At 43.3% G+C, this 71155-nt stretch overlaps 3 protein-coding genes across 5 annotated transcripts in view; all 3 read left to right on the top strand.

Moving 5' to 3' along the window:
* The first annotated feature begins 29634 nt into the window (after positions 1-29634).
* Positions 29635-42686, top strand: LOC140533424 (serine protease 27-like). Of its 2 annotated transcripts, none has more exons than XM_072653112.1 (6): positions 29635-29870; positions 30478-30507; positions 32579-32741; positions 35694-35968; positions 38973-39148; positions 42027-42686. In XM_072653112.1, the coding sequence occupies exons 1-6, from the start codon at positions 29738-29740 to the stop codon at positions 42330-42332; spliced, it is 1083 nt and encodes a 360-aa protein (XP_072509213.1). In that variant the 5' UTR covers positions 29635-29737; the 3' UTR covers positions 42333-42686. The 2 variants fall into 2 exon arrangements, with proteins under 2 accessions (XP_072509213.1, XP_072509203.1); XM_072653102.1 differs by having other exon boundaries at positions 29645-29870; positions 30475-30507.
* A 2116-nt stretch (positions 42687-44802) lies between these two features.
* On the top strand, positions 44803-62818 carry LOC140522365 (serine protease 38-like). The gene is made up of 6 exons (XM_072637725.1): positions 44803-44961; positions 47592-47618; positions 49568-49730; positions 55591-55865; positions 61321-61487; positions 62424-62818. The coding sequence occupies exons 1-6, from the start codon at positions 44874-44876 to the stop codon at positions 62724-62726; spliced, it is 1023 nt and encodes a 340-aa protein (XP_072493826.1). The 5' UTR covers positions 44803-44873; the 3' UTR covers positions 62727-62818.
* A 5040-nt stretch (positions 62819-67858) lies between these two features.
* The window catches only part of LOC140533416 (serine protease 38-like), an 11077-nt gene continuing 7780 nt past the window's right edge, over positions 67859-71155 (top strand). Inside the window, exons 1-3 of one of the 2 annotated variants that reach the window (XM_072653091.1) lie at positions 67859-68037; positions 68556-68582; positions 68744-68817. In XM_072653091.1, coding sequence (XP_072509192.1) covers positions 67912-68037; positions 68556-68582; positions 68744-68817 — 227 coding nt within the window. In that variant the 5' untranslated portion in view covers positions 67859-67911. Of the gene's footprint in view, positions 68343-68555; positions 68583-68743; positions 68907-71155 lie in introns of both variants that reach the window. The other variant, XM_072653081.1, reaches the window with a different exon arrangement.

The following is a 71155-nucleotide window of genomic DNA, read 5'->3' as shown; positions in this document are numbered from 1 at the left end:
CTGTGTCATCCTCCTCTCTGGGATTCAGTTTCTCATCTGCAAAATGAAGGGGGATGTTGATTATTGAGTGTAGTGACTAACTGAAACTTCATTGAAAGTTTTAAGAATTCAATTTTATTTTCAGCTCTGGAATCTCTCCCTCCTCTATTGGGGGATCCTAACCGCACTGACAGACCATGGCTGAAGAGTAACCTCGGCTAAGAAAGTCTTCACCACAGTCTTCCCAATTTCAGCTAAAGCAACCCATGAAGACTATTTACTGTGGTGGGTGGGCGAGGGGCAGTTTGCTGTCTGAGTTGGTAGCACTGAAATGACTGACCTCAATGGCTTTGAAGAATCTGGCAGTATACTAAGAACGAATGGATGGGGACAAGAAAGGTGATCAGGTCAGCTCTGGTGGAGGTTCAGGACTAAGATGCAGATTGGAAGTAGGAAGGATATGGGTTCAGAAACAAAATAATTTATAATTTATAGTATCTTAAAATTTGCAATGTACTTTGCATATGTTACCCCATGTGACCTGGAAACAACTGTGTGAGGCAGGCGCTGTGGGTACTGTTTCTTATCTTTCAGGTGAGAGAACAGGTTCAGAGAGGGTGGAATTTGCTCATGCTCACACAGTACTCAGTGTTCAAGGTAGGATTGACACCCAACTTTCCTGACCCCAAGCCTAGCACTCTAGACCCTTTACATCTCAGGGAAGAGATGTTTGAAAGACACCGTGGAGGAAGAATTGCTAGGACCTGCTGACTGTATGAGCCTGATGCTGTGGGTGAAATGCTAGATTTAGATTCGGAGGAATTGGATCCAAATTTGAACTCTGCAATTCACTAGCAAATCACTAGATAGCTTTGCTCTTCATTTCTTCATCTGCAAAACAAAGGCTAGATTGATTGATGGTGCTATGGAAGGTCTGGGTAAATTTGGATTCAGGGAACTCAAGTTCAAACCCTACCTCAGACACTTAATTGCTGTGTGACCCTGGGCAAGTCACTTAATCTCTGCCTCAGTTTCCCCAACTGTAAAATGAGAATAAGAGCAGCTACCTCATAGGGTCAAATGAGATAACACACTTAAATAACTGCAAAACTTAAAGTGTTATATCCATTCTAACTATTAGTATTATTTCCACCACCACTGTAATCATCCATGATTACTACAGGTGGGGGAATTTTGCTTGGCCAGCTGCTAGTTCTATGTCTGGGTCATAATCAGGTTCCATCCCCTAGAGGGACCTATGCTCCAAGCAAAAAGGAAGAGCTTGGGAGCTTTCATGGCCATGTGAAAACTAATGACAGGAAAGACCAGAAGGGAAGGAAAGAGTGTAAGCATTTATATAGCACCTACTGTGTGCTAGGCACTCTGCTAAGTACTTTACAAATATTATCTCTCAGCTACCCTGAGAGATAGATGCTGCTCTTATCCCCTTTTACAGAGAAGGAAACTGAGGCAAGTAGAGGTTAAGGAAGTGACTTGCCCAGGGTTGCATGACTAGTGTCTGAGTCTAGATTTGAACTCAGGTCTTCCTGACTCCAGACACAGTGCTCTATCTACTGTACCAGAAGTATTGGATGATAATGTGTTAAAGGGAATGAGGCTCTCTTGGAGATGTGTGCCTCATCAGCTGCTCTCTGATTTATCACCCTTGGGGTACATCTACAATTCACTAGGATATATCAGTGAAAGATGATAGTCTTTGCTTTCAAAGAGATTCCAGTCTAATAGGGTGAAAGCCTGTGTACACCGATAGTCTGTGTTGGAATGGAATATATGCGCAAGAAAGCTCAAACCTAAGAGATAGTGGAGAGACGGATATAATGGAAAGATACTGGTCTCTAGAGTCTGAAAACCTGGGTCTGAGACTCACTTTGAATGATTATCTATATGACTAACTCCCTGACAGTAGTAATGGTGATGTTAATGCTTTCATAGTGGTAGCCGTAGCAGTGGTGGTGGTGGTGATGGTGATTTAAATGAATTCAATTTAATAAACTTTGCTTAAGTCCCCCCTATATGACAGGTGCCTTGCTAGACAATGGGGATACAAATCCCAAAAGCCATTGCTAGCCTTAAGAAGCTCCTTGCTATTGATGGTACAGATAGGGATTCAACTCAGATCAACAAACATTTATTAGGCATTTCATTAGGTGCCAGGGATGTAGAGTCGAAACCAAAACAGCCCTGAAGGTGCGTAAGTTATATTGACGATAGTTATAAGGTTGACAATAATTGTTTTTGTGGATGATGGCCATCCTGATAACAACAATAAATGAAAATAATGGCACATTGTTGTGAATGTGATGGTGTTTACAACGGTCATGACGATGATGGGGATCGTAATAATATCGATAATGTTGCTGATGATTGCAGTGATGAAGATGATGGTGATGGTCATGGTCACAGTCATGGTCGCGGCAATGGCGGTTGGTGATGATTACGATGGCGGTGATACTAAGGAGGGGAGGAATCAGAGGGATGGAAGAGAATTCAAGGCAAAGAACCCTGGTCCATGACCATGTCCCACTTAGTTTGACTTGAAAAGGAAACAGAAACCTCACTAGGACTTGACCCCAGAGTTGAGTCAACAAACTGTTGGATTTGTCTTTTCTCAGAGGAGTTTCTGGCTTGAACTGAAGTAGATGAAAGGTCAGGACCTTGAACCCCCCCCCCCCCCCGGCCTGTTTTTTAAACCAAGGATATTTCTTTACTTTCAGTCTATTTCCTGGCTTCTATCCTGTTCAGTTTAGTCTGGTAAATAGAACCCCAGGTTAGGCATCTCTCAGGGCCCTTCCCGTTGTAACATTCTATATTTAAAGACCCCTCCCAGCTCTGATTTTCTATTTTCTGTGTTCTCAGGTCCCTGCTCATCCTGACATCTTGTGCTGTGAGCACAACTCCAATAGTGGTCCCAATCTACGTCAAAGCTGTGAAGTTGGCCAAGACCGTCCCTGGCACTGGTTGTGTGTGTGCTTGGGGGGAGGGGGTATCAAGGGGGTAGAGGGTATTTTTGTCCAGTTCTGGATTGTCCCTAGCTAGGAAGAAAGTGAACTCTCTGACCAGTTCATTAACCTCACTGGATTAAAGTAATAAGGTTGGAGGCAGGCTTTGGGAGAGACTGAGGTTCAGAGCAACGCAGCCACACAGCAACATTTTGTAGTGTCAACACATGGAGTCATATGGTCTTGGGCAACTCACAGGATTATAGGATTTAGAATTGTAAGAGACCTAAGAGATAATCTGGTGCAACTCTAACTAGGTGGTGGTACCTTAGATACATCTAGATGGCACAGTGGATAAAGCACTGGACCTGGAGTCAGTAAGACCTGAGTTCAAATCTAGCCTCAGACACTTATTGACTGTGTGACCCTGGGCAAGTCACTTAAGCCCTGTTTGCCTCAGTTTCCCCAATCAAATGAGGTTATAATTGTAAAGCACTTAGCACAGTTCCTGCACACAGTATGCACTATAAATATTATTGATTATTACAAACTCCACTCTGTTTGCTTGTGGGTTGTTATTGTTTTAATGAGAAAGCAAAAGCCCAGAGAGTTTAAGTACCTTGTCCAAGGACACACAGCAGAGGCAGGATTTGGCTCGCAGTAAATCTAGTGCCTTTGCCACTAAAAAATGCTGCTGCCTCTCTGAGCCTCAGTTTTTTCACCTGTGAAATGATAATCATTATCTTTATAACGCCTGTCTCTCAAAAGTGCTTGGAGGAAAGCTGAGATATATGTATGTATATATGTATATCCTGATATATTGATAAAAATCTGTTTATTAGTATTATTTTATCTTTGCCTAACATTGGCCCAACCCCAAACCTCTCAGTCTGGGGAGCTAGCTAGGAAAATCCGAGATGACTTCTCCAGCTGGGATGACAGAGCCCTGACGGCCTTCCAGAGTGCTGCAGAGAGAGCTCGGGAGCATGGGCCAGCTGGCTCAGGGAGAGGGGATATTTCCAGGGTAGGCCAGCACCAATGCCCAGCTCTCTGGGCTTAGTAGTGACCAAGACTAGTTTTGTAGCCATAAGACTTAGATCTGGACATAAACTTAGAAGCCATTTAGTTTAACTTTCTCCCTTCTCTCCCTCCTCATTTAACACATGAGGAAGGGGGAACCCAGAGAGAGAAAGGGACCTGAGTAGCCAAATATCACACTAGTAGAGAGAATTCAGCTTTTGTGTGTGTGTGTGTGTGTGTGTGTGTGTGTGTGTGTGTGTGTGTGTGTGTGTGTGTGTGTGTAGGATGAGGGGCAGGGGAAAAAGCAGGATCCTCATTTCAGGGGGGATATAGGCTCCCTGAGATGAGATGAGATGAGATGAATGACTTGCATGAGATTGGTTAAGAGGTTTTATTTTCCCCACTGGTTCAGTAGAGACAAGGATGCTAGGACAGAATTCCAGGAATCTCTCAGAGAACCATGGGAAAGGAACCAGCCCCAGCTATGGGGTGGGGTGTTTTGTCTCTCTGGCCTCTGGCTGACCCTCCAGCTGCCTGTGGAGCTGCTAGTTAAATACCTGGAGAAGGTACAAAGGGATTTTTTAAAAAGTAAAAATCGCCCTTTCTTGTTAGAAAACTGGGTGTTTTCCGTTTGAGTTAAACATGGCTAACTTGGAATCATTTGTGGATATAGATGGAGTGTTGGCTAGCAGGGTTACATAGGGTAATAAGTATAGTTTCTTTCTTAAGAAGCCAGGTGAGAGTGGGAGATACCCAACCCCTGTCCTCTGACAACTACCAGTGTGAAGGAGAAACATAGCCCCTACCCTCAGGGTGCATCTAGTCTGAGAGACAGATATAGCTCTGCCCTCCTAGAGCCCTCCTCCCTGAAAGGGACACAACCCTACCCTGTGGCCCGTGGTTTTAGTGAGACTCTTAGTGTCCTCTAGGATTCTCTGGTCTAAAGGGAAGCAGGAGAACCCTTAGGAAGCCCCTAGTCTGATGGCATGTGTGTATATGAACCCAGGAGAGAATATTCGTGTATAGAGGAACAATTACAAATGGTTAGTTTATCAAACTGTCCTTTCAGGGACTGGAGTTGACCCTGTCTCATTCATGGGCAATGAATCAAATCCAGTTGTTTATTTAGGCAGAAGATTCAAAGGTAGGAAGAGAATTTTCTTTGGGGCAGCCTCAGACTTCAGGATTCCAGAACTTGGGGAATGGTATAGCAGAGACCTCATAGACACAGTCATCAGCTCAGAGATGGCCAGGCACAGCTAGGGACCAATAACCTGGTGAGGCAACTCAAGGGAAGGCTTTTCATAAACTTAGCAGCACAAGCCAATCAGCCTATGGGTCAACCAGCACATAGCGCCAAGGAATGGCCCTACAGGTGACCAGCAGCACTGTGTTTCTCATAGGGTAAACATTGAGGTTTGGCCAACCGGGACAGGCCTGGGGAATCAGGCCTTCTCATTACAGAGCTGTATAAACAGGAGAAGATGCAAGGCAGGAAAACCACTGGAACCATCCTCCAAGGCTGTGAAATCAAGGCAGGGTGTGCAAAACAGATCCCTGTTGGCTAGATGGTCTGTGCTACTCTAAGCAGAAATAATGATAATAACGGTTCATTTACGTGATAGTTATGTGATATTCTCATGTGTACTTAATGACAAGGACTCTAACAGGACAACATGTATTGTCCTCCACATGTTGCATACAAAGAAACTGAATTTCTGAGAGTTTGAGTAGAGACCTGGATTTCGAAGTTGACTTGCATTTGAGTCCTGTGTTCCAATCTCATCTCAGACGTTTACCAACTCTGAGACCTTGCCACTCTTGGTCTCGGTTTTCTCATCAGTAAAATGGAACGATGATGGCACTTACCTCATGGGACAATTGTAAAACTCAAATGGACTATTTTAATTACTGTTATTGCCCACGATCACTCATAACTGGTAAATTTCAGAGCTGGGATTAGAACCCAGATTTCTCCTGAAAATAAAGTGTACAGGCATTCCTCATTTTGTTGTGTTGGCGTTTCCCAGATATTGTATTCTTTTTTAAATGAAGGTTTGTGGCATCCTTGCATGGAGCAAGTCTATCAGCACAATTTTTCCAACAGCATGAGCTCACATCATGTCTCTGGGTCACGTTCTGGTGATTCTTGATTATTTCAAATTTTTTTTCCCCATTATTATTCTCTCTGTTATGGTCATCTGGGATCAGTGATTTTTGATGTTACTGTTTAATTGTTTTGGGGCACCAGGCCCAAATAAAATGGTGAATTTATTCAATCCATGTTGTACATGTTCTGACTGCCCCATCAACCTGGTGGAGCCTCCCTATTCCCTGAGACGCAAAAATATTGCAATTAGGCCAGTTAATAACCTTGCAATGGCCTCTAAGTGTGGAAGTGAAAGGAATAATCACCCTTCATTGTCGCCACAGCTACTGCAGGCTGCACCCTGAGCGTCAGCCGCCAACAGTGTTGAGGCAAGACCCTCCACCAGCAAAGAGATTACAACTCACTAAAGCCTCAGATGATGGCTAGCACTTTTAAGCAATAAAGTATTTTTTCCTTCAGGTATGTACATTTTTTTTAAGACATGCTTAACAGGCTACAAGAAAGTGTAAACAAAACTTTTATATGTACCAAGAAACCAAAAATTTTGTGACTCTCTTTGTGGCAATATTCAGTTTACTGTAGTGGTCTTGAACCAAACCTGTAATATGTCCAAGGTCTGGCTGTACCAGTGCTGAATGGCGAGCATTAGAAACAGTGAGAAATCAGGAAGACCTGAGTTCAAATCCAGCTTCAGACACTATGTGACCCTTGGCAGGTTACTCAGTTTCCTCATATGCTTCCTTAAAGCAAGATGTAAATCCTACATATTTTCACTGTTGTTGTTGTGATGCTGAAAGACCCGCCAGAGACAGATTTGGAGTTTTCCCTCAGCAATGGCATTTTCTGTTCTAGTTTTATCTCACAACATGAGCTTGGTGCATTAGTAAAGATCAAATGTCCTCGTTATTTCCTGTGATCAAGATTTCCCTGGGATCCAGTGAGGAAAGAGGAAGACTCAACCATGTGCCTGGCACTGAACAAGGCACTGGGCACCCCAGCGACCACAAAGCCTTGGGCTGACATAGGGGCATCTCCCCAATCACTTGTTCTCATGACTTAGCCCAGAGTTTTACTCTGGAAAAATTTTACAATGCTGCTTGTGTCTAGGTTTCTGTAGATGTGGATAAAAGGGGTCCCTAGATCACTGGTCAAGCCCACAAGGTAAGGATGCAGTACCAGCTTTTTCTCCCCCACCTCATAAACATGTGAAAACACATAAAGTGATTTGAGGTTTACGATAAACAATCACACAATTATCCTCCCTCTCAGGGGAGCCCTACTTTTCTCCAGGTTTTCCCTTAGATTTGTGATACTCTCTGAATTCGACTCCTTGAAAGGGGAAGGCAACTTGGGAGTGCCTGGGCAGTGAGGTGGTGCCATACTGCATAGAGTGCTACCTAGGTATCTCTGCTGGCATTAGATGGGTAGTTAGGTGGTGCAGGAGATAGAATGCCAGGCCTGGAGTCAGGAAGACTCATCCTTATGAGTTGGAATTCTGGCCTCAGATACTAGCTATATGACCTTGGACAAGTCACTTAATCCTGTTTGCCTCAGTTTCCTTAAATGCAAAATAAGCTGGAGAAGGAAATGGCAAACCACTCCAGTATCTTTACCAAGAAAACTCCCTCAGTGGGGTCACGGAGAGTTGGACATGACTGAAACAACTCAGTAAGAGCAACATGGGGTTGCTAGACAGGTAATTATCATCTTAGATGTGCACTGTCCAAATAATTAATGGTAAGATCAGAGGGCAAAGCCTGTACCCCTTGCCTGCTCCTTGCTACTGCTTCTCCCTGCATTGGTAGCCATGTGTGCAATCTTATTGACTGTTCAGGAGGACCCCTCCCCTCTTATTAATATAAATAGGGATCCCCAGTTATCAAATTTGGGTTTACTCATAAAGCAGCTCCTAAGCTTAGTGTTGTGCAATAAACCTCCTTCTTTTGGGAGGTTGGAGTTTGTGACTCTTTAACTTGAAGCTACTAGAAAAGCAACTCTTAGGATCTCTTACTGATACATGGCTTCTCTCTGTAGCTGCTTATGTAATCAAGTTTTGTAGTCACTGGCTCTCCAAGCCTGGAGCCAAGAGCTAGGCATCAATTAAGAACTCTGCATTGTCCAGGAACTCTCCTTTCAGGACATGGATGAGCATATGTAGCTCATGAGGGGAGAGAATTCCAAACTGTCCTCCCTCAACCTAATGCAGGTCTACTTTTTTCCTGTAATGAACTCTTAGAATCTTTCTAGAAAAAAGGAAAGGGGCATGAAAAGGACCTCTTTTAGAGTCTTCCTAAAATAATCTATCCTGTTTTGAGTTCATTTTGGGGGCAGCCCCCATCAGTGAACCCATCTTCTGGAAGGCTCAAAGTGCTATGTCCACCTGCTCCATAGGAAAAGTTCCATACAAAGGAGCACTAGCCTGTAAGCTCATCGAAATGATCAGGGAACTCCCTGGATCCATCTCCCACACCCTCATTTGAAAATCTTTGATTTAAATACCTACCATGCCCCATGGACTCATAGTGTTTTTGCTGTCTGAAGAGGCTAGCATTTTAAAAGATGAGTCTGATAGGAAGACTTCAGAGAGGTCTGGGAAGACCTATATGATCTGATGCTGAGTGAAAGGAGCAGAGCCAGGAGAACTTTGTACACAGCAACAACCATAGTGTGTGAGGAATTTTTCTGGTAGACTTAGCCCTTCACAGCAATGCAAGTACCTAAAAAATTCCCAATGGACTCTTGAGGCAAAATGCCATCCACATTCAGAGACAGAACTATGGCATTGGATTGCAGAATGAAGCAGACTATATTTTTTTATGTTCTGTTCTGTTTTATTTTCATGGTTTCTCCTATTTGTTTTAATTCTTCTATGCAACATGACTAAAGTGAAAATGTATTTAATATGAATGTATGTGTAGAACCTATATAAGATTTCATGTCATCTTGGGGAGGGAGTATGGAGGGAGGAAATAAGGTGGAGGAGGGGAAAAAATCTAAAATGTATGGAAATGACTGTAAAACCCTGAAAACAAATAAATTAATAAATAAAAATAAAAAAATAAAAAAGATGAGTCTGGATAAGTGTAATAGTAAGCACCCTAGCAAACCCAGGATAACCTGCTAGCACAGGTTCTTGGATCTGCTTTTCTTAAAGGAAAGCAACTTTTAAGGGGCCAACAATCTTCTTTAATTACATCCACTACTTCAGGGGAAAAGTCAGCACCCATAGCATCAGAAAACACATAAGCAGAGAAATTAACATAAAAACCAACAGACAGGGATCTGACTGCCTGAATCAAAACAGCATTGCTATACACTTTACATACACCACTGGATCAAGAGAGCCTTTACATCTGAGCAGCTGGGGGGCTCTGAACATATGGCTACTCAGTCTCAACCCGAGAATCACAAGGTCCTTCTCAAAAGCAAACCCCCAAACTAAAATACCAATCCAGAGTATATGAACACTTCTCAGAGCCAGAAGGCATCAAACCCTCCTGACTCAGTGCCTAATCAACTTAGTACCAAAAGGTGTGGAAGCCTTCCTACCTGGAAGCCTCCCCCTAAGCAAGCTTCCCTTAATGGGCTCCATGTGGGAAAGATCTTCAAATCCCATTAACATTACAATAAGGCAATGCTTTGATCCTTCAAAATGAAGAGCTAAATGGTGAAAGTTCAGAGAAGATGAGAGAGCACAGGGGGAAACATTTGAGGACTTCTCTGGTGTCCCTCAAATTATATATTATGGGTAGCTACCTATTTCTATTAGACATGTAAACATATTTTATCATGAAATGGTCCTGGGTTCAAAGCAGGACTTTATATTTTTGGGTTATATTTTTGCCCAGTTTTCCTCTTGAGATTCACTTGCTCTTATCTCCCTACTCTTTAGGGAGAAGGATGGATCCCAGTATTAGAAGGGAGTTACATGAAAGGAAGGACTGAGCCAGTACGTTAGCCCCAGGCGGAGTTGCAAACTCTTCACCCATTAATCAAATGAAGATACAGTTGGGTTAAAAGTGAAATTTTAATTGAGAAGAGAAATAGAATTAGAACTAAGACACATGGGCTATGGTTCTGGTGCTACTTCTCCCTCTTTTTAAGACTGGGCTGAGTCATTTCCCTTCTCTGTAAAATGAAGGGATTAGACTACATGGTATCCGAGGTCCCTTCTAGCTCTAATATTCAGTGATTCCGTGAAGTAAGGGGAAATTCATATTTTATGGATATTGACTAGACAACTGGATTTAGAGCCAAGAAAACCTGGGTTAACACATACTGACTGTGTGACTGGACAATCATTTAACCTCTCAGTGTCCCTTTAATATAGTATAAGTTACAGAGAAGGTACTAACCTGTATTGGCAGAGGGAGTTTCTTTTTTTGGGAGTTCCCTCGTCTAATAAAATCCCAGGTCCTATCTCTATCTTCCTCTCTCCTTATCTCATAGAATACACTAAAAAAAGTTCAAGATGGCAACATGTCCAAAGTGGCTAGCTGAGAGGACCTAAAACGAGGCATGCTGCCCACCTCCTGACAGAGAGGCAGAGTGAGACACATTTTTTTAAACCATGGTCAATGTAGGGATTTATTTCTCTTGACAGTGCGTGTTTGTTACAAGGGTTCTGTTTTCCTTTCTTTTTTCTTTTCAGTTGGTAAGGGATGGGAGGAAAAGAAAACAGATTGTTTTTTAATGAAATAAAATGTAATATCAAACAAAGAACAGTAACCAAAAAATCAAAGTGGTTAAATGGTTCTAGCGTCTTTGACCATCTTGACTGAGCAGGGTCAAACTTCACCTTTTCAACCCCTTGAGTCTTCCTTCCCTCTCATCCTTTCCACAGAGACACTGTGTGTCAGTGGGACCTCAGAGCATTAAAAATCTATGGCCGATGAAAGCTCTGACTCCTCTCTAAGGAGATAGCAAATATCACCCATCTGAGAGAAGGAAGAGGGGAGGAGAAAAAACCAACGGGAGAAAGGTCCTTTTTTTACCCTACTTGGTGCTTACACATGGGTAAGAAGTTGGGGTGTGGTGTGTGTGTGTGTGTGTGTGTGTGTGTGTGTGTGTGTGTGTGTGTGTGTGTGTGTGTGTGTGCTTGTATCAATCCAGGAAGAAAGAGCCATGGACTGGGAACTAGGAGCTGTGGGTTCTACTCCTGTCTCTGTCTTTGACTTGTTGGATGACCTTTCCCTCTCTGGTCCTTATTTCTCTAACTATTACAACATGAGATGATTGGACTACCACATAGCTTTGGATCTGGAGTCAGAAAAACTGGGTTCAAATCCCAGTTTGTTACTTTCTACCTGTGAGACCCTTAATAATTTCTCTAATCTAAGGCTCCTCTATATAATAATGGGAATCACTGGACTATGGGGTTGTAGATTTAGACCTGGGAAGGAGCTCAAAAGCCATATTGTTCTATCCCCTCATTTTACAGATGAGGAAACTGAGGCCCAGGGAAGTTAAATAAGAAGGAATAGTAAGTGTCAGAGGCAGGATCTGAACCATATTGTGTTGGAGGGTAGAGTTAGGATAGCTAGTCTCTTGAACTCAATCCTATGCTCTTTCAGTCTCCAGGATTACTCTTACCTTTAATCCTATCTACTCCTATGAGGAAGCTTGATATGATGGAAAGAGCCCAAGCTGGGGGTCAAAAGGTCAGCCTCAGAGCCCCAGCTTTGCCACTGACTCACTGTGTGAGGTTGGTCCAGTCACCCCTCCCTGCTCTCCCTGCTCCAGAGCCTCCTGTTCCCTTATCTGTCAAGGGAGGACAAGCATCCCTTCCCTGACTCCCTTGAAGGGCTACTGGAAGCCTCCAGAAGGAGAATAAGCCAGGGAAGGGCCTGGGAAAGCCAGAGAGTTTTCAGGATTGATGGCAGAAAGAGCTTGCTCCATCCAGCCCGTGGCCTCCATGTACTGACGCATCACAAATCTGGTCCAAGGCCGGCTTCCCAAGAGCGGACACTTTTCCAACCACAGAAATCCACCTCCTTCTTCCCCTGGTTTCCAAGGGAGTAGAGCTGGATGAGAGGAGGCATCAGGGTGGGTTCAGAGTGTTTTTTTCTTTGAACATTGTTCTTGTTTCTTTGGGACCCTGCCAGCTGTCTGGGCTTGGGTTGTTTGATGTGTTTCCCTGGCCTTGGAGGTGAGAAGTCCAACCCCCCTTTTTTTATTATTATTTTTTCTCCTTTCTGCTTTGGCTGGCCTGTGATTGAAGCCATGTGCTGGGCAGGGGCAGGCAGCTGGCTTCTGAAGGTTGCTCAGCTCCTTCAGCTCCTGCAGCTCCTGACCCAGGTCCTGCCTCCCTAGGTTTCAGCCTGGGGCCCCAGGGTTGGGCTCCAAGCTATCTTCTTCCTAGGTTGTGAGAGAAGAGTTGGTTGGCAGATTAACTCAATTCACTGTCAGCCTGGTGTATAGCATGAGCCCTGGACTTGGAGACAGCTCAGCTTTGAACACCAACTCTATCTCTCACTACCTGTGTGACTTTGAGAAAATCCTTTCAATTTTCTGCCTCAATGACCATATCTGTAAAATGGAAATAAGTGGGAGATGAGACATTTAAAAAATGCTCTGTAAACTATAAAGTACCCTATAACTATAAGGAATGATTAATTCTAGAAATGTTTATTAAATGACTGCTTTGAGCTAGACTGGGATAGATTAAAAAAAAATCAATAAGACTTATGCCCCTGCCCTTATGCAGCGATCAATTTAGGGAAATACAAACTGCTCACAGATAACCAAACTGTAAATTAATGCATGATCGGTGTATTCAAGAACTGCAAAAAAAATGCCATTGTTGGAAGACAGGAGAGTCATTATCCACTGGAGGATTTAGGTAAGGCTTCATGGAAGAGGAACATTAATCTCCCTAAAGCATTACCTTCATCATTTCAACTCCTAAAGACCTCCCTTTATCTAGTTATTCATTCACAAAGCACAACATCCCTTGCCCCTTCTCTCCACTCAGGTGGAGGACTTTCTATCCCCCCAGTGTTGCCATGCGTCCTATCTCCTCACCTTTGCTAGAGTTACCCACATTATAGCCACAGATGCAGGCCTACAATAATAACCACAGTAATTACTGCTGTATTTATATGGTGCTCTGAGGGTCTTTGGAAAGTCTTACTGATTTATTTTGGTTTTGTTACATCATGGTCATTTGCATAGATTCTATGACTCTTCCTCCAACCCAGTGAACCTTCCTGTGTAATGAAGAAAGCTATTTAGTCTAAATCAAGAGACAATGGTCACATCTGATAGTCCATACAACCTTCAGTGCTCATCCCCTGCTCCCTGCCAAATCTTCAGGTTCCAACGAAGCCTCATTGGAAGGCAGCGATTTCACGTGTTTTTTCTCATTGATATTATTGGAGCCTTCATGTATGTTTTCATGGTTCTATTTGCATCACTGTATGAAGGCTTAAAAAAATAGTGCTTCGCATACACTATCCAATTTGATTCTCACAACAACTCTATGAGGTAAAAGCTGCGATTATCCCCATTTTGTAGATGAGAGGTAAAATTATTTGCACAGCTTCTCGCAGCTGGTAAGGCAGGAGTCAAAACCAGGTCCTCCTGACTCCGGCAATGGAAAACAATCTCATTTTTCTCAAACATTCTTGAATGAGTAGTTTCATTTTCCCCCTAGAGAAGTTTGGAAGTCTGGCTCCACCAAAACTCATGGCTCCCAATAGGAAAGGCACGGACCCAATCTTAGCAGCTTGAGCACTGCTGGACAGATCCCAAACTGACCTGATTCCAGCAAAGGGCTAAGTCTATGTCTAGACGACCTCCTGCTTCCCAGTCACTTCCACCTCTTTGAGTTGCCGATTCGAGAACCTTCACCACTTCTTGGTGACTCTCACCATATTCCAGCCATTCCCTAGCCAGTCTCATCTCTTTTCTCTGACCCAGGTAGGGTTCTCCATGGAGAGTCCTTTCTATTCTCACATTTTAGGTCATTCTACACACTCTGATCCAGGGACACAATCATGCTTCTTCCTGACCTCTGAACATACCTCTCCATCTCTCATCTCTCTCTGTGCATTTGCACTGGTTGCCCACTATTCCCGGAACATTCTTTCCTCACATCTGCCTCTTAAAACCCTTCCTAGTTTTTTTTCAAGATTCAGCTCGTAGCCCGTCTTCAACGGGAATTCCTTCCTGGCGCTTCCCATGGTTAGTGTCTTCTTTCTGAGACTGCCACCCATGGTTTGTATGTACCTAGTTATTTAGATGTCATCTCCCCATTAGAATATGAGCTTCTTGAGAACAGGAACCATGTTTCCCCCTTCCTTTATATCCCCAGAACTTAGCGCAGTGCCTGACATATAAAAAGTACTTTAAAAATGTTTGTTGACTGACTAACAAGAAACACTCTGAGGCTGCCCCTACTCATCTTCAGAAACCTCTATTTTTCTACATGGAGAGCACCTGGCAGAGACCTATGCTATGTATACATTGCATCATGGGAAATGAAGCCTTTGTTCTTCTTCAATGACTGCCCGTTGGACTCAGATTTCCTAGGAAACACAACCTTTACTGATTAAGAAACTTTTATGTCTCCAGTTAGATAATATGATGTCAGAGGTGGGACTCAAACCCAGGTCTCCTAAACATATATTAGGGTATATTTAGAGAATAGAAAATACTTCTATGTGGTTGGAGTTTAAGATCATTGGATTTAGAGCTGGGCAGGACCTGAGAGCAGAGTTAATAAAGACAGAGTAGGATTTGGGGATCACAGTTGAGTTGGGGGAGGGGAGGCCTTAAATGCCAGGATCAGAAATCTGGACCTTCACTAACTCTCTAGTACCTACACGGAGGAGAAGTGAGGCTGGTGACCTGCACAGCCCTCCCTCACTCAAGACAAAGTCAAGTGCAAGTCATGTCATCATTTCTCTGATGGCATAGTCTTTGGCAATGAAGGATGAACACAATCCTGTGAGTAGATGCAGCTGACTGAATGCTTGCTGGGTAACTCACCTCCTCCTCCCCTTCCTTCTCCTCTCCAAAGGAAGGTAAACTTGGATGGCCAAAAGATGCCCAGTTGATTTGCGTTTTACTGGCTCCTCTCCTCTCCCTCCTCTCCTCTCCTCTCCTCTCCTCTCCTCTCCCCTCCTCTCACCTCCTCTCCCCTCCTCTCCCCTCCTCTCCTCTCCTCTCCTCTCCTCTCCTCTCCTCTCCTCTCCTCTCCTCTCCTCTCCTCTCCTCTCCTCTCCCCTCCTCTCCCCTCCTCTCCCCTCCCCTCCCCTCCCCTACTCTCCCCTCCCCTCCCCTTGCTTCTCTTCTCCTCTAGCACTCTGAAACTGGGACCCCACTGGGACCCTGCCTGAGGGCTCCTCTGCACCTCCTAACTTGAGAGTGATTATCAATAGTAACTGTTGCTGTTTCCCACCCAGCCTGATGTCTTTCTTTTTTCTTGACCTCATTAAAGGGGCCATGCCCTGGCTACTTCTTCAACAGGTCTATTCAGTGGGCGTTGCCTCACCCTAAGTGAGTGCCTGCAAAAACCTTGGCCTAAAGGACCCAAGGTCTCCCAGTGCATCCTGGGTCATCTCCAGTCATCCTGAGGAATATCTGGTCACTGGATTCAGATGGCTCTGAAGGAGAAGTGAGGCTGGTGACCTGCACAGCCCTCCCTCATTCAACACAGAGTCAAGTGCCAGTCACGTCATCATCTCTCTGATGGCGTGGTCTTTTTCAGCAATGAAGGACGAACACAAGTACCTACACGACAAAGTCCAATCTCCTGACTCAGATATTCAAGGTTTTCTATAATCTAGTTTTAGATTTCCTTTCCATCCTAATTTCTCTTTCCTCTATGTTTTATTTTAGCTAAGACAACTTTCTTCATATCATACAGAAAAATTGAGGCCATTATCTGAGAATTCTCATGTCCCCTCTTACCTTACATCATTCACGTGTTTTCTGTCACTACCTCCTTCTTCTCCACTGTCTCACATGATGAAGTGGTATTCCTTGCCAAGGCTAATTTCTCTACTTGCTCAAGTGATTATCAGTCTTTTCTGTCTCCAGTAGATTGCCACCTCCATCATCCCCCCTCTATCATGTATTTTCAATCTCTCTCTGTCTGCTGCTTCATTTGATGGCTCTCCCATCCTCAAAAAATCTCACTTGAGCTTCTCATGCTTATTATCTATCATCCTATATCTCTTCTGTTCTTGAGGCTGAACTAAAAAAAAAGCCACCTACAATACTTGCCTCCAATTTCTTTCCTCTCATTCTCTTCTAGACCTCCTACAATCTGGCTTCCAACTTTATCCTTCTGTGGAAACTACTCTTTCCAAAATGATTAGTGATCTCTTAGTTGCCAAACCCAATGACCTTTTCTCTGTCTTCATTCTCCTCTCTGCAGCTGTTGAGACTTGATTACCCTCTCCTTCTTCATATTTGCTTCTCTCTAGGTTTTGGGGCACTACTCTTCTGATTCTCCTCCTACTTATCTGACTGATCCTCCTCTAGATGACAGCCTTTACCACAGGTGTCCCTTATGGTTCTGTCCTGGGACCCCTTCTCTTCTCCCTCTACACTACTTCACTTGGTGATCTTATCAGCATCCATGGATTTAATTACCACTTCTAAGTCAACGAATCTCAAACCTACCTAGCCTGACCCAGCGTATCGGCTGATCTCCAATCTTGTATCTCCAACTGCTTTTCAGACATCTTGTATTTTCACCTGCTTTTCTTTTTTTAAAAATAATTATTTTATTTGTTTTCAGTGTTCTATAATCACTTCCATATATCTTAGATTTTTCCCCCTCCCTCCCCACTTCCTCCCTGAGACAGCTTGCAATCTTATATAGGTTCTACACATATATTCCTATTAAATACAATTTCACCATATTGATGTTGAATAGCGGAATTAAAATGAATGGGAAAAACCATAAAACAAAACAACACAAAACAAAACATAACACAAAAGAAAATGGTCTGCTTCATTCTGTGATCCAATTCCATAGTTCTTTCTCTGGATTTGGAAGACATTTTGTCACAAAAGTCCATTGGGAGTTTTTTAGGTCCTTACATTGCTATGAAGAACTAAGTCTACCAGAAAAATTCCTCACACACTGTGGTTGTTACTGTGTACAAAGTTCTCCTGGTTCTCCTCTTTTCACTCAGCATCAGTTCATGTAAGTCTTTCCAGGCCTCTCTGAAGTCTTCCTGTTCATCATTTCTGTTCATCCTTCACAATAGTATTCCATTACATTCATGTACCACAACTTGTTTAACCATTCCCCAATGGATGGGCATCCCTTTGATTTCCAGTTTTTGGCCACCACAAAGAGAGTTGCTATAAACATTTTTGTTCATGTGGGACCCTTTCCCATTTTTATGATCTCTTGGGGATGCAGTCCTAGAAGTGGTATTGCTGGGTCAAAGGATATACACATTTTTGTAGCTCTTTGGGCATAGTTCCAAATTGCTCTCCAGAATGGTTGGATCAGCTCACATCTCCACCAGCAACAAATTAGTGTTCCAACTCTCCCACATCTTCTCCAACATTTATCATCTTCCTGTTCTGTCATGTTAGCCAATCTGATAGGTGTGATGTGGTACCTCAGAGTTGTTTTGATTTGCATCTCTCTAATCAATAGTGATTTAGAGCATTTTTTCATATGACTCTAGATAACCTTAATTTCTTCCTCTGAAAACTGCCTGTTCATATCCTTTGACCATTTATCAATTGGGGAATGACTTGTATTCTTGTAATTTGACTCAGTTCTCTATATATTTTAGAGATGAGGCCTTTATCACAGACATTAGTTGCAAAAATTCTTTCCCATTTTTCTGCTTCCCTCCTAATCTTGGTTGCATTGGGTTTGTTTGTGCAAAAACTTTTCAATTTAATGTAATCAAAATTATCCGTGTTGCACGTCATAATGTTTTCTATCTCTTGTTTAGTTGAAAACTTCTCCATTCGACTGCTTTTCTGACATCTTAAAATGGATGTTAGTAGACATCTAAAACTAAATTTGCCCAAAGCAGAACTCATTATCTTTCCCCCTGAAGTGTCTATCCACTCCAACTTTCCCTGTTACTGCTAAGGGCAAAACCATCCTCCCAGTTCCCCAGGCTGGCAATCTACTGGTTATCCTGGATTCTTCACTATCTCTCAAGCCCCCATAATTGAGTTGTTGCCAAGGCCTGCTGATTTCACCTTTGCAACATCTCTTAAATATGCCCCCTTTTCTCCTCTGCCATTGAGATCAAGCTGGTGCAAGCCCCCCATCATCTCACACTTGGATTATTGCGATAGTCTGCTGGTGGGTCTGCCTCCCTCAAGTCTTACCTCACTCTAATTCGCCCTCCATGTAGCCACTAAACTAATTTTCTTAATTTCCTTTTTTCAAAAAAATAATATTTATTTTTAATTCCAAATGTTCTTTCTCCCTCCAGTTCCTCTTCCATCCATTGAAAAGGCATGCAATACAATACCCACTGTACATGTGAGGTTATACAAAGACATTTCTGTATTAGCCATGTTGCAAAAACAAAAAACTCAAGAAACATAGAGTGAAAAAATATGCTTCAGTCTAGAGTCAGAGTTTATCAGTTCTTTCTGTGGAGGTAGATAGCATTTTCCATCATGAGTCCTTTGGAATTATCATGGATTATTGTATTGATCAGGGTAGCTAAGTCTTTCACAGTTCATCATTGTTATAATCATGCCATTCTGTAGACAGCATTCTCCTAGTTCTGCTCACTCCACCTTGCGTCACCTCGCATGAGTCTTCTGAGGCTTTTCTAAAAGAGTATTTAAAATGATTTTCTTAAAGCTCAGGCTGGGCCATACCTACTCCCCTACCTCTATCTGTTCCTCCTTTCTCCCCATCTCACTCCATGGTTCTTTATTGCCTCCTGAATCAAATACAAAATTCTCTGCTTGGTGTTCAAAAATGCCCATAGCTGAGCTCCTCCTGCCTTTCCAGTCTTCTTCCATCTTAGTCCCTGACATGTACTGTGCAATCCAGTGACACTGAACTTCTCGATGTACCATCAACAAGACGCTCCATCTCTCAGCTCTGAGCGTGTTCCCCTATGCCTGGAATGCTCTCCCTCTTCATCTCCTCATTCTGACTTCCCTGGCTTCCTTCACATCCCAACTAAAATCCCATCTTCTAAAGGAAGCCTTTCTCAACTCCTTCATTCTGCTAATTGCTTTCTATTTATCTGGTATATAAGTTGTTTGTATGTGGTTGTTGATTTGGTGTGTCTTCCATTAGATTGTAAGCACCTTGAGGGAAGGGATAATTTTTGTATCTGACAGCATTCAGTTCAGTGCCTGACAAATAGTAGACCCTCAATAAGTATTAATTGATTATTTGAAGCACAGAGTATTAATATTAGTAAATTTTCTTGTAGAACTCTAAATTGAAGAGTTGTACCATTTTACAGCTTGACACTGATATTTCAGTGTGCCTGTTCTTGCACAGCCCCTCCAACATTGACTTTTTTCCATCTTTTATCATTTTTGCCAATTTGATAGCCAGTTATTTTATTTTAATTATTTTATCTTAATTTAACTGTCATACTTATCTTCACTTGCATTTCTCTTATTATTGATTGAGATCATTTTCTCTAAGATATTTTCAAGTCAATAGTTACATTCCTTTTTTAGTAACTGGAAAAGATTTTGTTTTATGACATTTTTCTACAATGCCAGTGATCATATCGTATGTCGATGTTGGCTGGTAGGATTAAAAAGAGAAAAAAAAAACCACACTCATGAATTGGTAGAAGGCACATAAGGACCTGAATTAATCAAAGATGGAGATAGGAATCCAACTCTTCAACAACAGCAACTTCTTTGCCATTAAAAAGGTTTTCTAATTCATTTGGAGGAACCAAAGATCTTGAATATCAAGGAAAATGGAAAAAGTAGGAATAAAAGGGGATCTCAAACTATACCATAAAGCAGTAATCGTCAATATTGGTTGGTATTGGTTAATTGGTTAAAAAAACCAGAAAAAAATAGAAAAGAATTGAGCAATGGAACACACATTGGTAAATGTAGGTGAAGTAAAAACAAAAGATATAAATTTTATTTTAAAAAGTTTTTTTCATCCACCATTTTTATTAAGACTGCTCTGCAAGTCTACTTTGTGCCCCAGGAGATTCAAGGATGAGTCATCCTTTGTTGAAAAATAATTTGGGAATTGAAAAGAATTAAGGGAAAAACCACCCACCTCATCTTTTTTTTTCCTTCTAGTTTGAGGAATATAAACACTGACTTAGCTGCATATCTTAACACAACATTTTTTTTTTCACATTGGCCTGCCAAAGTCTAGTTACTTTCTTTTTTTAAAAATACATTTTTCATTTATCACTAAAATAGGTCAGATTTTAAAATTCGGATGTTTACTTCCTTGACACGAAAGTATGTTTCTTTTGTTAAAAAAGATACTTGTTTGTTGATGAAGAGATTCAGTCAGAATAAATAAGCTTATTTTAGTAACATAAAACCGTTGAAATATCTGTGGCCTTTTAGTGATGATCATTTTCTTGTCCATACAATGTGACAAAAATGTCCTTCAGATCATTGTTATTATCCAACGCTAAAGTTGGATTGGAAATGTTTCACTGACAAATTGACAAATGCCAGTTTCAGATCAAAAGACGTAGATTTCAGGCTGAAAGGAATCTTAGAGATCATCTCCTCCATCAAGTAAGAAAATGACACTTATTATTGGGGAAATAATAATAGCTAACATTTATATATTACCTTAAGATTTGCAAAGTACCTTACATATATTATCTCATTTGACCCTTATGGCAACCCTGGGAGATCAAGGTTATTATTATCCCCAGTTGAAGGGTAAGAAAACTGAGGCAGACCAGTTTAGTGACTTTTCCAGGATGACACAACTAGTAATTGTCTGAGGCTGGATTTGAACTTAGATCTTTGTGACTAAGTGCCTAACACTTTATCCAATGTGATGCCTAACTCTACTTGACGAGTCATAAAAAAAAAAAGAAAGATGAAAACCCATCCAATCAAAACTGATAAGAATTCATCTAATACAAACTACACAAAAGGCACTGGACCTGGTTCTGGGGATATGGGTATAAAACGATAGCCAACTCTTGTCCTCTAGCTGACTTTCTCTCTTAAGAGCTGATTGTTAAATTTTCACTGTGAGCACTTACACCTCAGAAATAGGCAAATGGTATAAATCAGCATTGAATTTTTTATTGTGTTTATCATTTGGACTTAAGAAAACAATGGAGAAAATATTTATATGATGCAGATTAAACTTAACGCATACTTTTTTTTTCCCTAGAGGGCCAATTGTCAAACATTCACTGGCATACTTCCAGTATCTATTCTCAGATAAGTATATACATGATTATTTGAGGAGACTGAGAATACCAACAAATAGAGATATCAGGGCAAGTTTCCTATAGGAGGTAATATGTTAGCAGAGGCATAAAGAAAACCAGGGACTCTAAGAGGTGAGAAAGTAGTGTTTTCTAGGCACAACAAACACCCTGTACAAAGGTATGGGGGTAGGAAATGAGGGGCTAATTCAGAGAACAACAAGGAAGTCAGTTTGGTTAAAATATAGATTGTGTGAAGGAGAATAGTATGATATAGCCCTGGAAGATCAGGCTGGAGCAAGATTGGGAAGAGTTTGAAATACCAAGTTAAGGAATGTTTTTCCTTAGAGCCAATAAGGAGTCACTGAATATTCCTGAGCAGGAGAGTGACACCATCAGATGTCATCTGATTACTCTGACAGCTTTATAGAAGATGGACTGCAGAGGGTAGACTTGAGGGAGGGACACCAGAAAGCCAGGCTATTGGTTCAGGAGAGAGGTGATAAAGACCATGTTAATGGATATAAGAGAATGGATAAGAGATATATCAAGGAAGACTCAACAGGAGAAGGTGGTGGTTGGGGAAGGAAAGGGAAACTCAAAGATGATGAAGCAATACCAATCTGGGGGACTGGAAGGAGGGTGATGGCTTTAACAGAAGCAGGGAGGTTTGGAGGAGGAATGAGTTTACCAGGGTAAATAATGCCTTATTTTGGACATGCTGAGGTTGAGATGCTATGGGATATGTAGTTGGACACATCTAACAGGCTGTTGGTCATTTCAGACTTGAAGTGAGGGGATGTTAGTGAGAGAACACATCCGGATACAGAGACCTGGGAGTCATCTGCATGGAGCTGTTCATTGAAACAGTGGGAGATGATGAGATCACCAGGATGATATGGAGGGGGAAAAGGAGAGGGCTCAGGACAGAGAAGTGGAGGACAACCGCAGTTAGGGGTTGTTAGACAGATGATAATCCAGCAAGGGAGAGTGAGTAGGAGGGCAAGCAGGAGAGAGCAGTATCACTAAGGAAGGAAATTATCCAGGAAAGGGCAAGGACCAGGATTAATCAGCAGTCTCAAATGTGGTAGAGAGGTCAAGAAAGATGAAGGTGGAGAAAAGGGTGTTGGCTTTGACAATTAAAAATTCTTGAGTGACCTTGGAGAGAGTAGTTTCAGTGGAGGGGTGGATTCAGAAGCAGACTGCTGAGAGTGAGTGGGAAGAGTGAAGATTGCTTTTTCTAGAATTTTGGTTGCAAACCGTAGGAAAGATAGAAAATAATAGCCTGAAGGATGATACATCAAGACAAGGTTGTTGTTTTTTGTTTTTTGTTTTTTTTTAGGATGGGACATTAAACCTTGGGCAGGCTTATAGCTAGAAGGGAAGGACTCAGTAGAGAGGGTCATGGGAATATGGGTCTAGAGCTAGAAGGAGCCTTAGAGGTGATGATTCCAACCTTCTCATTTTATAGATGAGGAAACTGAGACCAAAGATGAGAAATTTCTTCACCAGGGTAACAAGGTTGCTAAGTCTGGGGTGGGATTTTAACTCAGGTCTAGACGAGTTGAGCTTATGCTCAACGTATTCATCAAACAGGACAGTTTGCCCCAAGATGAGAGTTCCCAAACTGGTTGGGTTAACTCCCCCAGGGCCTGAGGGCCATTCTCCACAGTCTGATCTGGAGGGGTTGTCCAGATGAGAAGTGAGCTGCAGAACAGATTTTAAGCTGTCAAGATAAATGCCTGGATGGGATAGGAAAACTGGTCTGTGAACTTAAAACCTTGTATTTAGAATACTTTCTAGAGCTTTAGAAATTTTTTAACTTGGTAAATTACAAATACCACAAAAAATTCTAGCGAGAGTATACATTTAATAACTTTTGCAGATTAGTGGGTTTTCTTTTAAAATTTAAAAATAAATATTTTATTGATTTTTAAAAAAATTAACATTTCTATTATTTTCTGATGTACCCCCTCTCCCATAGAATCCTCCCTTGAAATAAATCAATAAACAGATACTTCTGAGAGACTATGCCTCGCTACACCAAGGGCATCCAAGCTCTCTGTTCAGAGGAGATGTTCATTGTAGTCACAACTGATGGCTGCCTTGACTGGAGTTTCGAAGTCTTTCAGGGGTGTTTTCCTTCATAATGTCGTTGTCATGTCATTGTATAAATTGTTGTCCTGTTCACTTTTCTCTTCAAAATGGCTGAATCTTCCAAACTCATATATAGTGGCTGCTGTGGGCCAGAAACCAAGTTTATGCATTTGTTGGCATCTGTACACAGGTATGCACTTCCACTGTCAATCTAAAATTGGATGCTACCACTGAATATTGATCCTTGGGAAGAGTGCTAGCCAATATTCTATCAAATAATTATCTGAAAGCATAGTCTGAGGAAGCTGCCACAGAAATAGTGACCATATAACATCTAAGTCTAGATGAAACAGAAGGTTGACAGGGTAGTGATCACATCCTTCTTAACAGGTCCTAAATTTGCTAATTTTCATATCTGGTTGTTAGAAGTGTTTCAAATACTGTTAGACATTGCCTAGGGGTTCTAGAATGGCAGTATTTGATGGTAACCCCAACTACCAAGGATACTGAAACTGGAAGATCCCTTGAGTTCAGAAGTTTTGAGCTAAAGTAAACTATACTGAGGGGGTGTCCAAATTAAATACAGCATCAACACTGGTGAGCCCCTGGCAAATGGTAGACACTGTGGGAAGGACCAGAGGAGGAGTGAACTGGACCATGTTGAAATGGAGCAGGTCAAAGTTCGTTTCCAGCCCAAGTAAGATGGGGAGAGTCTTTAAAAAGGAAAGAAAGGAAAGGGAAAGGAAAGGGGAAGAGGGAAGGGAAGGGAAGGAAAAGGAAGGGAAAAGGGAAGGAGGAAGGGAAGAGGAAGGGGAAAGAGAAATGAAAGGGAAGGAAGCAAAAGACATGACAAGAAGAGACGTTTACCTAGGAGTCATGCTTACCATGGTAGGTGTGGGGTAGGAGGTGGTAGCTTGGTGTTATGTACTTCTAAAAATTATTTTAATTTTTGATGCCTTCTTAAAACATCATATTAATTTCTAAATAAGTCTTTCCCTCCCTCTCTCTCTTACCCAGTAAGCCACTTCTTATGACAAAAATTTTGGAAGAAAATAGTTCAACAATGCTAATGCATTCATCATCTGTCTAGTGATATATGCACTGTTCCACATCGATAGTTCCCCACTTCTACAATGAAGGGAGGAATGTATACACACATACACATACATATACATATATACTCATACATATAAATATGCACAGCCACAAAAATACATGCATATATGCATATGCACACATATACATTTATGCATGCATATGTATACATACACAAATGTGTACACACACACACACACACACACACACACACACACACACACACACACACACACACACACACTCTTCTCCAGGCCCAAGCTTGGTCATGATACTTGTACAGGATTTAGTTTCTATCCTGAACTGTTGGCGATTCAGTTTAGGCATTTAATGTTGAAATTCCTTCCTAAACCATTGCCAAAGTTTTCTTGGAAAGGTCTGGGAAGTTTTTTTAGGGTATAGCTGGAGGACCTTTTAAAAAAATTTTGAAATTTAAAATTAAATTCTCTCGGCCTCAGTTTTCTTACTTGCAAAGGAGAGTGTTGGATTGAATAATTTTGAGGTCCCTGCTAGCCCAAACCCTTCCTGGTCTATCTGGAGTGCATGGTGGGAAGGAAAGGAGGAGTTCTAGAATCAGGTATTCAGGGAGGCCAAGCATTGTAAGTGGTCTCGTAATCAGTCAATCAATTAATCGATCAGCATTTATTAAGAGCCTACTATGTGCCAGGCACTAGGTATAGAAATACAGATTGTCCTCAAAGTTTCAGTGCAGTTAAGCTTTAATAACCTAAGAAGTATGTAAATGTTATGAACTTACCAAAAAAAATCCCACCACATTTGAAAGGCTAATTATTTAAATTGAAAAAATATTAATGTTTCTTATTAAAATCCACCATAGCTACCATCCTGTGCTATGCATTCCTCTAGCTGATTTGGAACTTGGAAACTTTCATCAGCTGCTGCTCAATAATATTTATATAGCGTCAGGCCCTGTGCTAAGCACTCTGCAAATATTATCAGAATCGATCCTTAAAACAACCCTGGAAGGTAGGTGCTCGTATTGTATCCTCATTTTACAGTTGAGGAAACTGGGGCAAACAGGTTAAGTGACTTGTCCAGAATCCACAGCATAGAAGTGCCTGAGGTCGGATTTGAACTCAGTCTGCCAGACTCAGTTCACTCTTCCACTTGGCTGCCAACAACCCAAAACGCTGAATTGATAATCCTAGCCTTAAGATCATCCAAAGAACAAGGTTCTTTGGGTTGAGAAAGGTCATCCAGAAATTTGGACACGCCGTACATGATGAAAAGGAGCTCTATCTTCTTAAAATTAAGATAAAAAACCTTCCTGTTCAGAATTCGTAAAACTAAATCAGTACAAATGAAATTTAAAGAATTAATTTCCATTGGTAGGCTTTGCAGCATTTATACTTCTGAAGTCATTAAGGCTTAAAACCGCACCAAAACTTTTGGGACACACCATACAAGAAATGAAACCACTGCTCTTCTGAAAGACCTTACATTCCAGCTGAAGAGTCGACAAGTCCACATGTAAATATATTCAGAATCAATCTGAAAAACCCAAGTTAATATGAAGTAGTGAAATAGAAGGAATTTGGGGGAGGAAGGGCCATGGCAGGAAAATCTTCACCAGAAAAGCTTTAGTTGAGTTGCCGATCCAAGGGAGAGGGATTTTTACGTGGCTATTATAATTCTAAGTTTCCTGGGTAAGTCATTTCCCCCTTCTAGGGCTCAGTTTCCTCCTGTATAAAATCTGGGGGTTGCATTAGGTGGCCTCTAAGGTCCCGCCCAGGGCTAAGAATCCATGATCTGGTCTTTATTTGGCAGAGGAGGCCGCCCTGAGAGGAGCGAATTCCAAGTGGCAGATAGGATTTGAATTTACTGTTTCCTGATTAAAATGAAGGGCTTTTTCTTCTACACAGCACCCTCTTAAGGTCACCTGGAGGCAGGCAGAACCAGCAGCCCAGGTTTAGGCACAGATGCTTCACAGGCCAGCTAGGAAAAGGGCATGAGGGTATCAGGAGGCTTCTCGCAGTGCTGCCAGCTTGGCCAGAGAGGACGTCAGGCAGCCCCCTCTCCCTGTCAGAGTCCATCCCACCTCCCAAGGAGCCAGCCCATCAAGAAGCAGAGCCCCAGTCCCCCAGAAGGGCAGGAAGGATCTTAACAGCTCTGGCCCAGAGCCAGGCAGTGAGTTTATAAGCCTTTCCTGGTGTGGGGAGTTTCCTCTAAACACCCTGGGAAAGGCTGGGGAGGTGGGGGGAAGGGGCAGGGGGAGACCAGCCATAAATTTGTACATAATCACCTACGCTCCAGGCTGCCGGCCCCACGTCCTCACTCAGGGGAAATGCATGTCTTAAACACCTTCCTTGCCTGCGTTCTTGACAAGTCATCACATTTTTGGGTGTCCTGCTTTCTTTTAAAGACCCCCATGGCCCCCTGCTGGGCTGAGAGGGCTGGCTGCTTGGCAGCTGGAGGGAGGCTCCCTCTCCCTCCTCCCCAACACCCCCTTTCCATAGCTTCTTTCCAGGGGGACTGCAGGGGAGGGGGTGGGGAGGAGGGGGGGCTTGGGAGATTTTCAGCAGAAAGCATGTGGCTCTGTTCTATAGCGGGAGCCCAGGCCCTCCTGGATGAAGACTACCCTTGGCTAGGGATCCATAAAGAGCGACAGATTTGGAGTTAGTGGGCCTGGGTTCAAATCCTGCTCTGCTATTTACTACTTGTGTGATCTTGGGCAAGTTTCTTCATTTCTTTGTTTCTCAGTTTCCTCCTCTGCCCTTCTGGACATCTGGGGGGCGTGGGGGAGAGTTGGCTGGCCTTGGAGTTAAGAAGACCTGAATGAGAATGGGTCCTCAGACACTGATTAGCTGTGTGGTCCTGGGTAAATCACTTCACTCATTATCCTCCAAAGTCAAACGAAAGAGTGGGACCAGACAATCCCTTCTATCTCTAAATGTATGACATAGGCCGCTGCTCCCATCTCATTTAAGATAGGATAAAACGCTGACCACTGCTCTCTGGGCCCTGCAAGTTAGTTCCTTTTTCCAGGCTCAACGATGTCTCCCAGTGATAATCGTTTGATTCTATGTTGTCAGGTCCTTTCTAACTCTGACATCCATTATATAGAATGCTAAGATTTTAGTACTAAAAGCGACATGAAAGATTATCATAATGCAATTTCCTCATTCTACAGAGGAGGAAACTGAGGCCCAGAAAGGCAAATCTGGGAGCTGGATTCTGGACTCTTATCTCTGACTCTTTCCCCCATAGTGAACTACCTTTCTTTCTCTATCTCTGAGACCTCTGCCTTCACCTCTTTGGCATCTTGTTTCCCCATCTATAAAATGGAGATAATAAAGCCTGCTGCATCTACCTCACAGGATGCTGGGAGGAGGAAATAAGGAAATTGGTGTGAAAGTGTGTGCAAAGCATTATCAAACATATTTGATAAATTCAAATTTTCATGTACTATTCTTTTCTTTCTTTCTTTCTTTCTTTTTCTTTCTATCTTTCTTTCTTTCTTTTTCTCCCTCTCTCCTTCCTTCCTGCTCTCTCTTTCTCTCCTCCCTCTATCCATCTTTCCCTTCCTCCCTCCTTTCCTTCCTTCTCCCTCCCTTCCTCCCTCTCTTCCTCCATCCTTCCATCCATCCCTCCTTCCCTTCCTTAGTCTTAGTCTCTTCATATTACCCAGACTGGAAGTGTAGAAGGGTAGGAGGCACTCATGGGTCTGATCTCACTACTAATGAGTATGGAGACTTTGACTTGCTCTGTTCCTGACCTGGGCCAGTTCAATTCTCCTTATCCAACCTGGTAATCCCTGGCCCTTGGGGGTGGGGTCTCACTATATTAATGCTAAATTTAGTACAAATATCCAATCGTCTTTAATCTACTTTAGGTCAGAACTCCTAAGCTCAAAAGATCTTCCAAACTATCCTACCTGGGATTAGTCATCCCTCACCATGCTGGGCTAGACGCTGCTTTCTTAAAGTGAAGGACACCCCAATAACATAAAGTAATACCATTAATAAGTACCTTTTCTCTGACACTTTAAGGTTTGTAAAGCACTTTCCCTGTGACAACCCTGTGGTATATCCCCATTTTTAAATGAGGAAAGTAAGGCCCAAAGACCTAAAATGATTTTCTCAGTGTCCCAAAACTGGTAAGTGGTGGCAATTCTGGGCACTCAGACACGGGTCCTTCGCTCCAAATCCTCTGCTGTCTGTAATACATTGCCAGCTCCAGTGAGAGTCACAGTCTCAGAACCCGAAGCCACCTGTATCTGAACAAGACCTTCTCAACAAGCTTCATCTCGTGCTTGAAGACATCTAGCAATGAGGGGAAACTCTCAGTCGGTTCCATTTTTAAACAGCTCTAACTGTCTTGAAGTTTTTCTTTGCATTGTCAAAAAGTCTGCAGTTCGGGCTTCTCATGTCGAGCCCAACAGGCCTGGTTTCCATCCCTTCCCAACACTGGGAGACAACCAGGATGTCCTCCCCAAACCTCTGCTCCAGGTCAGACATCCAATCCTTTCCACTGGTCCTTGCCTGGCAAGAGTGAAGGCCCCTGACCACCCTGGCTGTCCACTGACCACTCCAGCATATTCAGTAGCTTTCCCTTATAGACTGCTAGAGTCCAACATGGGCCCCACCTGTGGCCTGGCCTTGGTTCTGGACACCACACTAGGCCCATCTTGCCCCGTGCTGGTCCTGTCCATCCTCAGACATGCCTCCCCGAGGCCTGCTCTCCCCTCCTTCCCCCCTCTCTGTTCTGGCATCCTGCCATCCCTGAAAGGCCGAATCCCCACGTTTGACCTCCCTCTTCTGGGGTCCCCCTCTGCGTGCATATTCTGGGTTCTTCCCGGCTCTGATAATGCATGCTTTATTGCCACAGGGCACCCCAAGACCTCCACCCCAAAAAGGGAGAGCATGGGGCGGAAAGAGCCAGGTCAAGGGCGCCCAGCCCCTCCTGCCCAGTCATTGCCCCTGGAGCCTGGTCCCTGGGCCCTCCTCAACACTAGGGGGCACTGCAGGCCCCTGGAACCTGGACCCCTCTGGCCCTTGCCCTGGACCCTCCCCACGACTAGGGGGCGCTGCAGGCTCCTGGAGCCTGGTCCCCTATGCCCCACCTTGACCAGAGGAAGGCCAGCTGCCATTACAACTCCTGGGGCCATGGACAGAGCGGCCTCCAAGCTGGGTCCTCTGAGCCGCTCCAGGAGGGACTCTGCCCCAGGCCCGGCCCAGCCCCCTCAGGCCAAGAGGCGCCTCCCCCTGCTACTGCTGCTGCTGCTGCTGCTACTTCCCAGTGAGCCCCCCAGGGGCGGGCCCCCCGCCCCCCACTGCCCGCTCCCTCCCCCCACCCCTCCCCCTCCCCCGCTCCCACCCTTCCTGCTTACCCCTCCCCCCCATCTCCCCCTCTCAGTTATTTCACTTCCGGTCATCTCCTACCCTTCCTCACACAATCTCATCGTCCCCTCCCTATTATTCCCTGTCATTTTCTCTTTCCTCTCTGGCCCTTCTCACTTCTCTCACTCCTTCCTCCCTTGTCCTCAGCTCTTTGCCAGCTGTGCCCCTTTCTTATGATCTGAATTGCCCTTCCGTGGCCAGTGGTCTAGTGATGGAGCTGGCCCTTGTCCTGTGGCCTTGGGCATCCTCGTGCTTTCATGAGGCATGCATGAAAAGCTGCTAAATCCCCAAATGCACTGAGGAAAGTTAGGGCTATTGTGAGGCGATCCCTGGAAGGAGGTGATGGGCTGAGAGAGCTGGGCTAGGAAGCAGGCTTGGGGAGGAAACAAAGTAGCACAGACGGTTCTGTAGGATGGCACGCAAGAGACACAGTAGACAAGCGGAAATGTTTCCTCTAATACAGTTTTCTTCTTTCCTCCCTCATCTCCTTAATTCCCTTCTAGCAGGATCCCATGGAATTAACTTCTTTCATCCAGGTAAGACCTGTTTCTCTTCCAGGATCTCTTTTCAGGGTCTGGGAAGCAGGATCCTCGAGAGTCCAGAGGGTTGTATCCACTGGATTCAGGCAAGCACTGAACTCTGTGTGGGTGTGGGTGTGTGTGTGCATGTGTGTGCACGCATGTATTTGTGTGTTCTGGAGCTGTTTAGAATTGGAGAAGACATTGGGATCAGGGGAGAAAATGGAGGCCTGGGGTCAGAGAGGGATGAAGAGATCACGGTGGGATTGAAGAAATCAAAGTGTCGGGGCAGCCTCAGCAAGGATGGAGGCTAGATGCCAGTGACTTGGGATGTAGGACAGTGAAGCAGGCTGCGGGCACACATTGGAGCATAGAAAGAATGGTCAGAGCACCTGAGAGAGACAGAGAGACAGAGATGCAAAGAGAGAGCAACAGAGACCATGTAGACGTATGGAGATGTAACTACCTTATTTTCCCCATTTCAGGGAAGAGTAAGCAGGCTGGATGGCAGCTTCTATAGTCAGATTATGTTCAAGTTGGGATTTGAACTCAGGCTTGCTGAGTCTTGAGTTTTGTCTCCTGTCCCACATGACTCCTCCATAGTGAGTTTCTCTTTGCACATGCTCAGAAGGGGAGTGGAGAATCTTCCTAGTAGAACCCAAATCTGGCCTAGAGTTTCATAGAATTTAGAATGTGGTGGTTGAAGGGACCACTGACCTGTTTTTCTCCGTTTTAAAATAAGGAAAATGGAGTCTCCAAGAAGGAAGGTGATTTGCGCAGGGTCACAAGCAATAACGAGAAGAAGAACTTAAGTTGTGCTAAGTGCTTTCCATGTGTTACCTCCCTCCCTCCCCACAATAACCCTGGGAGGCTTGCCGAGGGTCACCTTGCCAGTCAATGCCAAAGGCAGGAATGTGTGACTCCCTGGCTAGGATCTTTTTTATGAGATTGTCTTTCAATTCCATCACCCCCCAGAGAAAGCTACAAAGGCCGGGCATGTGCTACAGTGAAAAGGCACTGAAGGGACTTTAAGGCAGAAAAGACTTGGATTCAAATTCCAACTCTGCTCTGTGACCACAGCCAAGTCCCTTCATCTCAGTTTCCAGTTCTGCAGAATGGACATAATAATAACTTCACTACCTAATTCACAAGATTGTTGGGAGGAAACTAGTTCGGGAAACTAAGTCTATAGAGAAGAGAATTCTTCACTGTGTCCCAGTGACCAGACCAGTGGGTGCGCTGAGGCTGTGAGGGGCTGTGAGGAAGGTATAGGGGGAGACGGGATTAGAGGGACAGAGGCTGAATATGGAGGGCAGGACTCTGGTCTTAAGCCATACCTGAAAGAGGATGGTAGGATCTCAGTCCCCTGGGACCCAGGGTGTAGAGAAACCCATTAAAGGAGGGACTTAGGCACAAGGGAACTGTCCTGGGCTTGAGAGGTTGTCACAGGGAGTCCATCTTCTAGAAGCAGATGCAGGGGCAGAGAGGGCTCTACCACCAAGCTGAACTGAACTTTGGATCCAGAGGATGATGCTCAGTTCCCCTTTCCTAGACTCTATATTGGTCAGAGGCTGGGGTGAGAGTGAGCCCTCCAGGTGTGTTCAAATGGTCTGGGATAGGCCAGGGAAGGTGAGAGAGTATGATGGGAAGTTTACTGGATCTGGAGTTGGAAGACCTGAGTTCAAACCCTACCACTCTCTCTTATATGCTATTGAACAAGAGCACATTTTTCTAGGGTTCATTTCCTCATTTCTTAATGACTCCCTGAATGTGGAGATCCCCTCCAGCATGCTGATTGTAGCCCATAACCCATACATCTAATATACTTTACAGTGTACAAAATGTCTTTCCTCACAGCCCCCTGTGAAATAAAGACAGGATGGTTAGGTCCATTTCACAGATGAGAAAAAGGAAGCACTGAGGTTCAAACCCAGATTTTCTGATTCTCCTGTCCAATTCTTTACACCACTTTTGGGGCATGAGTGTGGAGCCATCCTAAGGCCCTATCGCCTTTGGCGTGGAGGACCTCCAGGCTATGGTGGGCCTACTGACCTCCCTGCTCCTCCATGTGTTGCATCCCTTTCCACAGGGTGTGGGAAACGCAGACTGAAGGAGAAAGACCCACGGAGTAAGAGCACATGGGAGGGGAAGTGGCCTTGGCAAGTGAGCATCCAGTATAAGAAGCAGCACCTGTGCGAGGGCACCCTTATCGACGTTCGCTGGGTGCTCACGGCATCCCACTGCCTCCACAGGTGAGTCATGGCCTGGGCAACTGAGAAGGGGCACCAGCACTCTCTTGCCCCAGTCCAGAGAGTCTGGATGTAAGGAGGGATGCCTGTGGGGTCAGGCAGCCACAGGGGCATCCACCACAGGCATGGAGATCCCAGAGTCTTACCTGTCTATGAGGGAAATAAAAGAGAGAATAAATGACCCAATGGAAGCATGCTGATCGTTCCTGTCATTCATAAAGACCAGCTAGAGGAGAAGCAGTGCTGTGCAGTGCAGCCTGCCCTGGCCCAAGAGGGCCTACACAGACTTGTTTGCTTTCTGCCCTGTCCAATCTCACTTCTCTTTTGAGGCCTTGCTAAAGTCCTGCCATCTCCAAGACCTTCCTAAATACCTACTCTTGGCAGAACTTTGTGCTTGGCATTGGGAGCAGATAAGTTGGGGTCCATGCCATCCTAATGTCATCAAGAATAGTAATAGCTCACCTTTATGGAGTGTTGTATGCTGTGCAAAGGGCTTTATATACATTGCCTGACCCTGTGAGGGATGGTGGGAGCCAAGAGATGGGTTTCCTGTTCTTGGAATAGCAGGGAGGCCAGTGTCACTGAATGGAAGAGTATGTGGGGGGTGGATGTGGTGTAAGGTATAAAAAGACTGGGAAGGTGGGAGGGAGACTAGGTTAGAAGGGACTTTTTTTGCCACAAAATTTATTAATTTATTTGTTTTCAGTTTTCAACATTCACTTCCATAAATTTTAAATTTTCTCCCCATCCCTCCTTCTTCCCTCCCCAACACGGCATGGCATCTTGTATGGGTTCTACACCTACATTCCTATTAAGCGCATTTCCACATTAGTCATTTTGCATAGAAGAATTAAAACAAATAGAAGAAAACATGAAAAAAACAAAACAAAACATAATAAAAGAGAAAATAGTCTGCTACATTCTGCATTCTGACCATAGTTCTTTTTCTGGATGTGGATGGCATTTTGCATCATGAGTCCTTTGGGAATGATTTAGATCCTTGCATTACTGAGAGGGGATAAGTCTATCAAAATCAGCCCTAGGAGGGGCTTTGAATCCCAAGTAGAGGATTTTGTATTTGATCTTGGAGGCTGTAGGAAGCCACAGAAGTTTATTGAGTATGAGTTTGGCATGGTCAGACATGCATGTTAGGGAATTCACTTTGGTGGCCGAATGGAGGATGGCTGGATTTGAGGGAGACTTGTGGTAGGCAGCTGATCAGCAGCAGAGGTGATGAGGGCATGCAGCAGGGTGGCTGTGGGAGTGTCAGTAGAGAGCAGGGGCCACATTGCTGAGGTGCAGAAGTGAAATGGACAGAGCTTGGCACAGATTGAATATGGGGAGATAAGGGGTGAGAAAGAGTGAAAAGTCAAGGACGATGCCCAGGCTGTGAGCCTAGGGAGGAGGATAGTGTTTCCCTGAATTTGAGGAGGGAAGTTTGAAAGGGGGTAGAGTTTAGAGTGAAAGATAATAAGTTCCATTTTAGACATACTGAGTTTCAGATGGCTGAAATGCAGTTGGAGATGTGAGACTGGAGGCTGCCAGAGAACGTAGGGCTGGAGAGGTAGATTTGAGAATTTTTAGCATGAAGAGCATTTAATTCTATAACTTTGTATAATTGGAAGGGCATATTAATGTTTGGTGGAGGGGCAGGTTTAGGAGCAAGATCATAAGTTCTGTTTTGGATGGTTTGATGTGCTGATACTGTCTCAGTGGAGATGTCTTCCAGATAGTCGGATGTATGGCAATAGAATTAAAGACTGACATTAGGTCTGGATATTTAAAAGACCACAGCAGCTGGAGTGGGATGAGGGTAGAAGGGATGTACTTCATAGATCAGAAAACAGAATTAACGCTTAGAAAGGGCTTGAAAGCCTAAGACTAGAGACCAGATCCCATAGGATGAAATTTAATAAAGATAAAGGTTACTCCCTATGTTGGTGTTTAAATAATAACCACACTGTGAAACACTCAACTTGGAAAGCTACAAGAATTCTGACCAGTGCAGTGACCATCTGTGACTCCAGGAAGCATGATGAAGCATTTCCCCCCACCTCCTGCAAGAGAGATAATGAACTCAGGGTTCAGAATGGAATCTCTAGTTTTGGCTAACCAATGAAGGAATTTATTTTGCTTGACTATGCATATTTGTTTCAAGGATTTTGGGCTTTTTTTTTCTTTTCTGCTGGGAAGGAGAGAATGTAGACTTCTTTTAATTAAAACACACACACACACACACACACACAATATAGGAGGGTGGAGGATTGGCCAGACAAGTTTGTATGACAAAGATTTGGGGGTTTTAGTAGATCACTTCCTCAATATGAGTCAACTCTGTGGCGTCAAGTCAAAAAACTAACATGATCTTAAGCCACACTATGAGACGTATGATATACAGGAACAGAAAGGTGAAAGTCCTGCTGTACTCTGGCCTGGTTAGGTCCATCCAGAGCATTGTGTTTAATTTTGGATGTCACATGGGCAAACTGAATTGAATCTTCAGAAGGATGACAAGATGGTAGGAGATAGGAGACTGTGTCACATCGAGGCCAGTTGGGGATATTTATCCTGAAGAAATAAAGATTTAGAAAGAGCATGATGACGATCTTGAAATATCTGAGGTATCGTCAGAAGGTCTGGGCTTAGACCTGGTCTGCTCTGGGGGCAGAAGTGGGAGCAAGGGGTGAAAGATTCAGAGAGTAAGGTGTTGGTTCCACATTAGGCAGAATTCCCCAACATTAGTGGTGTCTAGAAATAAGGGGGCTGCGTTGGGTGTTCTGTTCATGGGGATCTCGAAGGAGAACTGGACGACTGCTTCTTGGAGAGGTAACCAATGGTTTGACAAGGAAGATGCCAGAAGCATCTTCCATCTTTGAGTCTTGTTTCAGCTGTGATTCACTTCCTGAGGCTCCCAAAGAGTGGATGGTAATGTGAGGTTTCTCCCTTTCCCTGAAGAACCAATGACCCTACCGTCTACCACGCTGTATTGGGCATCCACAAGTTGTATGAGAAAAGCCCCAATTCGCTCAGGGTTGGAGTGAAGATGATTTTTAGTTACCCAAATATGGCAAAGATTCAACCTTTTGGACAAGATATCGCCATGCTCCTCCTGGAGTTGCCGGTGAGATTGTCTCCATATGTCATGCCTGTTTGCATGCCAAGACCAGGCCTGAACTTTGAAGAGAAGGGCTCTTGCTGGATGACAGGCTGGGAAAGACCTACTGAGCCAGGTGAGAGGAAAGCAATGTGGGCAGATGTGGTAAAATACCATAGAGCTAGGGAGCCAGTGTGATGAGATTAAAGAATAAGAAATACTTGGACCCAGAGCGGGGGGCAGGGGGAGAGAGCACCACCCAGGCCCCTTCTTCCCAGCTTCTCCGACCAGGGGTTATCTAGGCTCTGCCACTCTGGGGAGAGAGCTTAGACCTGTCTCTCCATTGCGCTTTGATGCCAACCAGAGTGAAGCTAATCCTTCCACATGACTGCTTTTCATGTTCCCTCAGAATGGGAACTTTTCACCATTTCTTTCCACTGAGCCTAACAGGGGAAGACTTCAGATTGCCTCAATGTTATAGTGACCCCCTTGTAGACCTCACAGACATTTGTCAATGATTTTCCTAAATTGTAGCACCCAGACTTGAACATGCTACTTTAGATGTCTTCTGATCAGGCAGAGGGCAGCAGGATAGATAGAGACAGACAAATACAGACAGACAGACAGGTAGATAAATAGATTGATTGATAGATAACAGACAATAAACAGAAGGATGGATAGATATGGATATCACGTAAGGAGATGGATAGATGTATGATAGATAACAGGTAGGTAGGTGGATGGATAGATACATACACAGATGCATAGATAACAGATGGTAGGTAGATACATACCTAGAAAGATAAATAGATGGATGGATGGATAGATAGATTAGTAGGTAGATAGATGTTAGATAGATATAGGGCAGCTAGGTGGTACAGTGGATATAGCACTGGGCTTAAAGTCAGGAAGACTCATTTTTGTGAGTTCAAATCCAAACTCAGACACTTACTAGCTGTGTGACCTTGAGCAAGTCACTTAGTCCTGTTTGCCTCAGTCTCCTTATCTGTAAAGTGAAATGGAGAAGGAAATGGCAAATCACTCCAGTATCTCTGCCAAGAAAACCCCAGATGGAGGATAGATACATGATAGATGCGTAGGTAGATAATAGGTAGGGAAGTAGATGGATAATAGATGGTAAGTAGATGCTGGAAGAAAAGATAAATAGATAGATCGATAGATCGATAGATCGATAGATAGATAGATAGATAGGTAGATAGATAGATAGATAGATAGATAGATAGATAGATAGATAGATAGATAGATAGACTAATAATAGGTTGAGGGGGGAGATGGATAGATAGAGGACTTTCTATATTCCAGGGACTTTAAGCACAAATAGTACTTTACATTGTCCTAGGGGAAGATAGTCACAGAAGGGGGAATAGGAAGGGGGAACAGGATTGGTGAGGCAACTGGGGAAGAAGAGGAAGAGAATGCTACAGAGTGGAGAGGAGCATTGCTGGGCTCCTCCTGAGCTGGCATTTCAGAGCAGGGTATGGCGGGCCTGGCAGGCCTTCTCCTCCTTCCTAAGAATGCAGGCCAATGGGGCATTGGCCTCCTTTCCTGCTGAGGATCTCCTCTCATTCTCTCACCTGATTACATCGAGCCCAGTGGGGAGACACCAATAGGGTGGCTGGATCCTCAGTGGAGCCCTTCCAGGAGGAGTAGACGAGATTCTTGAGCATTAAGAGGCTTGATATGCAGCCACTGAAGCAGTAGTACAAGTACAACCTTCGCTGCTGCATCTCACTATTGTTTACAAATTGATGTACCTATGCAATCACATTGATTTCCTCAGGCCAACATCTAGCGTTCACCTTGTTTATTACCCATACTCTTTGCCTTTGTACAAAAGCCCCGCCTGGGAATCAAGAATCCTGGGTTCAAGTTTTGCCTCTGTCCGTGACTGACTGTGCAACATCCTCCTCTCTGGGCCACTGCTTTATAAAATAACGCAATTACACTGGCAGTTACACAAGGCTTCCTAATCTAGGGTCCAAGCACCAGCAAGTGATCCATGGGTAAATTTCAGGGGGTCCGTGAATGTGGATGAAAAAAAATGACATCTTTGGTTTCCTTTGCAAACCTATGTATTTTATTTTATGCATTTGAAAACGTGATTCTGAGAAGTCCGTGGGCTTCCTCAGTCTGCTGAAGGGGTCCAGGGCAGAAGACTACATGAGCCTTTCCAGCTCTGGAATTTCAGGTCTAAAACCTGGGAGGTCTCTAGGTTTTAAAGGTAGTAAGGGAGTGAATTTAGTGGAAAGGAGAAAGGGAATGCTTCTCAGGTAGAGAGGTCTGTGGAGAGCTTCAGAGATGAAAGCAAGTTCGGAACTAAGAAGTGGCAGCTGGTGCTCTAGCCTTCACCAGAGGCTTGTGCTGAGGGACATGGCCAGGTAGTCAGAGAGTGCTCTAGAGTCAGGAAGACCCGAGTTCAAATCCAACCTCAGACACTTACTGGCTGTGTGATCCTGGGCAAGTCATTTAACTGCTCTCTGTCTCAGTCCTCATCTGTAAAACGGGGATAATAATAGTACCTACCTTTTAGGGTTTGTCATGAGGATAAAATGAGACGGTATTTGTAAAACATTTGCACACCTCATGGAGATGGAGAATAAACATTTATAAAGCTTCTACTAAGTGCCAGGTAGGGCAGCTAGATGACACAATGGATAAAGTGCTGAGACTAAAGTCAGGGACTCATCTTCTTCTGTTCAAATCTGGCCTCAGACACCTACTAGCTGTGTGACCCTGGGTGAGTCGCTTCACCCTGTCTGCCTCATTTTCCCCTTCTGTAAAATGAGCTGGAGCAGGAAATGGCAAACCACTCCAGTATCTCTGTCAAGAAAACCCCAAATACAGGATCATGGAGAGTTGGCACGACTGAAAAACAGCTAAAGAGAACAGAAGGTGCGCCAGGCCTGTGCTAAATGTTTTTTCTAAATATCTCATTTTGTCCTCACAGTAACCCTGTGAGGTGGGTGCTATCACATGAAAGTGCTGTAAATGCTAATCATGACCAATGTCGCAGCTACCATTAGGGCAGACTTCCTGGGAAATTTCAGCTTCATAGGCTAGGCAGGTAGCACAGGTGGGAAGAAGGCCTGGCCTCTAACTGACACTCTGCTTCCCAACAGTGTTTATGGTGAAGGCCTCTTCTCTCCAGGAGGTCCAACTTCCTTTTATTGAGAATCCTGAGTGTAATGCCCTCTACGCATCAATGGTGAATCTCACGACTGACAAAAAAGTGTATAAGATAGAAGATGACATGCTGTGTGCAGGGGACATCAGGAACCCCAAAGTGATCTGCTTGGTAAACTCCTTTTGGTTTTCCTTCTTGGCTTCTAAGGGCTGAATTCAGAGCCCCTGTGGTCTGTCCATTATGGACAGAGGCACAACTCCCATTCTTTCCTTCTCTACTCTCAAATCTTCAGTAGCTTTTCTCTCTTCTTAGAGGTCATTCTTGGACCACTTGTCCCCTCTAGATCAGAGCCTTCCAAACTACAATCCCAGAATGTCAGAGCTGGAAGGGACTTTAGGGGTCATCTGGTCCAGATGGTCAAAGCCAAACTGAGTCAGGGACCATGTATAAGGAGCCCCACATATTGACTTATAGCATTATCTATCTATGTTCTATTGTATCTTTATTTATTGGGTTAAATGTTTCCCATTTACATTTTAATCTGGTTCTGTAACACTTGAGGGATTAGGGAACATAGGTAGCCACATATTTGACACCTCTGGTCTAGTCCAATCCATACCACAGTAGAAAAAAAAAGGAAGTCTTCTCTGTATCATAGGAGATTTCAGAGTTAGGCTTTAGCTCAGGAAGGATCTAATCCAGGAGTGGGGAACCTGCAACCTTGAGGCCACATGTGGCCTTCTAGGTCCTTGGGTGTGGCCTTTTGACTGAGTCCAAGTTTTACAGAACAAATCCTTTTATTAAGGGGATTTGTTCTATGAAGTTTGGGTTCAATCAAAGGGCTCAACTTGAGGACCTGGAGGACCACATGTGGCCTTGAGGCATCGGGTTCCCCACCCCTGCTCTAGTGGAGATGAAAGAACAGACCCACCACAGGAAGGTGTGACTAATCCGCTGGTCCATGATTGTGCAGGTAGTGTGCTAGATCGTGGGCTGACCCAGACTGAAGGCTTCAGAGCGCTAACCTCGGGTCTGAACAAGCGACCCTCCTTTGTCAAGGCTCTGGGCTCCATGGACTGAGGGATGTTGGGAATTATGCTAGAGTGGAGAAACTGGGTCCAAACTATGTCTCTGCCTCACTTTAGGCTTGTGTCTGAGCAGGCCAAATCTCCCTTCTGGGCCTCAATGTTCTTATCTGAAAAATAGGAGTAAAAATCTTTGCCCAGACTGCCTTGTTGGGTTGTTGTGAGAATAGTGCTTCATAAAGTTTTCTAGGAATGGGAACTCTTCTTATTTCATCCACTAGACAGAAACCAGGAGTGGATAACAAAAAAAACCCCCATATTTTCCCAGGTTAGGGATTCCAAGGTCCCTTGCAGCTCTGCACCTGTGATTTCATGGTGTGACACAATTCGTCAGTCCTTCCCCAATCCATGGGCACCAGTTTTCCTTCCAGTTCTCTGCTGCCACAGAAAGTATTGTTATTAATATTTTTCTATCCCTATCTTTAAGCACCTTGGTCAAAGGGGTTTGTACAGCTCAGTGACTAATATAGAATTCCCAGATGTTCTTCAGCAGGGGCGGGCTCATCTGCAGTTCCACCAGCAATGCAGTAGCAGGTTTGCATAAGGACCTTTCCTGAGGTTCCATGGGGGGTGAAGGGCAAAGCTGGGATTCCAGCCTGGCTCTTGCAGTTCTGAATGCACCATGTCATGCTGCTTCAGGTATGAATTGACCTGTCTGTTGGTCAGGTTTTATCGGAATATCATAAGAAGGCTTTGCTTTCAGGAGTCTTACAGCTAGTGTTCCACCCCTGTTGCTAGGACTTAACTCACATGGTTCAGACAAGTTTGGGAAATCCCATCTCTGTCAATAGGCCAATAGCTGAGAATTCTGGAAGTAGCTTGACTGCTGTCCTGAAGACCACCTGGGCATTTTGGCTACTCACCCAGGACCTAGACTAGAATGAGGTCACCCTGTGGTCCCTGGTCTCCAGCTCTGGGGTCTGCATTTGGGCAAGGACACTGACCAGTCTTTCTCCCCCAGTAGAGTCTAAGCAGTTCCTGCTTGTTCATGTGTCGCCAGCACCTAGCATGGTGCGAAGCACATGAATAAAGGCTTATTGCGTGTAGGAGGGCGAGGTTTGGACTCTAGGTGGCTGGAGGACCTGGGCATAGGGAGTGAGGTGGAGAGGATATGGGGGAGGGGAGGATGCAGTGGTCTTCATCTTAGTTTAAATGCAGGACTGGCCTGGGGAAGACGTAATCTTCCTATACCCAGAGAGTATGAGAGGCAGGAAAAAACATCTTAACAATAACTACCATTGCTATAACAGATGATTTGTGCCTCTTTAACCTTATGTGAGGCAAGGATTATCATTCTCATTTCACAGATGAGAAAAATGAGACTCAGAGTTGCATGCCTACTTAGTGTTAGAGCCAGGCCAAGCCTAGGTGCCCCTTGTCCCATGGCTGCCTCTCTATTGGATATGACAATATCCAGGGCTTGGTCTGACTGGAACAGGGCTGAGGAGAGACCACTTCTGATTCTCCATCCTAGGACAGGCAGTTGAGGCCACATGGACCCATCAGGGGGCTCACATCATGCCTGGGAATCAGGGGAAGGAGGGGAGGGGAGGAAGGAGGAAGAGGAAGAACAGGAAAAAGGAGGACAAGGCTTTGGAGGTATGGGAGGACTATGCTGCCCACTCCTCGAGGCAGGCTCTGTGGCTCAGCTCTGCTTCCAGCTCCTTTAGTGCCTCGATCAGTGTTCTGCACACATGGACCTCTTGATAAATGTCTGGTGAATGACTCACGTTCTTGGGTAGAAACCTGTGCCAATAGGTTCAGTGTGTTCAAATCTAGGAGAGACAACAGTGGTCTGTCAAGTCAACCGCATGGATGTCTTCCTGGCTCTGAGCCTCAGTTCCCTCATCTGTAAAGTAAAAGGCTCCTCTGACATTGTAGGGTCTCTCAAATATTGGAGAATGGGCAGGACTGGGTCAGTCACCTCCCTGAAATCTCCCACTAATGATTACTCTTTTCCCCAGGGAGATCTTGGGAGCCCCCTTGTCTGTGAAGTCTCAAAGATCTGGACACAGGTGGCTGTGGTGAGCTGGAGCACCCGATGTTCACCCACCTACCTGACCGTCTTCACCAGACTGATCCCTTATATGGAGTGGATAAAAAAGACCAGAAGAATCTCATTACTGCTAACCAGGGAAATTGGCAGGAGAGAGGGGAGAAGTGAAAGCGTGCTGTCCTGGTGGAGATCAGGCACACATGCCTCATTTTCCCCCCTCCTCATCCCTCTGCAGATCATGATTCTGCACTGGTTGTTTGCCTGGGCCTCCTGATGGCCCCATGAAGGCTTCTGCCTCATGCCCCCCCAGTGTTCTTTTAGCTCCTCTGTCCTATCTTCCCTAGCTTTCACTTGGACTTCCCTCCCCACTCACATCATTTCATCTTAATCCCTTTAGGCCAGTCCCCCTCTAAAAGGATGATAGGCAAATTTGCCAGGAGGGCCGTGAGGCCTGGTGTCCAAGTGGGTAGTGGAGTGGGTGTGGGCCAGGGAAGAGGAAGGGGCAGTGCTGGGCTGGATCTTCTTTTGGAGGCCTCTGAGAGCCCCAAAAGGCTGGGGACAGACAATCCTTGAGTGGTAAAAAGGCACGGAAACTTATGATTTTATTAAACTGTCAAAATGAAAAAAACTTGGGAGTTCTTTCATTTTCTGTGGTGACGATGGTTAGCATATCATGGCTGAGGACACAGCAGGGACTCCCATTCTTACAACATCATGAAAGTTACACATCCCTTTCCTCCCTTGAGGAGGAGTGAGGGGCACAGCTGGAGACATTTTGTCCCAGTTTGACAAGACAAGCGACTGAGGCTCACCTACCTTAAATGACACGGCCCCTTCACATAGTCCACAGAGGTCTGCTCACCCCAGATCTAGAACTCTTTCCAGGGCACCATGCTCTCTTTCCAATTTCACAGTGGGTATGTATTTTATCACAACTCTACAAACATTTTTAAAAATTAAAAATAGACCCAGCAATGTAGTCTTTTCTTTGCACGATGCCTGATATTCTTTAGACTGAATATAGAAGGGCCTAGATCTGTGATTTCATTGGTATAGGGGACTCCCAGATGAGGAAAATCCCTCTTAAGTAGATGGTAAGTAAAATTCAAGTCTTCCTCCCTCCAAGTCCAGTACTCTACTTGCTATAGTACCTGACTACCTCTGAAAAGAATTTGGCTCATGATTACATTTGAATTTGGCTTGTGCCTGGGTTACCTTAGAAATAGGCCCCTTGCTCTCTCTGAAAGCATACAGGCTAGCAAAAATACTGTATTCATAGGACAGGCTTTGTTTCACTCTACAAAACCAAAGGATTTGTACCTAATCGGATAAACAATCGTATTCCCCTTCCTTCTTTGTGACTTTTGACTCCCCCAGGGACCTTCTCCAGATTTCTGGAAGGACCCTTAGTCCCACTTCATTACTAGGTTGTCCCCCAACCTTCACTTCTGGTAGGTCTCAAATTCCATCAAGAGCTGAACTGTCTGTATCTGGATTGATCTTCCACATCATCTCCATGCTATGTAACTCCTTCTGTCCCTTAATATCTCCGTCTGGTAATGGCTCCCCCTTTCCTTCTGTATCTCTTTAAGAAAGAGCTCTCCAGAGCTTCTTTTATTTTCTGTATGTCAACTTGAAATGTTTCCTAAAGGTTAGTGCTTCCCTGGGACGTTTCTGGATTTCTCTTCTGTGTTCTACCTCCATATACAACCTCCCATTAAAGGCAGAAGCTGAGAGCTTAGTTAGCTCAGGTGTATGACCTAGCTACTCATACCAGGAAAAGAAAGTCTCACTCTCTGGGTTAATGAGGTCTCAGGACAAAAGGTAATCCTGTCTATAAAATTCACTTATTACCAAGAAGACACAAGATGGGGAGGGGCTTATCCAGCCTCCTGGTGGCATGTCTAGGCTTTCCTGATACAATCTGCCTACAGTTAAAAATTTTTCAATCTTTAAAAATGATATTAAGGTGTCTTTTGGGCACCTTGGCCAGCAGCCCCAAATTTTGACTGGATGGCAAAGAAATTTGAGTTTCCTCAAATCAGACTCAGAGATCCTGGATGGTCAAGTTTATGACTCCATCTCACCACTTGAAATTAGGGCTTGTTTTCCTTATCCAAGGACAAAGATGGTTAGAGGTTAGGGGTTATAATTTGCTGCAGCTCAGGGTTCCCTGAGGGTAGAGGGATGTCAGAACAGGGGCTCCCTGAGGTGAGAAGACATGTCTTCCCACAGACTAGCAGCTCTCCCATAGTATGGCCTGACTCTTCCAACCAGGGGCCCTTCAAGACATGAGCTATTTTCTTCTTAGACAATGAGTTCCCTGAGAGTTTACAGGACTGTAGAATAAGGAGCTAGAAGAGATTTTAGATGCCACCTAGTTCAGCCCTTTCATTTTACAGAAAGGAAACCGAAGCATTAGAAATTAAGCGATCTGAGGTCGTGGAGATAGAAATCATGGAGCCAGGCTGAGGACTCAAAAACTGGCTTTTCTGACTTCAAGTTCAATACACTTTCTGTTAAACCACCATGTTTTCCTCCAGATGGTGTGGCCCCTGCAGGCGTTGCGGGCAGTTTGGGGGCCAGGTGGAGTCAAGACAAGGATGAGCTACTAGGGAATACTGGTGCTGAAGGGGAAGAGGGATGGTGGGGGATATGAGGAACAGCCATGCACTGACCTGGTGAGACCGAGTTCCCTTCAGTTATGCCCCACCCCAGGCATAGGGGGCGCTCTCTAGAAGGACCTGAGCACATCTAGTCAGTTACCACAAGAGCATAGGAGCTGCCAGGAGAGACAGGGAACCCTGGACTGGCCATGGGCACTTGTTCATGTCTGAGCCTTTCTGCCCCGGGGGGCTTGGGGCTCCTGCCCTCCTTCCTGCTGCTGCTGCTGCTGGCACCAGGTGAGACTTCCTGCAACCTCGCCTCTTCTAGTTATCTTTTCCCCTAATCCACCTCCCTTCTTACAAGCTCCCCCCCCCGACTTCTGTTATCTCACACCCCCTTTCACCCTTCCCCTCCACTGTGATTAGCATTGTGTTTGTTTCACCTTCCCAATGACCCCTTCCTCTGCACCCACCCTCCTTTGTTTTCTCCTTCCCTCCTTCCTTCTGATCTCCTTTTTGTGAACACACCTCCTGCCATTATTTCCCTCCTTCTGTCTCACAGCCTTCTCTCATGCAGCCTTCTGTTTCCCTCCTGTTACGAGAGAGAGAGAGAGAGAGAGAGAGAGAGAGAGAGAGAGAGAGAGAGAGAGAAGGAGGGAGGGAGAGAAAAAGGGGGTGAAAGATGGGGGGAAATAAGAGGGAGAGAGATGGAGGGACAGAGACAGGGAGGGAGGAAACATATAGAAAGGGAGGGAGAGAGAGAAAAAAAGAGAAAGATGGAAGAAAGAGGCAGGGAGAGAAACAGAGAGATGGGGGGTGGGAATGGCAGAATGGGAGAGGGAGAGAAAAAGACAAGTGGAAGGATAGGGGATTATAATTGGAAATGAGAATTTCAGATCATAAGGTGAAGAAGGTAAGTAGTGCTGAGATGCAATGAATGATCAAGCTCTACTAGAAGGGTAGAATGAAGACACAGGTCCTAGGAGCTAAGGCATTTGATGTCCTGGGACTTCTCACCCCTTCTCCCAGGATCTCATTATCTCCCATCATCTCATCTCTTCTGGTTATCCCTCCTTCCTCACATGGCTTCACTCTTCTTATCTGGTCTCCATTGTATCACCTGTGTTCTCATCTCAAACCTTCCTATTATTTCACACTGTGGTTTGTTCTCTCTCTCTTCCAAGTATCTCAGATGAACCGCCCCCCCCTTTCATCTCTCATCCTCTTTCTCTTCTCTCATTCCTCCCTTTATTTCAATGCCGCTTCCATTCTCTCACCCCTTGCTGCTATTTATCACTCCTCATTACCTTCCCTTCACTCATTTTCTCTCTTCTTCCCAACTTGTTTTTCCTACTTATCTCTTACATTTTTCTCTCTTCTTTTCCTATTATCTCATCTCCTCCTCACTCCTCTCTCATCATTTTTTCTCTCTTTGTTATTTCTCTTCCATTCTCCTCATTATATCAGGTTCTGAGTATCTTTAAAAAAAGAGCCTTAGTCATAAGTATGGAAAAGAAGGGTGGGATAATTAGAGATTTGGGGAAAGGATACTCTAGAACATCTGGTGGCAAGCAGGTGTTCTTAGAAGACCAAGACTTTACAGAGTATTTATAGCACCTCTAATGCACACAGAACCATAATTAGGAATTTTGATAACTGGGGCAAATTCATTGAGAGGCAGGTTGGGGAGGGGAGACAGATGCTCCAGTTATTGTTAGATGCTACGTTGTTACAGTACCATCAATGTTGATCCTGAGCATTGCTTGTTGGGAAGGGCTGCCACCCCAGAGGCAGCAGGAAGATTCTAGTCTGTGCCCTGAAGGGGCTGGGGTTAGGCTAGATGGCGTGGTTCAGGATGGGCAGACCTCACCTCATATTGGCAAGTTGGTGCAAAACCCAAAGGGGAAGCTAGGATTGGATAGAGCACTGACCCTGGAGTCAGGAAGACCTGAGTTCAAATCCAGCCTCAGACACTTACTTGCTGTATGACCCTGGACCCTATTTACTTTAGTTTCCTTACCTGCATAATGAACCAGAGAAGGAAATGGCAAACCACTCCAGTATCTTTGCCAAGAAAATCCCAAGTGGGGTCATGAAGTGTTGGACATGACTGAAATGACTGGAGTCTAATATGGAGAAGGGTTGCAGATACATTATAAGGGTATTTCATGGTGTGGTTGGAAGAGGGATGGATTTGGAGTCAGAAGTCCTGGATTCAATTTTGGGCTCTGCTTCTTACTTGCTGCTTGTCTTTGGGCAAGTTACTTTATCTCTCTCAGACTCAGTTTTCTCCCATGTCAAATGAGAAGGTTGCACTTGATGATTACTTTCTAGCTTTAAACCTGTGCTCCTGTGACCCTTCCATGCCTGAGTTTTCTCATCCTGCATGGCCAAACATAATTCAGAGCTAGGCTATTAGCCTGGTCTTCTGTGGCTGGGCAAGGGCTACACTCAAACCCTTTCTAGCCTGGGAGGCCCTACCAGAGTCTATGCTCTGTGAGGATCAATGCTGCGATGAGGCTTGGGAAGGAGAGGACTCAGTCAATCAACAAGCACTTATTATATGTCTATCATATATCAGTCATTGCATGAGTTGATGAGGACACAGAGACAAAAATTAAACAATCTCTGCCTTCAAAGAGCATACATTTTATTGGCAGAAAAAGGTATTAGGTTGGGGAAAGCAGATGTTGAGATTAGATCACTAAGAGAAAATAGTGATACCTGGGAGAGGTGGGTCAGGAGATGGGTTGGAGGGGAAGAGGGGAGGAAACTTGGCAGGGGGGGTAATAGACAAGGTAGGATTTGGATGTGTTAGAAGGGACAAATGTCAAGCAAATCAGACCCTTACGGGCAGCTGTAGATGCCTCCTCTCATCTGTCTTTTTTTCCTCTTGTCCCTTCTTTTCCTGAATGTTCTGACAGCAGGATCCTATGGTAGCAACCTTGATAAAGGTAAGACCTATCTCTCTTCCAGAATCGCTCCTTGGGGTCTGGGACCAGGATGCCCAAGAATTCAGTGAGCACTGGTCACTGAAAGCAGGCAAGGCTCGACTGTGTGTGTGTGTGTGTGTGTGTGTGTGTGTGTGTGTGTGTGTGTGTGTGTGTGTGTGTGTGTTTAGAGTAAGAGAAATAATGGAATCAGAGAAGGAAGGGGGAGTCTGAGGTCACAGATGGAAGAAGAACCCAAGACAGTACTGAAGGAAGCAAGGTGTCAGGGTACGAAAAGTAGGAATGGAGAATAGAAGCCAAGAACCTGGAATCCAGGGAAGTGAACCAGAACATGGGTACACACAGAATCATCAATTTTCCAGAAAATCTTTTCCACTGACCGGAAAGGTTAGCAATAATGATTACAGCTGCTGGACCCTGGACCCTATTTACTTTAGTTTCCTTCAGGCAGTTCAACTTTTACCGATATCTTTTGTTTTTACATCTCCTTTGTATCTCAATGTACCCTTTCCCATCACCATTCCTTACAATGATCAATTCAAAAAGATTTAAAAAAAACCTGTTCAGTAAGACTAGTCAACATATCAATCCATTATGGCATTTTATGTACTGCTCCATATCCGTAATCTTCTATCTCTCCAAGGAAGGCAGGGAGATACCTTTTCATGCCTTTTCTTTGGCGTCAAGCTTGGTCACCATCACTTCAGAATACCTGGTTTTTATTTTTATTATTGTTTCTACTTCTTTCCATGTAGGCTGTTGTAATATTTCCATAAAATGACTTCCCTGATTTCATTTTGCATCTGTTCATGTGCTTCTCCACAGCCTTCATTGCTTGTTTCTTATAGTATAGTAATATTCCATTCCATCCATGAGCCAGGATTTATTTAGGCATCTCCCAGTGGTGCTTTCAGTCTTACAAAATTCTATCCTCACAACAGCTCTGTGAAGTAGAGGATATGCAGGTCATTTATTATCCCCATTTTAGAGATGAAGAAGCAGAGGCTCTTGAAAGGCTGAGTGTCTCATCTCTTATCACCCAGTGACCGTGTCAGACATGGGATTTGAGCCCAGGCCTCCTGACTCTTGTCTACTACATGACACTTACCTCTCTTGAGTGCCATCTTTCTTTGTTCAGGCCTCAGTTCAAGGTCCAATTCTAGGGTGACCAACTTCCCTTTTTCTCTTCTAATTACGGAATTCTCTTCTAATTCTATATGCTCCTTACCATGAGAATGAACTATTTCTTACATGATTCATGACCTCCTCCATGTGCATTCTCTCTCTCATGATGCAGATTGCTACCTATGATTCACATTTCTAGAGCACAGCCCACTTTCCAAAGCTTCTCTCCTTCCCAAACTTATGCAAGTATCACTAATTCCATTTATGAGGAGGAAATTGAGAGTCCTTTTCCTCCTGAAACTTATGAAATAGGTGGTGCAAGTTTATTTTTTATATTTTATTAAATATTTCTCAATCATATGACAACATTGTAACATCCATTTTTAAAAAAAATTTGATTTCCAAATTCTCTCCCTCCCTCCTGCCCCTGCCACACCCGGTGAGAAGGCGAACAATGTAAAATCAGTTATACATGTGAAGTCATACAAAACAAACTTCCCTAATAGCCATGTTGGTGCAAGTATTATTAACCCACTTATAGGGGAGGAAACTGAGGGTCAGAGAGGTGATGAAAGTGGGGACTTAAACCCAGGTTTTCTGGTTCTTCAACCCAGCTCTTCCTCCATACTCCTTTTGGGGGCAAAGGTGTGTGTTGGATTTGGAGGGGTTTCCTAAATCATGCCATAGAAATGGTCAGCCTTGTCCTTGATAGGGAGAACAAACTTCATGGTCTCTGAGTCAATCCAACTTTGTACTAGTGTCAAGCTCATGGCTTTGGCCTATTGGTGCCCCTAATTTCTTCTCTCCTGTTGTTTCTTTCCACACAGTGTGCGGGAAGCCCCAGTTGTCAGGGAAAATTATGGGGGGCCAGTCTGCTCCTGAGGGGAAGTGGCCTTGGCAAGTCAGCCTGTGGTATATAGGAGTATTCATTTGTGGAGGATCTCTTATTGACTCCCAATGGGTGCTCACAGCAGCCCACTGCTTCCAAAAGTGAGTGACTATTGTGTGTGTGTATGTGGGGGGGGGGGCGGAGATGGGCCCTGGATGGGGGGAGGAGAACTTGGGGTGGGAGAGAATATAGTGGACTTGGATTTCCTGGAAAACTCATGAGAGCTTTGTCTATTGCTTTGGCTCAGGCCATTGACAACAGGTAAGTAGCTACTGTAGTCAAGCAGCTGTAGTTGTATAAATGAGACTCAAATAGATTTACAAGGAAAAACAAAAAGCTAACTTAACAAACATCATTCTCCCTCCCTTCTCTGTTCCCCCCAACCCCATCCTTGCTCTGGAAATAGCAATCAATCATTACTACCCATGTTACAGAAAAGGACTTGACAATCAACTACCCCAAGTCTCCATTCACAACCCACTGTGATTCAGACGCAAACTCCTTCCCTGGTCACTCCACTCTATATGAGTTGTGTCCTTATGGTAGAATATAAGCTCCTTGAATCAAGGACCACAATCTTTTTGTCTTTATACTCCCAGCATCTAACAATGCCTGACATATTGTAGGCACTTAATAGAAACCATCCATTCAATCACTCACTAAAGTCCCCTTCTGACCCTGTATTGTGGTGTAGCAATAACTGTAGTTCTCAAAGGCTTCACCAGGACATCCCAAGCCCCAACTGACCCTTTGGAGTGGGAAAAGTTTCAGAGAAGACCCTGGAGGCCTGCTGTGTGTCTGCCCTCCAGGGAACTGTGAAGGTTGGAGAGAGAACACCCAATGGGATTGGCTTCCAAGGCTAGTAGGAGATGAGAGAGTGAGCTCAGAAGGCATGCTATTCATACAATAAAGGATATCTCCTCACCCCTCCAAGTGACTTATTCTACTTTTAGCCAGCATTTTTACTTTTAACGATTAGCATGAGTTTCCTGACATTAGCCCTAAACATGCCTCTTTCTGACTTCCACTCATTGCCCCTGCCTCTGCTGTATGAGTTCATTTCAAGGAGGTCACATTTTTCACTTGATAACCCTCCAAATCCTTGAAAACAGCTAACTTTTCCAGCTAAAATTTCCCACTTCCCCTAATTTGTCCTCATATGGCATTTGAGGTTTCTTCACCCTTGGGTTTCTTGCCCGTCTCTGGATACTTTTCCAGCTATCTAATCTTTAGTTTGATGTGCCAGTCTAAAAGTGTATTGCCAAAGTAAGTGAACTTAGCCACAGCATGCAAAATTCCTTTATTTGTTATAAGCAATGGTTCTACATATGGATAATGCAGTGTTGACTGATGAACTTCTGGTTTTTATTGGTGTTAATCAGGTCAAAATTAGCACAAGTGGCAAAAAATAGATCCATACTTTGTTGAGGCCTCAGAGACTGCATTAAGTGCACAATCATCTGTGAACAAAAAATTGCACACCAATAATGTAAGGTGGACACATAGGCTATGGGACATGAAGAAAATTAGAAAGGGAGAAGTTAAGATGTTTGAGAGATCATCAAAAGCAAAGTTGAAGACTCTTATAAAGTAAAAAGTCAGGAGTTGAGTGGAAAAGGAAGACAGTGAACAAAGTGTGGAACTCCTTGAGAAAGAGAGAATGGCCTGGGGGGCGTTAGATAACAGTAACCATGGTGCACATAAGTGCAAATTTTTAATAGAGTGAACATTAAAGGATGAGCAGTTGTTGATTGATGGTGGCAAAGGAATATTCTGGAAGTAACTTTGGAGAGATCAATTTCAATTGAGTGATGAGGTCAGAAACCATATTGCAAAGGATTGGGGAGAGAGAAGAAAGAAAGTGTAGATAACTATTTATATGAGTCTGATGAAAAAAGGGAAGGGATATAAAATGAGAAATTGGGAGAATAAGAATAGGCAAAGAGGAAACAAAATTATCATCTTTTTTCAGACACTACAATGATTTACTCAGAAAACCTTGAGGAGCCAACAAAAATTCATCAAAACAATAAAGTCGCATGATATAAAAGAAATCCAAATAAATCACAAGCATTCCTGTCTCTCGTCAGCAAAATATGACAGAAAAGTTTCTGGAAAAAGAAATTTCATTCAAAATAATTAGAGAAGCTCTAAAATATTTCAGCATATATCTGTGAAGATGCATTCATGAGCTGTATGAGTCTGATTGTAAAATGCTCTTTGCAGAATTAAAGACAGACCTAAATAATTGAAGAAACATTAATTGCTTGTGGGTAGTTAAAGCCAACATAATAAAAAATAACAAAACTTCCTAAATTATTTTACTTATTTGGTGCTGTGCAAATCAAATATCCAAAAATATTTTATAGAGCTAGAAATAATAATAGTGAAATTCATTTAGAGGAACAAATGGTCAAGAATCTCAAGAGCAATAATGAAAAAAGTGGGAAGAGGGTCTATAACTACCAAATTTAAAACTGTACTACAAAGCAATAATCATTAAAATGATTTAATACTAACTTTTTTCCAAAGGAAGAAATGTTGATCAGTGGAAGCAAATAGACACAGTAGCTTTCTTTGTATTTGATAAACTCAAATATTCCAATTAGTGAGGGAAAAATTCACTATTTGGCAAAAAGTACTGGGAAAGCTGGTCATCAGTCTGGTAGATTCAGACTAACATCTCATACCACATACCAAGATACCATATACCAAATTTATTCATGGTCTCACTGTAAAAGGTTATATCACAAACAAATTAGACAAGCAAGGAAAAATTGCTTTTCAGGTCTATGGATAGGGAAAGAGTTCGTGATCAAATAGTAATGAAGAGGATCACATAAGATAAAATGGACAAAATACAATTTGATATAAAAAATTTTAAAGCTTTTATACAAGCAAATCTCATGTACTTAGAATGAGAAAAGGAATAGGTAAATGAGAAATAATTTTGCAGCAGATTTCTCTGGTAAAGGCCTCACATTCCAGATACATAAGGAACTCATTTAAATTTCTAAAACTGAGTCTCCTGATAGACAAATGGTTAAAGAATGTGAACAGACAGTTTTAAAAGAAGAAATACAACAGCTATATGAAAAAATATGCTAAATCATTAACAGTTAAAGAAATACAAATTAAAGCAACTTTGAGGTTTTACCTTACAACTGTTATATTGGCAAAGATGACAAAAGAGGAAAATAACGAATGCTAAAAGGGCCATGGGAAGATAGGCACACCAGAGCACTGTTGTAGGAGAATTGTTACAGTTATTTTGGAAAATAATTTGGTTCTATGCCCCCAAAGTTAGTAAACTCTGCCACTTCTTTGATCCAGCTATATCAATACTAGACCTGTACCCCAAAGAAATCAAAAGGGGAACAGAACCCAAATGTATAAAAATATTTTTTAACAATTCTTCTTGTAGTAGTCCCAAACTGGAGATTATGGTATTCCACATGGAATGGCTAAACAAATCATAGTAGATGAATGCAATAGACTATTATTATGCCATAAGAAATGATGAGATGGATATTTTCAGAGGAAACAAGGAAGATCTCTATGAATGGACGCAGAGCAAAGTAGGCAGAACCATGACAGCAATTCATATAATTACAACAGCATTGTAGAGGAAAACAACTTTAGAATGTCGCCTGCAAGTTCTCAAGACTAAGGATGAACTATATAACGCCTTCTACAAGAAAGCCAATGAATTTAAAATGTGGAGATTATTTTGGGGCATAGCTAAGATGGGAATTTGTTTTGTTGGACTAGAAATATTTTTGATAAGGTTTGTTTGGTTGTTTATATTCAGTGAATAGGGTGGAAGGGGTGGCAATGGGAGAGACAGAGTATCAGCGCATAAAAAAGAAATAAATCCTTCTTTAAAAATATACCACCACCACCACCCTCCCCCCACCCTCCAATGCAACTGAACACTGTGTAATTATAAAGACCAAGTCTGATGCTAAAGAAGAGATGAGAAAAAAAACATCTCCTGTCAAGTTTGCTTCTTTGCTGAGGTAGGGAATTATTAATGTGGAACACCATGTACATTGCCTGATCTGGTTGATGCGTTGGTTAGTTTTGGTAATTTGCCTTTCTTTATCATTTTGTGTTATCTGGGATAACACAGGGGAGAAGAGAAGGTATATATAAATAAATTAAAGAGGTGTAAAAATCCAAATTACCAATTTTTTAAAAAATAGAACATTTTTAAAAAATAGAAATTTAAATTTCTACTTAAAAAATAGAAATTCCATGTTTTGCTATGAAAGAGTCTTCAACATTTAGACCAATGAGATTTAATTTCCAGCAAAATTCTAAAAATGTTATTATTAAAGGGTTTGTTGGTGAGCATTTTGAGGGGAAGGCTATGATCACTAACAACCTGCATAAATCAATCAAGAACAAGTCATACCACTCTAACTTAGAGGCAGCTAGGTAGTGCAGGGCATAGAGTACTGGGCTTGGAATTAAGAAGACCTGAATTCAAATCCTGCCTTAGATACTTACTAGCTGTGTGATCCTGAGCATGTCACTTAACCTCAGTTTCCTCAGCTGTAAGATGTGGATAACAACAGCTCCTACCTTGTAGGGTTGTCATGAGGGTTGAATGAAAGGATATTTGCAATGCACTTAGCACAATGTTTGGCACATAGAAGGTACTATAAAAATGCTTATTCTGCTTTCAATCTCATTTCATTTTTTGGCAAGGTGGCTGGACAGGTAGATGAGGAAAATGCCAAAGACACAGCATCACTGGGTTTTAGCCAGGTATTTGATACAGTCTCTCACAATTTCTTCATGAACAAGGTGAAGAACTGTGGGCTGTGACCATGCAGTTAGATGCATGAGAATGTGAAAGATTAGACCCAAAGAGTAGTCTGGTTGACGTCTACTTGGAAAATTGTCTCCCCTAGAATGCCCCCAATGTCCTTGTCCTGTGATAGATAACATGCTTGTAAATCAATCATTTGAATTAAGGCATGCATGCCGATTTATCAACTTTGCGAAACTCAGAGGGATAAGTTACGCTTTACACAAGATCATCAGAATCCAAAAAAGATTTTAACAGACTAGAATTATGGGCTAACTTTCATGAAATGAAATTGATCTGGGAGAGGGAGGGATACTGGTGATAATTATGAAGGTGTAAAAAAAACCCCAAAAGATATCAATAAATTTTTTTAAAGATGAAATTGAATAAAGATAAATGTATGGTTTTATATTTAAGAGAAATCAAATTAAACGTACAAGGTAGTGGTATGTGCCTGAATTTATGTATCAGATATCTGAGGGTGTTAGTGAGCCACAAGCCCAGTATTAATTAATCAACCATATGACGTGATAATAATTTTTTAAAAAAAGTTTTCCTTGAGAGGGCCTTAATGTCCAGACCAAGGGACTCCCTGTACTCTGTTCATTTCTCATGTAATACTGTGCCCAGCTCTACATAATCTGTAGCTACCTTGGAGTGTCCAGAGAAAAATTATCATGACACTAAGAGGCCTGGACATTGTGTCCTATGAAAATCCATTGTTTTAGTGAGGACATAATTGCTGTCCACAAATACCTCAAATATTTTTATATAAAAGAATGATTAGACTTTATTCTTGGTTGTAGAAGACAAAACCAGGAGACATGACTGAAAATCTCAGACAGGCATATTTTGTCTAACATAAGGAAGAACTTCCAATTGGAACCATCCTCAAAATGGGGTAGGCTTGGCAGTGGTTGGGGGAGGGAAGAAAGAGCAGGCTTAATGGAGTTTTCCATTGTGGAAGCTCTTTAATTGGAAGCTGGGTGATCACTTCTAGAGACAGAACTGAGATTTGGGTAGGATCAGACCAGATAATGTCTGAAGTACTTTCAACCTATGAAATTCTATGACTCACATGATGATTCACTTCAAAAGCCTTGGCCATATTCAATAGTAATGTGAGGTCTTTCTTTTCCCTGCAGGTCCACTAATCCAAGTATGTATACAGTCTTTGTGGGCTACATGAAGTTGTATGAGGGAAACAGTCATTCTGTCCAGGCCTCAGTGAGAACGATTTTCAGACACCCAAACTTTACCAAGAATCACCCACTTGGAAATGACATTGCCCTGTTGGAACTGAGATATTCAGTTGACTTCTCCCCATACATCCTCCCTATTTGCCTGCCAACTCCTGGGTTATATCATGAAGGGAAATCTTCTTGCTGGATGACAGGTTGGGGTACTCTCACAGAAATAGGTAAGTAAAATAATCCGTCAACAAGCATTTATTAAGCACCTAGTATCTGCCAAGTACTGTACTAAGAGTTGAGTATACAAAGAAAGGTAAAAGCCAGTTCCTACTCTCAAAAAGATTACAATCTGATGAAGGCGACATCGTGTTAAAGACTATGTACAAACAAAGTATATTTAAGAGAAACTTGAGATAATCAACAGAGAAAAAGCACGAGCATTAAGGGAGGATCAGAAAAGGCTTCTTGCAGGAGGGAGGATTTTAGTTGAGACTTGAAGGAAACCAGGGAAGCCAGGAGATGGACATGAGGAGGAAGAGAGTTCCAGGAATGGGAGGAAGTCACTGAAAATGTAAAAAAAGTTAAGAAATGGACTGAGTAGTCTGAGGGAGAGAAAAGAGGTCACTGGATCATAAAATATGTTAGGAGTGGGTTAGAGACAAGGGCAGGGAAAAGTTTAAATTGTAAGACGGTTGGAAGGGTAAGAAGGTAGGAAGGTCCTTAAAAGCCAGACAAAAGATATTCCATTTGATCCTGGAGATCTCAGGTCTTTGAAGGAAGAAATGGAAATAACGATGGTGTTTCAAAGTTTAGATGGATCCTCAGATGGCATCTAAACCAAGCTGGGAAGGAATGTTTTTTATAAATTTGATGACTATGTCATTAAGTTTACATATGTAAATTCTGTTTTGCACTCTACTTTTAAATCTACACGTGTTTTTGTGCATTATGTATTTTTTTATGGGCAACATATTGTTGAGTATTCCATTGTATGTTTTTTTTTCTTATGAGAAATTTCTATCCTTTTACATTAAGGGTTATAGCTGTTAACTTTGGATTATCATCTACCATGCGTTATTATATTATTTTATTTTGTAAGAAAGGGATATAATCTGATACTGATGAAATAGCTGCCGTCTTGCCATCACACGTATCAGAGACAAGAACCTTTCAAAACTTGTCAAACCTGATGACTACTACTATTCTTATCCCTGTCATGTTGGGATATATGAAACTACCAGAAAGAATCTAGAAAGATCAGTAAGTATTATAAAGCCTTCTATAAGAAAATGCAGACTATAGGGTGTTTCCATCTCTGTTGCAAATGTGGAACAAGGGATTTGGAAGCAAGAGGAAAATTTGAGAAATGAACTATTGGTTAAAAAAGATGGTATATGAGAATGAGATCTGGATTTGTGTACTATGACTTAAAATATGGAAAGGACAGGCCAAAGATGGAGTGTACATGGCAAAGCTTAGTAAAAAATACATTTTCCTGAAGTATTGAAAAACTAATAAAAAGGGCCTTAAATTGAAAAAGAATTAGAAAGGAGAAAAAAAACTATGAATTTTAACCAAGTTTTTCGAAGGGAAAGCTTCCCCCTTGTTTGAGATGAAAGTGTTGTTCTCTGGAACTTTATATCCGTCCCATGCTACTTACTTCCTTGGTTTTTCCTTCCCCTCCTTCCTCTGTAACAATGATAATCAATTTATTTCTCTATTTTCTTTAATTTACTGCCTCTTTTTTCCCTTTTTTAACTCAAGACAATCTGTGTAATTTTCTTGTTAATAAAAAAAAAGTGCTCTTAATTTATTATCCCATTATGGTCATTACGTTAAAATAGTTGTTGTTCAAACCAATGCTGGCGTTTTGTTGTCATCTGTAGAAACCAGTGTGGTGTAAGTACCTCTATTTTAAAGCTATCTTTTTCAAGAGCCTTGCAATAAGGAAGAATGTATTTCAGTAAGCTGCTCCCCCCACCCCACTCACCTCCTCTTTAACCTTAAGTATTGTCCTGTGTCTAGGAAATGGTCCAGCTGTTAAAGCCAGCCTAATCTAAGGGACCATTAGGTAACCCTTAAGTTCATGCCCTCGCCTCACTGTCTCTGCTTTATGACAGGATGTCTCAATTTAGACTTTGTGGAAAAGTCTGGACCTAAAAGATACCCTGACCCCTCTCAAATATAATTTTCTTCCCCCTGTTCCCTGAAGTATATAACACACTTTAATCCTTTAAAGGATGGGAACCACTTCCTAAAGAAGCAGTGATCCCCTAGCCTGTTTGTTTTTTAAATAGAATCTTTGAGCAAATTTTGCCTGCTAAAACAATGAAAGTGATGACTCCCCCTATGGTGAGTCCATTGCAAAGGCATTGTATTCTTGTTATTGTTCTGTTATCTTTAGAATTTAGACGATTAATCATCAGCTATTCAAGTTTTTGAGTTTCATTCTATTTGCCACGGATATGCTGGTTTCTTGATGTTTCATATATGCATGTTTCCACTTCGGGGATTATGATTGGCTTTTAACTTACCAAGTTTTGTCTTCAAAGACATGGTCAGTTTTGCTGGGTGACTAATTTTGGAATTAAACTAAATTTCTCTTGATTTGCATTATATCATGTTCTATTTGTTTCTAATATTCCTTGACTTGGGTAAAAATCCAGAGCAATAGAATTGACACATTTTTACATGTGATATATTTCTTCTTGGTTGTCTAAAAAATTATCTTGTCATTGTAGCCTTGGAGTTTGACGCAGATGTTTCTATGTGAATGGATCCCTGATGGATGTTCTGTGAATTCTATAAATTTATAATCTGTTATCTCATTTAAATATGTCAGGGAAATTTTTTTTTGTACAATTTCCTAAGAGACTTCCCTTTTCTTTGCATTTTTCTTGGAGCCAAATAGACTATTTCTCAGAGCAACATCTTCCATATCTGCCATTTTATTTTAAAAAGAGCCGTACAGTATTTTCAAATAACGGTAGTTTTGGGGCTTGTTTTCCTGTTCCATTTTTTCCTATTGCTTTGTTCCCCAATCACAGAATTCTATTTTTCAGTGAATTCCTCATTTTCTGCATATTCTTTTTCGGCTGCTCTGAAGGGGTTGCGTTCTTTTGTGATCTTGCTTTGTTCTGTGTTCATGTCATTTAGTTATTTCATTTCCTGTTTTTATTATCTGCGTTGATGTCCCTCAGGAGAGGTCCAGTTTCATTTCTGGTGCCCCTCATGTTCATTCACGTTATATTCCTTCTGGACTCTTTGCCTTAGTTCTTTTCATTCCAATTATTAATTCATTATGTCAGATTTTTCTTTTGTTTGCTCGTGTCTTTGATTGTTTCCTTGTTCTGAAAACGTTCTGTTTTTGGTAGGGGGGCAAATGGAGGGAAGTCTTCATGGCAGCTTGCTTCTTCTTTTAATAAGGAAGGGGGACATTTCTATTACTTTTTTAATAGAAATACAGGGAAGCTGGGCTCTCTTAAAACTTTTCACTCTTTTCTAAAACACCCCTTATGAGTGGTTATGAAACCTCCACTTAATGGGAAACTTACTGACTACTGAGGAAGTCCATTACACTTTTGGATGGTTCTAAAGAAAGCCTTCTTTGGATTGGACTAAAATATGACTTCTTGTAACTCCCTTTTCATATCACCCTTCCACCACCTGCTTCTAGTTCTCTCCTTTGGTGTCAAGTCTAATCTCCTTTCACATGATAACTTTCAAGATTGTTATAGAAAGTGATTGTGCCCTGATAGGCCTTCTCTTCCTGAGACTAAACAACCCTAATAGCTTTAGGTAAGTTTCACGTACCATGGTTTCAGCTCCCCCTACTATCTCCTCTTTCTCTTATGGAGTCACTCTACCTTACCACCATTTTCCCCCAAACATGGCATGGACAGATGTGCTCAGATCGTGGGACAATTACTCTCCTCCTTCTGGATATACTCTCTTTTTCCTGTCCATATGGCCTAAATCTATTGGATTTTTTTCCTTTTTCATTAAAACAATCAACTCATTAGAACTGGAAAAAAAAGACTCTAGAGAAGACCTAATACAATCACAATATGAGTCATTTCTTTGACCCATATTAAGCTTTCCGTCTATGAAAGTGCCCAGGTCTTTAGATCATGAACTTCTATCCAACCACATATATATATATAATGTAATATAATACAGTATAATATAATGTAGTATAAAATGATAAGATGTAATATAATATTATATGATATGATATAGTATGATATGCTATATGATATTATATAATATATAACATATATAATTAGATATACATATATAAAATCAAGTAGTAATTAAGTCCCTATGGGGCAGTTAGGTGACACAGTGATTAGAGCACTGGGTCTGGAGTCAGGAAGATTTATCTTTGTGAGTTCAAATCTGGCCTCAGACACTTTCTAGCTGTGTGACCTTGGGCAAGTCCCTTAACCCTGTTTGCCTCAGTTTCCTCATATGTAAAATGAGCTGGAGAAAGAAAGGGCAAATCACTCCAGTATCTTTGCCAAGGGAGACAAAAGTTCTTTAAGAAGGGTCCTCAATAATTTTTTAGAGTGTAAAGGGAGACCCAAAAGTTTGAAAACCACTGGTCCATTTTCTGATATACATGATTCAGGAAAGAAATTAGGAAGACAAATCTAAATTAGGGAGAAAGGTCATTGTCTCTTTTACCTACCTGGTCAAATTCCCAGCCTTTTATACGTAGGCACAGTTAGCTGAAGCCTCAAAGCACTTGGGTCTCCTAACTTAATGTTTGTGACAAAGCCCATTGATTCTAGAGCTCTATCAATAATGGGCTAGGTCAGGGGTTGAGATATCACTTTAATAAAAGGATTTGTTCTGTAAAATTTGGATTCAGTCAAAAGGCCATAATCAAGGACCTAGAAGGCCACAGGTGGCCACAGGTTCCCCACCCCTGGGCTAGGTCATTTTCCTCTGGTGATCCGCAGTTTCCTCCTCTGTAATTAGGGGGTTGGTTGTTCCTGGTGATTTCCTTCCACTTAAAAAACTCCATGCCTAGGTTTGGTCTGGACAGATGGCATTAACTTGGAAAAGCTTCCTGGGGAAAGTGTGTAGAGGTGATAGGTTTTTAAGGCATTAAAGTTCTTAATTTGGTAGAAAGGAGGGAGGGAATTCTTAGAGGTAAGCATGGTCTATGGAGAATCTCAGAGATGGAACCAGACCAAGAATCACAAGTTATCATTCTCCTCCTCCTCCTCATCTCATTTTTATACAGAATCTACTAGCCAGGCACTGTGCTACGTGTTTTTCAATGGTCTCATTTGGTCCTCATAACAACTTTCAGAGGTTATTATCTGTATTTTACATATGAGGAAACTGAAGCAGGCAGAGGTAAAGTGATTTGTCCAGGGTCACATAGCTAGTAAGTGTCCAAGGTCACATTTAAACTCAGGTCTTTCTGACTCCAGGATTAGTGCCTTATCCATTGCACCACCTAGCTCCCTAATTAGCTTGTATTCTTTCTTACCTGAAACAGAGGCTTGTGCTGGGTCCCTGTGAGAAATATCACTTGTGGATGACAAGGTCAGGCATATGCCTGCCAGTGACCTTGAAGGCCAAACCTGGAGAGTTTAGATTTCTTTGTGTAAGCAGAGAAAGACAAGTCCTGGGCCTAGAGCTCTGACTTTGAAATCTTCTTGTTGACAGGGAGACAGCCAGCAGCACGCTATCTCCAAGAGGCTGAAGTCTCTCTTGTTGTCAATCAGTTATGCAGTTTATTTTATGAGGTTCCGATGACAGACGGCTTAGTATATGATATCCAGGACAACATGCTGTGTGCTGGGGACATCCTCAATCAAAGGGCCATCTGTCTGGTGAGTGATCATCTGTATTCCTCCTGGGCCCCCAGACTCAGTGCACAATTCAGAGCTCTATCTGGTCAAGGTGTCTGCCATTTTGGTTACAGCTATAATTCTATATCTGTCCTACTCCTCAGTTCTTAGCCATCCCTGGACCCTCTCTATCACCTGCAAAGTGGCCTCTTTCTGAGCTTTAACCTCAGAATCATAGGATTTTAGAATTGGAAGGCTCTTTAGGGATCTTTTGGATCTCTAAAGGAGGAACCTAAGACCCAGGGAGAGAAAGCCATGTTTCCAAGGCGACATGGGTAGTAAATGCTAGAACTTTGATTAGACTCGAGACTTCAGATTCCTATGGTCAGTGATTCTGCTACCTCATTTACTATCTTAGACCAGGTTGAACCAAACTATGAAGGGAGTATAGATTCACGGCTAGGAAATCTGGAGAGGAAAGGGAGGGAAGAGAAAGAATCATGGAGAAAAATTCCTGGCCTTCCCTAAGGGCAGGGTCTGCGGCTTACCTGGAATTCACACTCCTTCGTTGCCTTAATTGTATACAATTGATGCTTAATAAATATTTTTTGAATAAATGAATGAGTCTCTTGGGTAGAAACCTATGCTAGTAGGTTCAACATCTTTTTAGGTTGTCGTGGTCAAGTCTAAAAGAGACTTCATGTTGCAGCAGGCAGAGTGCTGGACAGGACATTGATCAGACCCAACTCTTAGCCTCAGTTTCCACATCTGTAAAGTGAGGGGCTTAGAATACATGATCTTTAAGATCCCTTGCAGCTCCTACTTTCTATAGTCTAAACAGTCTTCTATTGTGATATTCTAGGATCCTGTGATCAGTGATTCTCTTGTTTGGGGATGGGCAGGACTGAACCAAACACTTCCCCTGTCACAATTCCTGGTAGCCTCCATTCTTACTAACAATTTCTCTCTCTTCCTTAGGGGGATTCTGGAGGTCCACTTGTTTGTGAATTTTCAGAGACATGGATACAGGTGGGCATTGCAAGCTGGGGCACGCCGTGTGTAGCACCTATTTCCCCTAGCGTTTTCTCTAGAGTATCTTATTATCTGGATTGGATCGAGGAGACCAAGAAAATGGCATACAAATTACCACCAACAAAAGCTTCGGATGTGAAGAGCACTGTCGAGGTATCAACAATTTCCCAACCAACAAGGTACGCATCAGCCTCTCAGACCTCTGTTCTGCCTGTGCTGGTCTTCCAGGGTCTCCTAATGGCCCTGTGAATCTGGGATGCTGAAAACAGTCTTTGAGTGGTTTGAAAAAGAAAGCACTGAGCCTTTGATGAGCCCATTAAACAGTTACAATGAGTAAGACAATGGAGTTCTGTAATGGCGACAATAGTTGGTATCTCACGTCCAAGGAACAGCAATGACTTCCATTCCAATAGCACCATATGGTTTGGAAAAGGCTTTCCTCACAACATTGCGAGGTAGGTAGTGCAGATTTCCCCATTTTACAGATGAAGATGTTGAGACATTAAAATTAAATGACCTGCCCATGTTCATACAGCCAGTAGTAGGATAGGAAATTAGTAACCAGGTCTTCTGCTTCTAGGCTGAGAATCCTTTCCACTTTTGTCTTCATCACCAGAACCTAGCACACATAATAAGTGCTTAATACATACAGTAGGTGCTTAATAACTGCTTGTGGTTATATCCATGTAAAAATGTATGTGGTATGTATGTACTTATTTACCTGCATAATGTTGTTTCTTCCTAGTAGAATGTCACACATTCTTTAAGGAAAGAGATTGCTTCCTTATGTCTGTGTTTCCCCAGTGCTAGGCAAGCAGCAGACATTTAATAAATGCTCGTTGAAATGAATACTACCTCACCAATGACATGAAACCACTACAAAAATTTCAGGAAATTAAACTCATGAGTTTAAGCCTCATGAGTTGTTGCTTCTGCTTCTTTCCAAATCACTGGTCAGCTAACTGGCTGGTTCAGTTATGAATTCTTTTAGTAAACAGGAGGTTAAGATAAACTCCAAGGTATTTTTTTCTTTGATAATCTGTAGTCCTATCCTTTTGTTTACAATTCATATTGGGAATCCAAAATTGAATGCAGTAATTATGCTCTTTCAAGTGAATGAATGGAATGAGTACTGGTTCTGGAGGCAGAGAAACTGGGTTCAAATTCTGCCTCCTCTTCACTAGTGATGATGTGACCTTTGACAGATAAGCAAACTTCTCTTGGACTCAGTTTCCCCATTGGTAAAATGAAGGGGTTGGACCAATTGGCCCTGAAGTCCTTGCCAGTCCTAGATCTATGACCCTTGACTAGATGACCTCTAACATCCCTTCCAGCCATTTCCCTCTGATCCTGTACTAACTTCAACTACAAGAAAATTTAATGTCATCTGGGTGGTCATTCTCTCCAACAACAGAGAGAACAACCTCCTCTCTAATTTGGTTCCGTAAACTTCCAGGGTTACTGTGGTCAAAAAAACCATTACCCTGTGGCCCATCTAGCTCTAGATAGCTCCAAATATGGCTAAGGTGATTTTGGGAGAAAAGTGACCCAAGTCTCTCACTTGGATTCAAGCTCCTTTCTTGATCTGTGGAGACTTCTAGAACTTGGATTCTCTTGACATAACCTTCAAGAAGCCAGCATCACCTCCAAGCTTTGATCATGGATTAAGGCAGAGATTTAGTGAGATCCCATATACATGTATATATATATGTGCACAAGAATGTGTAGGTATACATATATATACATATATACATATATACACATATATTTATATATACATATATTTTATACACATAAAATATATTACATGTTTCTGTGTAAATATATACACATACAATAATTTCTACAATATATTCTTATAAAATAATATATTAATTTATATACATTTATAATAATAATTTAATATAAATATATATAACTAAAATTAGTAAAATTCTTCACCTTCTATACCAGTCTCTCTGCCAGATCCTGGGAATACAAAGGTGGAAAAAGCTCCTTCTTTCATGGGGCTTTAAGATACAATCCGCAATCCTGTATGCAATATACAGATCAATAAAATACAAAGTAGAGTGGGATGATGGGAACAGAGAAATCCAAATAATATGCTGCAGTAATATTTGGGAAGGAAGGGATCATAGAGAGTTGGCGGGCATGCATTTGTTCTGGAAGAAGGGGCAGGTGAGCTGGGCCTTAGGAAAAAAAGGGCTTCACTAAATGGAGATGCAGAGGAAATGTGTTTCAGGTAGTGGGGGGAATGACCTGTATCAATGCACATGGGTAGGATGAGATTGGGGACTATCAAGTTCTTTAAAGGAGGCAGGGGGAAATAACCCAGAAAGGTAATTTGGAATCATATTGTAGAGACATTAAATGTCACCCTTTGGTGATGAAGAAATCACAAGAAACATTTAAGGATGAGAGATACATACAGATTTAAAATGGAGGGTTGCAGTTGAATTATGCTTCAGCTGATGTGAAAACGGCCAGACTAGCAATGATGAGCACTGAAGGCTTCTGAGTCTTCAGGGAAGGGATAGGGTTAGACATACATTGGGAAGATTATATTGGAAGCTATGTGGGAGATGTCTTAGGTTGGACAAAAACCAGAGACTCCTGTTATAATGATCCAAGGGAGATGGGAGGGGGGCTCTAGGTAAACTTGTAGGAGTACTTAAAAGAGATGAGTCAGAGGTAAGAGGTATTTTAGAGGTTGAATCATTAGGACTTGGCAAATGACTGAATATGGGGATGAAGGAGAGAGAAGAAAAGGAGATAACTCAGACATTTTGAGACAGCGAGACTATATCAGAACGGGTGGAGTCATCAAGCGAAAAATAGGGAAATTGGGGAGAGGGGAAATCTATTTTGGGAAAGATGATGAGTTCAGTTTAGGTCATGTAGAGTTTGAGGTTCCAAAGGGCCATTTAGGGGGTAGTATCCATCCATCCTTTCTTTCATCTATGTATCATTCATTCATTCATTCATTCATTCGTTCATTCATTCATAGGTAACCAACTCTTTCTGTCATGTGCACCACCCAACACCAGATGGCAGTCTGGGGTGTCAGACCATCTCCTTTGTATTTCCCTCAGACTCTCTATCTGGGAGCTAGCTGCCCTTTCCCCTTGGTTCCATCTCTTTGTGGGTAGTATTCCATTGGTCTAGGGTTTGCTGCGGATTATCCAATCAGGTCAGGATGGGCAGCTTCCATCCTGCCTCTTTCCCCTACCCCTCTTTGTGTTCCCAGTAAAAGTCATTTCCACCACTTATGGTATGAATTGGAGGGCAGCTAGGTGGTACCACCAGTGCATAGAGCAGTGGGTCTGGAGTCAGGAAGATGTGAGTTCAAATCCCACTGTGGATGCTTACTATGTGACCCTGGGCAAGTCATTTAATCTCTGCCTCACTTTTTTCACCTGTAATGATAGGGATAATAATAGCACCTACTTCGCAGGATTGTAATGAGGACCAGATGAGATAACATTTGCAAAGTAGACCCAGCACACAGTAGGTCTTTAATAAATGTTTGTCTCCTTCCTTCCTTCCTATAAAATGTTGAGTCAGAACACTAGAAGTAGATCAATGCAACTTCACACCAATGCACCCAATCTCCATGACCTTCCCTGGACCAGGGCTCAGCTGCCCATCCTAACACCTCAACTCCAGCAGCTCCAAGGTTTTCCACTCATGACAAAACTTCCTCAGTGGGTCAGTGTCTGGGGTGTCACAGTGACTCGGGGCCTCAGAACACCATGACAGCCTTAGAGGAGAGAAGGAGCCAGACCACACAGGGCCCCTGCCTCCTGCTCTGGTTTCCCCTCCAGACAGTGACCATCTCTGCTTCTTGGTCCTTAGACTTTATGAGTGCATTTCCTTTGCGTGCATCTATGTCTTAGTGGTACCTCGCATGCCCTCAGGCTCTCCAAGTCCAGGCCAGGCAGCTGGAAAGAAAACCCACAGGCACTCCTATCATGACGTCATTCCCCCATCTTCTCCTTTATGTTCAGCTTGGGCTCCCTTAGCATCCTCTATCATCACTCCTCAGTGTCTGGCTGTACTCTGGAGTTGTAGGTACAGAGAATGGTGACATTCATTAAAACATTAATTTAGCACTTACTGTGCACAGAGTGATATACAAGTAAAAGGGGGAGACCCAAGGTTTAGTTAAGATGAGGTCCTTTCTCTCAAGGTACTTACAGTCTAGTGTGTGTGGGGCAGGGGAATGAGGCAGAAGTGCTGCTAACTATAACACTCAGTGTTTCATGTTGAGTGTATCAGAGAGGTGCAAAGTGAATGTGCTGCAGGAAAAACTAGGAGGAAGATTGTCATTCCTCCAGGGAACCAGGGAAGGCTTTCAGGAGGAGGTGACCTTTGATTTGGACTTTTAAGTAGGCAAAAAGGAGGAGGGCATAGATAATCACCTGAGCAAAGGCACGAACACCTAGCATGTCTCGGGGGTGCACTGGGGTTTTCCCCCACTGCTTCCACACGTTGGTTGGGCTAGTTTGTTCCCCAACAGGCAAGGGGGCTGTTCCCAAGACTTGATTGACCCAGGGAGCTAAGGTTTTGCTATTAAAGGGTTCCCGATGGACTCAGTCCATGGTGAAATGACCTGGTCATTTAAGGACATTGAAAGACCCATTCAAATAAAGTTGAGGACCCTCAGGCTATATCCCCAGGCAAGTCACTATGCTCTGCTCTGTTCACCAGACGCATTTCTGTATGAAGGGAAAGGGAGCCACGTCTAGCTAAGATTTTCCCTCCTTGTGTATCCTTTCTCTGTTATGGCTAAGTAAACCTCTTTCTGTTCATTGTTGAATGACCTGGAGATGTCTCATTTATTTCTGATATTGGACTTTCAACTACCAGGGACTGGCATGAGTCAGGTCTTTCCTATGACATTTGGTATAGTCAATAGTGACAATGTGATTCACATCGTGGTTAAAGTGGGGGAAAAACAGTGCAAATACAGAGAATGAGGTGATCTGACGGCCAGGTAATGTGACGGGTCACCCCATGACAAGGCCCCTTCTGGTGACGTAGGGAGAATCTTCTCAATGAACAGAGAGAAGGCCCTCAGGGACCCCCAGAACTTAGCTCAGTGGGTACCAGTGGAGGCTGATGATAGGAAAAGGAAGGAAGCCCCAGGCCCAGCATTCCCAGGTTGCTATTGATGGTCCTAATGGTGATAGATAGCCAGAGGGTCTCCCTGGCCACATCACCATACAGCCAACTGGAGACACATGGCTGTCTGTGCCAGGATCACCTGGGGCCCCACCGGTGTCTGCGGGGCCCATCGTTTGCATTCACGCCCCACGGCCTCACTTGGGACCACCCAATGCCTGTTTGGCCGAAAGAACATCAGTGACCATCACTCCGAGGACTGGACCCGCCCTGAGCTATAAGGGTCGGGCCTGTCACCCTAGTGGCCCCAATGTCAGGCTGCTCCCGGGAGGCCGTGCAGGGGCAGGTCCGACTCCTCCACGGGGGCCGAGCGCCTGACCAGGTGAACAAGACCGGACAATCGGTCCAACAGAACCACTGGCGGGAGCCGTTACAGGTCCGCAGAGTGAATCTGTGGTCCTCTCCTGGGGGCTCCCCAAAGTCCAGATCCCCAGACCAGGGAGGAGAGGGGTGGTGGGGTCTGCCGGGGTACGGGGAGGATTCCAGGTCGTGAGGGGAAAGCAGGAGCAGGGGAGGAAGGCGTTCGTGTGTGCGGGGCCAGGCCTAGAGGGTGCCCTGAAGGAGGGGTCTGTGAGGCGCAGCCCCAGGGCTCAGCACCCGGCATGGGGTCCTCCTCGTCGCTGCGGGGGCCGTCCCCAAGACTCCTGCCCCCCCTCCTGTGGCTGCTGCTGCTGCTGCCCAGTGAGGCTTGTGATGAGTCACCTCCCCTCCCCTCCTTCCTCCCCTCCTCCCCCCAATGTCCCCTCTTCTCTGTCCAGGGCTGGTTTCCCCTCGCCTCTCCCCCCCCTTCTCTGGCCGCCTCCCTCCTCCCCTCCGCCCGTTACCTGCCCTCCCCTCCCCGCGCGGGGCTCGGGGTCCCCCGTTACAGTCACGTCTCCCTCTTATTTCTCCCAGGTTGTCGCTGCCAGAGCCTCAGCCCAGGTAGGAGATCTCCTCTCCCCGCGCCGTGCAGGGGTCCGAGCCAGGGTCTGACCTTGGTCCAGCCCTTCTCGTCTCTGTCCAGCCTCTCTCCTTCGCCCTTTCCGTGCCTCCCCGACTCGTGCCCTCCCCACTCAGGCCCTTTCCTCGTCTCTCTCCTGTAGCGTGCGGGCGCCCTTTCCAACAAGGAAGGGTCCTTGGGGGTGAGAACGCCGTGGAAGGGGAGTGGCCGTGGCAGGTGAGCTTCTTCTACAGGGGCTTCCACACCTGCGGAGGCTCGGTCCTGAACAAGCACTGGGTGCTCACGGCCGCCCACTGCTTCGACCAGTGAGTACTCGACTCGCCCTTTCCCGGGAGGCTGTGGGGGGAGCCGGAGGCAGAGACCAACCCGCTGACAGGTCAGTGTGGTCATCTCCGGAGGAGGACGGGGATGGGATAGCATCCCATCTCAAATCTGGCTCTGTTACACCATGACAGAGCTCGTGCCGCAAACGTCTACCAATCACCTAGGCATTTGGGGGGAGAAATGGACATAGTCTCTGTCCATAAAGGACTCTGTCTTGAGTAGGAAGATTAGCCACATGTATAGCTAACTGGAATACGTTATTTCACGTGAAAAAACGCTTTAGAGAAGGGAAAAATGTGCTGTGTAAATCCTGACAGAGGACTGGAGGAGTCTTAGTGGAGAAGGTAGCATTGGAGTTGACTTTAAAGAATGCAAAGAATTCAGTAGGTTCTGAGATGTAGAGAGACCATTGAAGGCACAGGGCACAGCCTAGGCAAAGTCAAGGAGGCAAGAGAGTTCCAAATGCATTCAGTGGTGAGAGTGGAATAGTTTGGATTGTGTGTACAATTCACATGTTCATTGAACAAGTACTTGTGGCACCACATCAGGCACTGCTTCCTAATGACAAAACCAAAATTATCCCACCTTGGAGATGGAGGAGAATTCAGTGAAGTGAGGCTGGCAGCACTAGGAGGTGGTGGGCCTTGAATGCCAGCTAAAGGAATTTGACTTTTCTTTAGGAAGCAATAGAGAGTCATTGAACATTTTCAAGCCTAAAAGTAGCTTGACCAGATTTATGTATAGGAAAGATTACTTCAGCAGTAGTGTATGAATGATAGTTTGGATGGGAGAGAGAGACTTGAATAGAGGCAGCTGAAATCATTCAAGTGGATGGTGATAAGGGTTTATGCTAGCATGGTATTAGCGTATACACTTCACAGGGTCATACACTTAGAGGTAGAAAGGACCTTGGAGGATGTCTAGTCCAATCTAGTCATTTTACAGATGAAGTAACGGGGCCCAAGAGGTTAGATAACTTTCTCAAGGTCATACAGGTAGTAAGTGACAGGGAGGTATTAGATTAAAACTGAGGTCCTTTGACTCTATAATCCAAATACTTTTTTCCATTCATTGTATCAGAGAGGAGATAATGAATGGAAAAGAGAAAGTGGAGAGATGGAATTGTCATTGATTGCATATGAGAAGCAAGCAATCCTTTATCGTCTTGGGGCTGGGAAGGCAATGAAGACAGCTAGAGGGCACTTCTCAATGGTTGTTTGTCAGCAGCTCACTCAGACCAGGTGTTTGACGGTTTCTACCTGACCCCCACCCCCACCTCCTGCCATGCCTCTTTCTCCTTGACCTGGCCTTCCCTTATAGCAGCAACCTTGAGTCAGTCTCCTGGGGTTTGTCCCCACCTTCCATGGAGCCGGGGTGAGCTCCTCCTCCTCCTCAACTGAAGGCATCTTCTGTGCTGCTCACCCTGGGCACCCAATTTCCTAGTTTAGGTTCTTGTTGGAAGTAATTGCTATACAGAATTCTTAGGAATAATCATCTTACCCAGTGTTCTGCCCAGTATAGGTATACAACCAGTCATTCAAATACCAATATATGTGTAGCTTCTTTCTCATTTCAGCTGAGAGTGATTAATAGGTTGGTTAGTTTTGATAAAACATTTTTTTCTTTTCTCTTTTATTCTTTGTTAAAAGAGATGACTCTGGGAGGAAGAGGGTGGAAGAATAGATTTTTTAATGTATAGATGATAGAAAAATAGACAATATTCAACATTAAAAAAGACTAAGTGCCTGGGAGGAGTTTCTGCTACTGTCCAGCTCTGCTGAGAAGGAAACATTCCATTAGCTAAACTTAAGAGAATCCAGTTTTCTGAATGAAAAGAATCTTGCACCTGTAATCAAGGGAGACAGCTGGTCCCCCAGGTCACTCTGTGTGTCATATTCATTGGCTACACCAAGGAGAAATCTGCTTTTGGCTCTAGGATAGGGTTCTCCCCAAAAGTGTGTGTGAGTGTGTATGTGTGTGAGTGTGTGTGTCTGTGTATGTGTCTGTGTGTATGTGGTGTGTGTGTATGTGTTTGTCTGTGTATGTGTCTGTGTATATGTGTGGTGTGTGTGTGTGTGAGTGTGTGGTGTGTGTGTGTTTGTGTGTCTGTGTGTGTCTGTGTGTATGTGTGTGTATGTGTTTGTGTGTGTGTGTGTGTGTGTGTGGAGAGTTAAAGAGTCACTCAATGAACAAATATGGGTTAGGTACAGGACAGATGGTTTATTTCTCT

Source organism: Notamacropus eugenii, chromosome 1, assembly GCF_028372415.1.
Source record: "Notamacropus eugenii isolate mMacEug1 chromosome 1, mMacEug1.pri_v2, whole genome shotgun sequence".
Classification (NCBI taxonomy): Eukaryota; Metazoa; Chordata; class Mammalia; order Diprotodontia; family Macropodidae; genus Notamacropus; species Notamacropus eugenii.
This window is presented reverse-complemented; position numbering and strand designations above follow the sequence as displayed.

Coding starts and splice junctions, on each gene's coding strand:
- LOC140533424 (XM_072653102.1), top strand. CDS start 29,738: ATGGACAGAGCGGCCTCCAAGCTGGGTCCTCTGAGCCGCTCCAGGAGG. Junction 35,969..38,972: donor GGAAAGACCTACTGAGCCAG/GTGAGAGGAAAG, acceptor GCTTCCCAACAG/TGTTTATGGTGAAGGCCTCT. Junction 39,149..42,026: donor ACCCCAAAGTGATCTGCTTG/GTAAACTCCTTT, acceptor TCTTTTCCCCAG/GGAGATCTTGGGAGCCCCCT.
- LOC140522365 (XM_072637725.1), top strand. CDS start 44,874: ATGGGCACTTGTTCATGTCTGAGCCTTTCTGCCCCGGGGGGCTTGGGG. Junction 47,619..49,567: donor TGGTAGCAACCTTGATAAAG/GTAAGACCTATC, acceptor CTTTCCACACAG/TGTGCGGGAAGCCCCAGTTG. Junction 55,866..61,320: donor GGGTACTCTCACAGAAATAG/GTAAGTAAAATA, acceptor TCTTGTTGACAG/GGAGACAGCCAGCAGCACGC.